Source organism: Zootoca vivipara, chromosome 13 (assembly GCF_963506605.1).
Source record: "Zootoca vivipara chromosome 13, rZooViv1.1, whole genome shotgun sequence".
In the NCBI taxonomy this organism is placed as follows: domain Eukaryota; kingdom Metazoa; phylum Chordata; class Lepidosauria; order Squamata; family Lacertidae; genus Zootoca; species Zootoca vivipara.
Genome location: NC_083288.1, coordinates 20987378 through 21059466, shown reverse-complemented (window position 1 = coordinate 21059466; position 72089 = coordinate 20987378). Strand labels below are relative to the sequence as shown.

The 72089-nt window shown below is 45.1% G+C and overlaps 1 protein-coding gene across 2 annotated transcripts; it reads right to left on the bottom strand.

Annotated features, from left to right (window-relative positions):
• Positions 1-25933: 25933 nt before the first annotated feature.
• SP6 (Sp6 transcription factor) lies at positions 25934-59703 on the bottom strand. 2 transcript variants are annotated; one of them, XM_035136328.2, is made up of 3 exons: positions 59556-59703; positions 59158-59277; positions 25934-30025 (listed from the first exon to the last, which is right to left on the bottom strand). In XM_035136328.2, exon 3 carries the CDS (start codon positions 29987-29989, stop codon positions 28886-28888), a length of 1104 nt encoding a protein of 367 aa, XP_034992219.1. In that variant the 5' UTR covers positions 29990-30025; positions 59158-59277; positions 59556-59703; the 3' UTR covers positions 25934-28885. The 2 variants fall into 2 exon arrangements, with proteins under 2 accessions (XP_034992219.1, XP_060137421.1); XM_060281438.1 differs by lacking the exon at positions 59556-59703 and having other exon boundaries at positions 59158-59331.
• Between the last annotated feature and the right edge of the window lie 12386 nt (positions 59704-72089).

The following is a 72089-nucleotide window of genomic DNA, read 5'->3' as shown; positions in this document are numbered from 1 at the left end:
CAAATGGATCAAGGGATCTATATATGCCAATGTACGTGACCCTGAGCTTTCTCTCTTGGTGAGTGCATCCGAACACCTGCCCACCTCTCCCTATATTTAGGGCTTGCGCACTTGATCTTGCTATGCCGTCGTGTGTCGTCTGTCGTTGGGATAGGGGCACGGCAGGAATTTTCCCCACTTGGCTGATTGGCTGGTGCCATTTGGGTTTCGCCAGCCGCGTAGCAAATCGTCACAACTTGTAAGGTTGCGGATAGGCTCTGGTTCAGGTGACAGGGATGGAGGAACAGTCTCGCCATCCCTATGTGAAGGGGTATTCCGTTAAAGGAATCCAGGGACTCAGTGGTTTGGTCAACCCTGCAAGGGGTTGTGCCCGTGCCTGAGTTCAGGGGGACACCTGGGCATAGCTGCCAAGTCTCCCGCTGAAAAATGCGGGATCAGCAGCGGTGCGGCACCAGAAGTTGCTTGGACATGCGTAGAAGCAACTCCCGGTGCCGGCGCCACCCGATTTCTGGTGCCCAGACATGGGCAGAGCAGCACCGGAAGTCGCTTCTGTCATATTACTGGGGATTCAAACTAATTGGGAGCTACCACAGTCAACTGGCCTAAAGCCTAGACTTTTGACTTTATAGTTCTCTGCTGAAAAGGGGGCACAGCACTGTGGCAAAGTGGGAAAAGGTAGAAGCCCCGCCGGCTGGGAGCGAGCTGGCAGCTTGGCGCAGCCACGGTGGCAGGTTGGGCAGCGAAGCGCTTTGCCGCGCTGTCGCTCAGAAGAAAGTTGGGGCCTAAACCTTCCGGAAACTGGAGTCTGCCAGCTCAGCTACCATCAAGCCCACATGAGATGGTCTTTGATGGCTCTTCATCTCCAGGCTGTTGGTTCTAAATTTCAAACTGGTCTTTCAAATTGGCACCCTGGCCTGGGGAAGGCCAAAATTTGGCTCTCCCCCCAGCTTCTCACCTAATGTTCTGCGCAATGCCCTGCTGTGCCCCCCACTTGGCATGGCGCCCAGTGTAGGGGAACCAGGTGCGCTGCCCTAAATCTGTTATCTGCTTGTGTAGGGAGAAAGGACTCAGCCCAGCTGGCAGGGCCAGCTCTAAGGCAAGCCTGGGTGGCGCAGGGTGCCAGAGCGCCAGGAGGGCGTCGCACGGCTGCGCCCACGCGCCGCGGTGAGAAACAGGGCGGGGGGTGTGCGCCGGAGCGATCATCGCACCACGGGGCCAGGGCCCCCGACATGCTTAAGACAGCCCTTCCAGCTGGTCAGATGTTTACAGTTCCTTCTTGTCTGCTACTGCTTTCCTATCTTTAGCCTCTGTCCGCCCTCACGTGCTTTCCCATTCATTTCAATGGGGCAGAATTTCCTAGAGGATTGTGCTCCATGTCTGGCAAGCCCACACGCTTCATGGAGGGTTGGCACTACCATTAGGCAGAGGGAGGTGGCTGTGTACGGTGGCACGGTGGCATGAGTTTTTGTGTTTGCCACATGGCCTGTCTGCTGCTGTGAGGTGTGCTACCCCGTCACCAGTGTTGGAGTTTGGTCAGCTTCCGGAATGGAAGGGCGGTGCCATTTTGTTATCTGCACCAGACAGGAAAATGTCTCAGTCCAAGCTCTGCCTTAGGCCCCTTGCGGTTTCTTGCTGTTTTTGCGTGGGATTCGATCACATAAAAACAAATGTGGACAGCAGAATTAAAGTTGCTGGCTTTTTGTGATAAGGAGAGTGATGAACTGGAAAGCGTGTGGGATCACAATTGCTCGACGCCGTATACACAACGCAAACAAATAAGGCTGGACCCTCAGTTAATAGTCAGCACCATCTAAGCTCCCCACAAACTTTGTGCAAAAAAATCAGGATGAATGCTGAATAACAGGTCATTTTAGTTCATGACATGCTTCTCTAAACTCTCCCTTGAGGTTTGCCTCTCCTTTCTAATCTGTCCTTGACCCTCCCAAATCTCCTCTGCTCCATCCCTAGGACTCCTCGACAGGGCGGCAGGCAGCAAGACCTTTTGATGCTCAAGGTGCAAAATCCAAGGGTGCCTGCAGATGACCTGTTTATTCCATGTTTATCCTGACTTGCTTGCACAGAGCTTATGCAGTGGTTAGACTAGGTCCAGTCCTTATTCAGCATTTGTTCTAGTTTGTTTACAGGGCAGTTCTACAACAAACTGCATTCATCCTGATTTGACTGTGTGGTGTTTATGCATTTTCCCATTCATCTTTAATTCATCCCAAAATATTCAGTGGATTTCCTTGTGACTTTTCTAACACACACACACACACACACACACACACACACACACACACAGTCTGTGGCTGTTATTTAATGTTTTGTTATGTTTTTTTCAAAACATTCCAAAGAACAACAACAGAAACATGCCGCCAGTAACAGCAACTCACAGATAGAGCAATCTTATCAAGCAGTCTTACCAACTTTCACACAAATGGGGATGACTGAGTATGCAATTCTCAAATTAATACCACAGTACAATTAAAATCGGACCCAGGTGGCACTGTGGTTAAACCACTGAGCCTAGGGCTTGCTGATCAGAAGGTCGGCGGTTCGAATCCCTATGATGGGGTGAGCTCCCATTGTTTGGTCCCAGCTCCTGCCAACCTAGCAGTTCGAAAGCACGTCAAAATGCAAGTAGATAAATAGGTACCGCTCCAAGTGGGAAGGTAAACGGCGTTTCCATGTGCTGCTCTGGTTTGCCAGAAGCGGCTTTGTCATGCTGGCCACATGACCTGGAAGCTATACGCCGGCTCCCTTGGCCAATAATGCGAGATGAGTGTGCAACCCCAGAGTCGGTCACGACTGGACCTAATGGTCAGGGGTCCCTTTACCTTTACCTTTACCATTAAAATCATTTTATAAAAGTCACACTAAAAGACTAAAAACGTCAGTGCCATTCTGCAATTACTTTTTAAAAAGCAGAATGTTGGGGATGGGGTTATTTGACAAATAGAGCTGTTTGGAAAGACTGGAAATGGAGCATTTTAAAATCAATTTGAAAATCTGCGTGAAGCACTTTTTCATTTAAGTACTACTGCATAAATATTTTAATTTTTTTTAAAAAAAGGCAAAAGGGGCAATTAAAAGACAGATTTTAAAAACGTTATTGTCAAGAAAGGCTGTAGTGAGGATGTGCCAAACTGTACATGCGTGGCAATAGGCCAACCGAACCAAAACATCTTTGCACACCTGAAAACCATGCCTTAAAAAAAAAAAAAGATGGAAGAGAAGCGCTGCGGCAGACATCCCCAAACTTCGGCCCTCCAGATGTTTTGGACTACAATTCCCATCTTCCCTGACCACTGGTCCTGTTAGCTAGGGATCATGGGAGTTGTAGGCCAAAACATCTGGAGGGCCACAGTTTGGGGATGCCTCCGCTACGGCAATCTACAACTGGGGAGACTGAACTACTGTCCTGTTCTTTAAAAAGAAAATGGGTTTACTGTAGCCTTAAAGAAAAAAGTTGCAAGAAGCCCAGGTAAAACCCAGGAAGAAGATGATTCGACAGGTGTCTTGCAAAAACCATTAAGAGTGCAAGTACTCAGGGATGATAACCAGGTCTTTGGTTCCAAGGCCTGCCTTGCCCCTGGGCATCTGAAGTCCCATGTTTACGCTTCACACACTCTCTGAGCGCTGCCAGGTGGGTGCAAGTGATTCTCCCTTTTTGGGCACACACCCATTTCCCAATTGGCCTGTGACTGTGACACCCTCCTTTAGATCCGGCTCCGATTTTTGCACCCACTTAAATCAAGCCTGAGCAAGTTCTTCGGAGTAAGCGAAAGTGTCCACTTGATTTAAAAACAAATAAACAAACAAACAAAAAAAGAGGACAAGGGTGGAGAAAGTAAGATACAGAAACAAGATACACTCCCTTACAGAGTTGCTGGTCCGGTGGCCTCCTCCAATTTGTTCCCCAGGCACTATTTATATGGATGTTACACCCTGTTGCGTCACCCATAGGTTTTCCTCCTCTGCAACCGGTTGGTTCAGGCTGGATCTCAATCCAGTTTGAGCCTTCTTCTGAGCTATGCTCCGGAGACTCCACCTTCTCCTGCTCCAGGAGTTGGAACCTCACCCTTTAAGAAAGTTCTGCCCTTCATGTTGAATTCCAAAGTGGTGTGTGATACTTTGGAAAAGGCCTTTTACATACTCTCCGACATTTCTCCGATGAAAATAGGGACGTCCTATTCCATAATGATCATTTGTTATTTATACCCTACACATCTGACTGGGTTGCCGCAGCCACTCTGGGCAGCTTCCAACATAGAAAATAACATAATAAAGCATTAAACATTTTAAAAAAACAACCTTCCCTACACAGGATTGCCTTCAGGCAGCTCGGGGAGGGGGGCAGATCACAGAATCATAGAATCATAGAGTTGGAAGAGACCACAAGGGCCATCCAGTCCAACCCCCTGCCAAGCAGGAAGCACCATCAAAGCATTCCTGACATATGGCCATCAAGCCTCCGCTTAAAGACCTCCAAAGAAGGAGACTCCACCACACTCCTTGGCAGTGTGGAGATAACTCCATACCCTCCAACATTTCTCCAGCGAAAATAGGGACATCCCAAGGAAAAGTGGGACATTCTGGGATCAAATCAGAAACCGCTATGGCTTCTCTAAATCAGGGACATCCCTGGAAAATAGGGACACTTGGAGGGTCTGCTTTTATCTCTCTATCCAAATCTTGTATTAAGATTAAGAAGCGTTTCCCTGGGGAAAGCAGTGGGACAAAAAATAAACGCCTCTTGGACACGTGACCCTGGGAGCTGTAGTTTGTTAAATGGTACTGAGAGTTGTTAGGAGACTCCTATTTCCTACCCCCACCTCCCAGGCCACAGAGTTATAATTTTCAGAGCTGCATAGGAAGAGGGACTGATTGCAAACGGAAGTGTGGCTGAGCCTTCATTTGGCATCATTTAGTTGAAATTTGTGGGGAATCGAGCTTGTAGATTTTATTAAGGGCCACTCTACCTTTCACTCCATAATTTAAGCACTGTATGGATCAATTATTTTATTTTTAAAAACCGCACATTTTTAATGTATTAAAGCTTTATGCACATTGCAAAGTTTGCATCATTTATTCTGGAGGAGAATGATTCGATTTGGGAGCAGGTGTTTCAGAAAATTTTTGGGTGGGGATGGGAGATCCTTTGCATTTCAATTTTAGAGTCATTTTTTACACACTCCCCCCCCCCCGCCCTGTACCCCTTTTCCCACCACGGAAGTGACAGAAAACCTGAGATGAAAAATGCAGGCCGACCGTAGGTTCTGGATCGGTCGGAAGTACTTTGGTCCTGTCCGACCGGCTGTTCAAGGGAGTGACTCCCATCCCTCCCCACTTATGTTTTGAAATAATAAGCTGAGGTGAGGTGGGGGGAGGGAGGGAGAAGAGAGCATTTTCCACAAATACATTGGGTAATGGAGATTCTATCTCCAGGTGCTCTTCAAACAGTGTGTGTGACACATTGCTCAGAAAGGGACGGGGAGTGGATAATTCCCAAGGGAGCTTAGAAACAAATCTCCCCATATGGCGATGTTATGCCTGAAATGTGTTGCAAAGGGGTTTTTATGGGCAGATCCACACTAGACATTTGAAGGATATTCAGGGCACATTTAAAGCCCATGACGTCCCCCAAAGGATCCTGGGAAGGGCAGTTTTCCCCTCACAGAGCTGCTGTTTCCAGCCACCTTAACAGACCCCCCCCCTCAAGTGCCACAATTTTCAGGGACAGTCCCGGATTTACAGAAGCTGTCCATCCCAGTTTCTGATTTGACCCCAGAATGTCCTGCTATCTACCCAATGTTTATCCCATCCTTCTTCCAAGGAGTTCAGGCCAGGCTTCGCTACCTCTTGCGTAACCCTCACCACAGCACTCAGAAGCACATTAGACAATGGCCTGAGATCACACAGTAAAATGAGTGGGGATGTGTTATGTACTGAGCTGAATCCTAGAACAATAGGATTCAGAATCAGCGGGAGCTACCCAATCCAACTCCAGGTGGAAGTGAATCCGCAACCTGATTGGCCTGCTGGAGCAGCCAATCAGGCGGCTGGCAGAAGTGAATCTGCTACCTGATTGGCCTGTAGGAGCAGCCAATCAGGCTGCAGGCAGAAGTCAATCCACAATATAATTGGCCCACAGGTGTAGCCCTGAAGTAGCCAATCACGCAAGGCCCATTGTGTAAATAATGTATATAAGCAGATGGTTTTGGGGAAAGAGCCATTCTTCTTCTCCTTGATGACTATGAGCTGAATAAAGAGCATGAAATTCACTCTCGACTCCGAGTACATTTCAGGATGTGAACTCAAAAGTCTCCCTGAAGCCTAATTCCACTACCAATTAACCCATAAGAGGCTTGCTGCCTGACAAATAACCAATTCAAAATATCATGAGCAAAAAGAAAGAAAAAAGGAGAACTAGTAGCTGAAACAACATGGACCAAAACACAGTTTTCAAATTTAGGGTTGTATTCAACTAAGTAGATAAAAAGGTAAAGGACCCCTGGACGGTTAAGTCCAGTCAAAGGTGACTATGGGGTTGCGGCGCTCATCTTGCTTTCAGGCTGAGGGAGCCGGCAGTTGTCCACAGACAGCCTTCCGGGTCACGTGGCCAGCATGACTAAACCACTTCTGGCTCAACGAGACACCAGAGCGCACGGCAACTCCGTTTACCTTCCCGCCACAGCGGTACCTATTTATCTACTTGCAATGGTGTGCTTTCGAATTGCTAGGTTGTCAGGAGCTGGGACAGAGCAACGGGAGCTCACTCCGTTGTGTGGATTCGAACCGCCAACCTTCTGACCGGCAAGCCCAAGAGGCTTATAAGTAGAACCACTGAAATGAATGGACCAAAGTTAGTCGCATTCATTGACTTCAGTGGGTCTATTCTGAGCAGGACTCAACATCACCCTTAGTTTGGTCTTTAAGGCAGTCACTGGGGTCTGGGTTCAGAGCTAGGAGCATCATGGGCTGAAGAAGGGGAGAGGGCTGTTGAGCTTGAGGCCTGCTTGTGGGCTTCCCACAGAGGTCTGGCTGGCCCTTGTGGGAACAGGATGCCAAACGAGACGATCCATCGCCCTGATCTACTGGTGAAGCCCAACAAGGCTGGCTGTTCTGAGCTATAGCCAAGAACTCCTTGCAAGTGACAGGAACGCCATGCAGGGAGAGGGGTTATGATTTCATTTTTGTTCTTGTTTTTATTATGTATCTTGTGCTTTTATTTTGTATTTTTATGCTGTGAACCGCCCTGGGATCTACAGATGAAGGGTGGTATACAAGATTATTATTATTATTATTATTATTATTATTATTATTATTATTATTATTATATTTATCAGCACTTTCCCCTAAAAAAAGACACCCACACAAACATTTGTTTTTTTTTAAAAAAACCTCTGTGAAGGAAGCAGGATTCCTGGGGCCACCCCCCACCATTTCAAGATTAATAGAGGGTCGGGGTCAATCCCAGAACTTTTCTTGCTAGACCCCTAGCACCATCCACCATCAGTCTCCGGGGGCAGGGATGGGGGTCTGAGCTAGATTCAGTTTTCCCAGCACTGATTCTCCTTCCGGCTATGAAAGAGTTTTCTTCTGTATCAATTAACTTTTTTTTAAGTTTTTGATTCAGAGCATCCCATACATCAGAAGCTCTGCCTTGTCATGCGCTGCCACGGTGGTATGAAACCAGACCAGTTTCACATGGCTGAGCGATTCCCTCCCTCCTGTCAACATGGATGATAAATCACGTAAAAAGGTGGCCACGGGAAAATGGCCGGGAGCTGTTCTGCCATGTCTGCTCTTGCAAAGGGATGTGAGGCAGCAGTGCTTGGAGTGGCCCGTAGCTCCCGAGATCCTCAAAGCAATAAGAAGGCAGGCAAACAAGCAGCTTTGGAGGGAGGCAGCAGAGTGACGCAGAAACAACCCTTCCATTTCCCCACTGAATCCAGGTGAGAACACTTCTTAGCATGTGCAGAATGCTCTCCATTTACCCCACCCCACCCACTGAATAACAGCCCTGCTGGATCTGTCCAAAGGCCCATCTAGTCTAGCATCCACTGTCCAAAGGATAGGTCAGTTGGTAGAGCATGAGACTCTTAATCTCAGGGTTGTGGGTTCGAGCCCCATGTTGGGCAAAGTATTCATGAATTGCAGGGGGTTGGATCACCCTCGTGGTCCCGACTCGGCAGTTCTATGATCCCCACAATGGTCAACCAGATGGAAGCCCAGAAGCAAGAGAATGACAACAATAAACGACAATTGCCATTGTCTCCTAGTAACTGATATTCCAATGCATGGTGCCTCTAAAACCAGGAGATGGCTATATATTCTCAATGGCAGCCTTCCCTGGCCTGATGCCTTCCTGACTACAACTCCCATCATCCTTTGATCATTGGCCAGGATGGCTGGGGCTCAAGGGAGATTTGATGGAAATGCAAAACCTGAGATACGTGTTTTGTTTCCACAAGAATGGGAAGTGACGTAGACAGGATGTTTGTCTTACTGTGTTCTGTGAAGTGGGACTATCGTCCTTTGTTCTCTCTCTTTGCTGCCTGATGCTAGAGAGAGAGAGGGAGCCATGTTGCAGTGCTCCGTGTGTGTTTATAAGTAAATAAAGTTGTTGTTGTTTAGTCGTTCAGTCATGTCCGACTTCATGACCCCATGGACCAGAGCACGCCAGGCACTCCTGTCTTCCACTGCCTCCTGCAGTTTGGTCAGACTCATGTTGGTGGCTTCGAGAACACTATCCATCTCATCCTCTGTCGTCCGCTTCTCCTTGTGCCCTCAATCTTTCCCAACATCAGGGTCTTTTCCAGGGAGTCTTCTCTTCTCATGATGTGGCCAAAGTACTGGATCCTCAGCTTCTCAAGAGTCTCCTCCAGCACCATAATTCAAAAGCATCAATTCTTCGGCGATCAGCCTTCTTTATGGTCCAGCTCTCACTTCCATACATCACTACTGGGAAAACCATAGCTTTAACCAGGGCCGGCGAACTGCCTAGGCGAACTGCCTAGGGCGCCAAAATGGAGGGGGCGCTGGCCAGCCTGCCCACCACTGCCCGCCGCGCCTGGCCATCAGGGGCGCGGAAGGGTCGCTGAACTCACCGGCTTCAGGCAGCTCTCCAGAGGCTCACCAACAACCAAGGAACTCTCTTTTTATTTTTATTTTTTATTTTTCTACTTTTTATTTTTTTCTATTTTTATTTTTTTCTATTTTTGTTTTAAATTCCACTTTCATTTTTTCTAAAGAAGGTCAACAACTTTGGGAAATGGGGGGCAGGGCCATGCCAGAAGGTGATCTCGCCTAGAGTGCAAAAAACCCTAGCACCGGCCCTGGCTTTAACTATACGGACCTTTGTTGGCAAGGTGATGTCTCTGCTTTTTAAGATGCATCAGGCAGGCCCCACAAATAACCCAGAGATGCATTTTAAATGAAAGGACACATTCTACTCATTCTTTCATTCTACTCATATAAAAACATGCTGATTCCCGGACCGTCCGCGGGTCGGATTTAGTAGGCGATTGGGCCTCATCTGGGCCTTAGTTTGGGGACCCCTGAATATGGACCTTTTTCGGCAAGGTGATGTCTCTGCTTTTTAAGATGTTGTCTAGGTTTGTCGTTGCTTTTCTCCCAAGAAGCAGGCGTCTTTTAATTTCGTGACTGCTGTCACCATCTGCAGTGATCGTGGAACCCAAGAAAGTAAAATCTCTCACTGCCTCCATTTCTTCCCCTTCTATTTGCCAGGAGGTGATGGGACCAGTGGCCATGATCTTAGTTTTTTTTTTTTGTAAATAAACTAGATTAGCCAAAATGCGGAGTTGCTGAGTTCTGTTACGCAACTGCGCAAACCTCTGCAGATCCCAAGTGTGCTGATGTCTTCTGGCATCAGTCACTGTGATGTTCGGGCTAAGGAATGCTTTTGAAGCTTCCGAACGATCGCCCAGGAGGGAGGGAACATGCCAGTCGGGCATGTGTCTCTGCCAAGGTTCTACTCGTGTGTAGGACATCCTGACATGGAGTCAAAGAACATCTGGAAGGCACCAGGTTGGAGAAGGCTGCTATAAATTTGACCAATCCCCGCTTTAAAGCTGTATAAGCTAGAGGCCACTATCACCATTTGTGGTAGCACTTCCATAAATTAGTTATGTACTATATTAAGAGTAAACTGGTACTGGTCACTAAACACCTGAGACTTAGCATCATGGGACATGTGTTAGGGCTGAGGAATCTGTGGCCCTTCCAATGTGGTTCGACTCCAAATCCCAACAGCCCCAGCCAGCATGATTGAGGGATGATGGGAGTTGTTACCCAACAATATCTGGGCGATAATCAGTTCCTGGCATATGTCTTCTGCATCCTTATTAGGGATGGGCAAATCTGTCTCTCCCCCCGCCCTCAGTTTTTGATTTTCCCAATATTTTCTCCACATCAGTTTGCTTTCTCTCTCTCTCTCTCTCTCTCTCTCTCTCTCTCTCTCTCTCTCTCTCTCTCTCTCCACATTTTAAAAAAAACTGCCAGCATTTTAGCACAAATTTCTCCTAAGGTACACATTTTTGTATGCACATTTTGTATACACATTTCCCAAATATAGTGTATATTTTTATGAATATATGCAATTCCCTGCATACTTTATCATAAAGTCTGCATTTTTGTACACATTGCTCAGCTGAAGAATAGTACAGCAAAATTCGTAGTAGTGCAAATGCAAAGGATGGCTGTGTTTTAGTTTGTGTATTGTTTTGTAAATTGAAAAATTGATAGATTTGCCTCCAAATCTGAACTAGATTTTATTCCTCCCCCTGCTGCCTAATCCTGGCTTCTCTTTTTAATCCACCAAGCACTGCTTCCCTTCTCTCAACCTTGTGGGTTGCCTTTTAATGCAGCGTGTTGTAAAAGCACCGTATGTCTTCATTGTGGTTTCTTTAACAACGTTATTAGCAAATTAGGATAAAAATCAAGCAAGGTTTTGTAAGAACAGAAGTTTCCAGGCAGAGCTCCTTGCATGTACTCTACTCTTGTGCAAGTAAATTAACTTCTGTTTGTTAATAATGTCAGCAAGCAGCAATGGTTGTACGTTTCCGAGCACAATTCAAAATGTTGGTGGTGACCTTTAAAGCCCTAAACGCGGCCTCGGTCCAGTATACCTGAAGGAGTATCTCCACCCCCATCGTTCTGCCCGGACACTGAGGTCCAGCGCCGAGGGCCTTCTGGCGGTTCCTTCGCTACGAGAAGCCAAGTTACAGGGAACCAGGCAGAGGGCCTTCTCGGTAGTGGCACCCACCCTGTGGAATGCCCTCCCACCAGAGGTCAAAGAGAACAACAATTACCAGACCTTTAGAAGGCATCTCAAGGCTGCCCTGTTTAGGGAAGCTTTTAATGTTTGATGGATTTCTGTATTTTAATATTTTGTTGGAAGCCGCCCAGAGTGGCTGGGGGAACCTGGCCAGATGGGCGGGGTATAAATAATAAATTATGATGATGATGATGATGATGATGATGATGATGATGATGATGATGATTTCAGTGGTTTACAAGGCATGGACTGGGTCTCAAGGTTTCTACACCTTCTTTTTGGTTTTATATGTTATATTTTAGGTAAAGGTAAAGGGACCCCTGACCATTACGGTAGGTCCAGTCGTGACCGACTCTGGGGTTGCACGCTCATCTCGCATTATTGGCCGAGGGAGCCGGCGTATAGCTTCCAGGTCATGTGGCCAGCAGGACAAAGCCGCTTCTGGCAAACCAGAGCAGCACATGGAAACGCCGTTTACCTTCCCGCTGTAGCGGTTCACAGGGATTCGAACCGCCGACCTTCTGATCAGCAAGCCCTAGGCTCAGTGGTTTAACCACAGCGCCACCTGGGTCCCTATGTTATATTTTAGAGATATACTATTTTGGAGATGGTTTCAGGGTACCAATAAGTGGTGACGGTTTTAGGTATCAAGGCTTTAGGGACTTGGTGAGCTGTTTATCCATCGTTTTTTGAGGCCTGTGATTTCCATCTCTAAGGAGTGATAAAAAGGCAAGTGTGTTAGTTACTCTTTGCCACTGAGTAACCTTAAACAGACCCTTCACACTGGGTATTAGGAAAGTAACACTACCAATTCAGAGGGCGTGATATCGAGCTTAGCTTGCTTGCCTCCCAGTATGTCTTTTTAGGCATTAAACATTTGCCTTGGAAAAGGCTAAACTCACCGCTACCTATTCCCCCTTTGCCCACATACTCTCAGTTTGCTGTCCTTCTGCTGAAGCAGACAAACAGAAGTAGGGTACTAAATACACTCTTTTATTAGGGTACAAAATGCAGAACCCCACAAGTCTTCACCCCAATTTAGACAAATCCTAGAGCATATCCCCCAATGTGTAAGAAACCGTACTGGAAGAGGAATGAAGGGATTGGGAGAGGGGTGCTGAAGGAGAAGAGAGAAATCAAACAGAGGGGCAGATCGTGTGTTGCCTTTTGCCATTACCAGGAATAATAGTACACCCAGGTAAAAGTAAGCCAACATCTCACATCTTTCGAGCCCAGCAGCAGGCAACCACCCATACTGAAATTAGTCATTTTTCATTCTTATTATTAAGGCCAGGGAACTTGACTTTTACCGCTCCAGATAACAAACCAACGAACTCCATCAAGACAGAGAGGTCCTTGCTTCCTGTAGTTATTTGGGGGTAATTCTCCCAAATAAATCCATCCCTGTATGTCACAGTATTCATAGCACAACACACACACATACACACAGTAAGGATATTGCAAGGCCATACTGTAGTTTTAAAAATGGGATACTTGAGTTTCAAGGCTGCAATTCCATGCACCTATGCACCCAATATAAGCCTCATTGAGCATAGTGGGACTTATTGTGTGTTACTGTGTGGCACACACACAGGTGCCTGCCAGGAATGCCTTTTCTGTTTTTAGCTTTCCAAAAGCAAATACTGGTTCCCTCTCTGGTTCCTGAATTTCTGATTTCTCCCCCAATGAGCTGCATGCTTACCATGGTAAGTTACCTCTTGGGAAATTACTTGCATTTTCCAAGTGTCTAGTTGAAAGAGCCAATGCCCCACTTTTTGGTGATTTGAACTTGTGGCCAAAACCTGAGAAAGATACGATTTTTGAAACTCAGATATAACATTGGGTTTCCCAAATAGTAAAATATTATAAGAACAAGCTTTGCTAGTTTTCCCTTCATGGAAAATACAGATATGCTGGTGATTGGGTGTGTGTGAGAGTGATTTGTTAAGGAACACTAGTATTGTAATGTATTCCAATATTTGTGTAGGACGGGGCCAAAACTTCAATTTCAATGCCCAGATTTTGAACTTGCTGTATACAGAAACTTCCATCACTCAAACAGGAACCTGCATTTAGAAATATCTGTGAAGTATTGAACTGGTGTGAAACTCCATTTAAATTCTGCATGTATTTGCTACTGACTGGACTGGATGAATCCCAAGCCGGAATTAAGATTGCCGGAGGAAATATCAAGAACCTCAGATATGCTGATGACACAACCTTGATGGCAGAAAGTGAGGAGGAATTAAAGAACCTTTTAATGAGGGTGAAAGAGGAGAGCCCAAAATATGGTCTGAAGCTCAACATCAAAAAAACTAAGATCATGGCCACTGGTCCCATCACCTCCTGGCAAATAGAAGGGGAAGAAATGGAGGCAGTGAGAGATTTTACTTTCTTGGGCTCCTTGATCACTGCAGATGGTGACAGCAGTCACGAAATTAAAAGACACCTGCTTCTCGAGAGAAAAACAATGACAAACCTAGACAACATCTTAAAAAGCAGAGACATCACCTTGCCGACAAAGGTCCATATAGTTAAAGCTATGGTTTTCCTAGTAGTAATGTATGGAAGTGAGAGCTGGACCATAAAGAAGGCTGATCGCCGAAGAATTGATGCTTTTGAATTATGGTACTGGAGGAGACTCTTGAGAGTCCCATGGACTGCAAGAAGATCAAACCTATCCATTCTGAAGGAAATCAGCCCTGAGTGCTCACTGGAAGGACAGATCCTGAAGCTGAGGCTCCAATACTTTGGCCACCTCATGAGTAGAGAAGACTCCCTGGAAAAGACCCTGATGTTGGGAAAGATTGAGGGCACAAGGAGAAGGGGAAGACAGAGGACGAGATGGTTGGACAGTGTTCTCGAAGCCATGAACACGAGTCTGACCAAACTGTGGGAGGCAGTGGAGGACAGGAGTGCTTGGCGTGCTCTGGTCCATGGGCTCACGAAAAGTCGGACACGACTAAACGACTAAACAACAACAACATTTGCTACTGAGAGGAGGAAGATCAACTATCCCAAGTCATATTGGTGCCTGAGACACAGCCACCACAACCCAGCATGCTGTACCCATTACTGTAATGAATAGGAGGCATAATCTACCAGAACGTTCTCCTGCACAAACCTAATTGAAATGAATGAGATATGCTGCCAAAGGTCAGTTCTGTCTGTATTTTCTCTCTGCTTGCCTTAATGGCATCCAGCATCTACCAACTGCGCTAGCTTCATGACAGGACCAGCTCTCACTCTGGTTTTCAGCTCCCTTGCTCTAAAATGCACTACAACACACTCCCACTCAGACTACGCATGGAAGCCATGCTGCGCACTGTGAGGGCGGGGGCGCCAGAGCAATCTCTGCGCCTCAGCGCCAGGGCGCCTGACCTGCTCGAGACTGCCCTGCCCATCTAGCAGTTCGAAAGCACATCAAAGTGCAAGTAGATAAATAGGTGCCGCTCCGGCGGGAAGGTAAACGGTGTTTCCGTGCGCTGCTCTGGTTTGCCAGAAGCGGCTTAGCCATACTGGCCACATGACCTGGAAGCTGTCTGCGGACAAACACCGGCTCCCTTGGCCTATAGAGCAAGATGAGTGCCGCAACCCCAGAGTCGGTCACGACTGGACCTGATGGTCAGGGGTCCTTTACCATTAGGTGTCTAAAAAGGCCTTTAAAAGTATGGAATATTTCATGGACGGTCCCATGAATTCCAAGTCCATTATTAAACTCACATGAACCAGCTGAAAGGCTCCTGATTTACTGGGAATATCCTGTTAACGAGAAAAGAAGCAGTTCTATGCAGTTCTAACACGCATCCACACACACGTTTGCCAAGGAAGATTTATTAATATTACATTTTTCTACAGCACTCCTCTTCCTGGTTCAGTCAAGTCAAGACATACAAGTGGCCTGGGATGCCTGGGACAGGTGAGGGAGGATTTGGTGGTTGCTATAGCAACCATCCCAGAGCTGTACATCCTGAGAGTTTACAGCTTTTGATTTTTTTTAAAAAAGGCAATCACTAGCCCTCATAAAAAAGACATCCTCTAATTATGACTTAATGGCACAGCTTGATTACCTGATGTTACATACCTCTCTCTCCTCTGCCTACCCACAAACACATGCCTTCTGCCTCCTGGCCAAGTCAAGTAAGAAACAAAAGCTGGGCTGGAACAGGTCAGGGAGGGGATCGTTGTTACCAAAGCAACAGCTGTAGTTCTGCTAACCCAGAGACTTTTAGGCCATGTACACACCATTTAGTTAAAGCACACAACTCTCCACCCCAAAGAATCCTGGGAACTGTAGCTTATCCCCAGGGGCGTCTTACCCATAGAGGCTAGTGGTGCAGGGCGCCAGGGCGCCAATTTCTGGAGGGCGCCAGGGAAGAGGCGGAGGCTGGATGTGGCACCTCCCGGCATGGAGGAGGCAGGCAGCGGCTGGAGGGCGGCTCCTCCGGTGGGGAAGAGGCGTAGGCTGGACATGGCGCTTCCCGGTTCAGCTGCCCGCTTTGTACTGCAGTGGCCACGGCATGGCGGAGGCAGGCAAGGGCGACGAGCTGATGCCGGGAGGTGCCACGTCCAGCCTCCGCCTCTTCCCCGCCGGAGGAGCCGCCCTCCAGCCGCTGCCTGCCAACCTCCAGCCCCGCTGGCAGCACCATCCTCTCTAAAAAAACCTCTGGGAAACGGGGGGCGGGACACCGGAGGGAGCTTTGGACCACAGCGCTGGATATACTTAAGACGGCCCTGCTTATCCCTCAAAAAGCTGCAACCCCCCCCCCCAGCACCCTTAACAAACTGCATTTCCCAATGTTCTTTGCGGGGTGAGGCAGGGTGCAGACATGCGTTTTCAGTGTTCAGTGTGTGCTCAGCCTTTATTTTTCATCTGGAACAACAACTAACCCTCAATAATATTTTCAGACATAAAAACAGAATATTCAGGGCAGTCTCGAGCAGGTCGCGCGCCCTGGCGCTGAGGGGCGGAGATCGCTCCGGCATCCCCGCCCTCGCAGGGCGCAGCATGGCTTCCGCATGGCTTCACCGCGCAGCGCCCTGCCTACCGGCCTAGCGCTCTGGCGCCCCGCGCCACCGGGACTCTACCTAGAGCCGGCCCTGAGAATATTCTGGTTTTGTCATAACAGTGCCATAGCCCTTTTCTGCATCCCTAGAACTGCTCTACTTTAGCATACTTGGGGATGGGGTGAAGAGAACGAGGGCCTACAAAACAATTTGCTCCACTACTGATCCCATAACGTAGCAGGTCATATGGGTGCTTCTAAGCTGCTCAGCTCTCTACGGTAGTAACTTGCCCCCTCGGCGCAGAGTGTGGCAAAAGGCATTAGACCATATTTGGGGCATTCTGGTCCATCCAGACTTCCTTTTATGCCGTGTTTGTTTGTTTGTTGTCCCTGTGTTTCCCCCGTTGATAAAATAATTGCTACACACATCTCAAACCAATCAACTGTAATATGTACTTAGCCCCACGCTAACATTCTAGGTGAAGGGAGATTTCAGGATTTTTCTAACAAAGCCCTTCATTCTCCTCAGTCAATAAAGGGGTTTTCAGATCTCCCCCAGCAGCTTCCTTTTGCCCCTCAGCTACAATTTCTCATAGAGTCATGGTGGAAGAGGGAGACTGAAGGGTGCTGTGGCTACCTACAAAACGAGTTACTCAATAGCCTTTGGAAATGAGCCATTCTATATGTCGCCTTCTGGGATCATTAGGGTAAGAAGCCACCAAGGAGTCTCGCGTTGTCATGGAAACTTCTAACTGATGGGCAAAATTGAGACAGAAAGCTCAATTATTGTAAGCACAATGATTCCAGAACAACTGTTAATTATTTCAGCACGAGTGACTTCCTAGCAGGGATTGCCGTCTGAATTTGTTAATCTTTCTCTTTTCCCTGCCTTTTAAATTGAAACAAGTTTCCAGTCCTCATGGCTGTGAAGAAAAATCTAAAAACGGCATAGGAATGTTTCTACTAAAGGAAATTGGCTAGCAAAAAAGCAGAGTGAATGAAATCTTTAGTATCTCTCCTGGCAGGGGGCTTGGGGAGAGGGCACTAGGCCGGCTCCCGAAATATCTTTTATTGTAGAACTAAGCTTCCCAGCCCCTTCATGGATCAATGCCTTGTCGTGGCGAAGGGGCTTGAATAACTCAGAGAAGCTATGAGCTATGTCATGCAGGGCCACCCAAGATGGACAGGTCATAGTGGAGAGTTTTGACTAAACGTGATCCACCTGGAGAAGGAACTGGCAAGCCACTCCAGTAACCCTGCCAAGAAAACTCCATGGACAAAGACAACAGGCATATAAAAGTTATGACGCTGGAAGATGAGCCCCTCAGGTCGGAAGGCGTCCAACATGCTACTGAGGAAGAGCGGAGGACAAGTACAAGTAGATTCAGAGCTGATGAAGCGGCTGGGCCAAAGCCGAAAGGACGCTCAGTTGCGGATATGCCTGGAAGTGAAAGGAAAGTCCGATGCTGTAAAGAAAAATATTGCATAGGAACCTGGAATGTAAGAACCATGAATGGAGGTAAGCTGGATGTGGTCAAAAATGAGATGACAAGAATAAATATCGACATCCTGGGCATCAGTGAACTAAAATGGAAGGGAATGGGCGAATTCAGTTCGGATGACTATCATATCTACTACTGTGGGCAAGAATCCCGTAGTAGAAATGGAGTGGCCCTCATAGTCAACAAAAGAGTGGCAAAAGCTGTAATGGGATGCAATCTCAAAAATGACAGAATGATCTCGATACGAATCCAAGGCAGACCTTTTAACATCACAGTAATCCAAGTTTATGCACCAACTACCGGTGCTGAAGAAAGTGAAATTGACCAATTCTATGAAGACCTACAACACCTTCTAGAAATGACACCAAAGAAGGATGTTCTTCTCATTACAGGGGATTGGAATGCTAAAGTAGGGAATCAAGAGATAAAAGGAACAACTGGCAAGTTTGGCCTGGGAGTTCAAAATGAAGCAGGGCAAAGGCTAATAGAGTTCTGTCAAGAGAACAAGCTGGTCATCACAAACACTCTCTTCCAACAACACAAGAGACGACTCTACACATGGATATCACCAAATGGGCAGCATCGAAATCAGATTGATTATATTCTCTGCAGCCAAAGATGGAGAAGCTCTATACAGTCAGCAAAAACAAGACCTGGAGCTGACTGTAACTCAGATCATCAGCTTCTTATAGCAAAATTCCAGCTTAAACTGAAGAAAGTAGGAAAAACCACTGGGCCAGTAAGATACAATCTGAATCAAATCCCTTATGAATACACAGTGGAAGTGAGGAACAGGTTTAAGGATTTAGATTTGGTGGACAGAGTGCCTGAAGAACTATGGATGGAGGCTCGTAACATTATACAGGAGGCAGCAACGAAAACCATCCCAAGGAAAAGGAAATGCAAGAAAGCAAAATGGCTGTCCAACGAGGCCTTACAAATAGCGGAGGAGAGGAGGCAAGCAAAATGCAAGGGAGATAGGGAAAGATACAGGAAACTGAATGCAGATTTCCAAAAAACAGCAAGGAGAGACAAGAGGGTCTTCTTAAATGAGCAATGCAAAGAAATAGAGGAAAACAATAGAATGGGGAAAACCAGAGATCTGTTCAAGAAAATTGGAGATATGAAAGGAACATTTCGTACAAAGATTACCATAATCAAGGACAAAAGTGGTAAGGACCTAACAGAAGCAGAAGACATCAAGAAGAGGTGGCAAGAATACACAGAGGAATTATACCAGAAAGATATGGAGGTCTCGTACACCCCAGGTAGTGTGGTTGCTGACCTTGAGCCAGACATCTTGGAGAGTGAAGTCAAATGGGCCTTAGAAAGCACTGCTAATAACAAGGCCAGTGGAAGTGATGATATTCCAGCTGAACTATTTAAAATTTTAAAAGATGATGCTGTTAAGGTGCTACACCCAATATGCCAGCAAGTTTGGAAAACTCAGCAATGGCCAGAGGATTGGAGAAGATCAGTCTACATCCCAATTCCAAAGAAGGGCAGTGCCAAAGACTGCTCCAACTACCGCACAATTGCGCTCATTTCACACGCTAGCAAGGTTATGCTTAAAATTCTACAAGGCAGGCTTAGGCAGTATGTGGACCGAGAACTCCCAGAAGTGCAAGCTGGATTTCGAAAGGGCAGAGGAACCAGAGACCAAATAGCAAACATGCGCTGGATTATGGAGAAAGCTAGAGAGTTCCAGAAAAACGTCTACTTCTGCTTCATTGACTATGCAAAAGCCTTTGACTGTGTCGACCACAGCAAACTATGGCAAGTTCTTAAAGAAATGGGAGTGCCTGATCACCTCATCTGTCTCCTGAGAAATCTCTATGTGGGACAAGAAGCTACAGTTAGAACTGGATATGGAACAACTGAGTGGTTCAAAATTGGGAAAGGAGTACGACAAGGTTGTATATTGTCTCCCTGCTTATTTAACTTATATGCAGAATTCATCATGCGAAAGGCTGGACTAGATGAATCCCAAGCAGGAATTAAGATTGCCGGAAGAAATATCAACAACCTCAGATATGCAGATGACACAACCTTGATGGCAGAAAGTGAGGAGGAATTAAAGAACCTTTTAATGAGGGTGAAAGAGGAGAGCGCAAAATATGGTCTGAAGCTCAACATCAAAAAAACCAAGATCATGGCCACTGGTCCCATCACCTCCTGGCAAATAGAAGGGGAAGAAATGGAGGCAGTGAGAGATTTTACTTTCTTGGGCTCCTTGATCACTGCAGATGGTGACAGCAGTCACGAAATTAAAAGACGCCTGCTTCTTGGGAGAAAAGCAATGACAAACCTAGACAGCATCTTAAAAAGCAGAGACATCACCTTGCCGACAAAGGTCCGTATAGTTAAAGCTATGGTTTTCCCAGTAGTGATGTATGGAAGTGAGAGCTGGACCATAAAGAAGGCTGATCGCCGAAGAATTGATGCTTTTGAATTATGGTGCTGGAGGAGACTCTTGAGAGTCCCATGGACTGCAAGAAGATCAAACCTATCCATTCTGAAGGAAATCAGCCCTGAGTGCTCCCTGGAAGGACAGATCGTGAAGCTGAGGCTCCAGTACTTTGGCCACCTCATGAGAAGAGAAGAATCCTTGGAAAAGACCCTGATGTTGGGAAAGATTGAGGGCACTAGGAGAAGGGGACGACAGAGGACAAGATGGTTGGACAGTGTTCTCGAAGCTACGAACATGAGTTTGACCAAATTGCGGGAGGCAGTGCAAGACAGGAGTGCCTGGCGTGCTATGGTCCATGGGGTCACGAAGAGTCGGACACGACTAAACGACTAAACAACAACAACAAAGCTTCCCAGAGTCACAAGATTTTCAGATGGCTTGGCTGATTTTTGTTTGTTTGTCAAATGGGAAAAGCAAAGGAAACAGAACTTTGTAAATTTTAAAGTGTCAGGCTTCGAGTCTCTCAGTCCAGCAAGCAAAAGCAGCTGACGGCTTCTTTCTCTTCTTGTCTCACTGGCCAAATCCATAATGAAAAAGCAAGAGGAGGTGGAAGGCAGAAAACCCTAATATGGGTGATGGGTTGGCCGGTGTGGAGTTCGTCTTGGGGAATAGAAAGGACTTCACTTGTGCCAAGGCTGAGCCCTGGAATCTACTTTCAGCACCAGTCCCCAAAGTGAGGAGTGCCAGTTATAAGAAGAATGCCTATGAGCATGTGCAAAGTGCTTTTCCTTTCACCACCAAGTAGCCACATACTGACCTCACACATTTAGGATTAAGAAACAGGATTTGTGAGGCAGACAGGATGGATTTTCCTTATTTAAAAAAAAAAGTCCTAGCATAAGGAACTGAAGGAGGTGAGGAAATTTAACCCAGCTGTCTGTTTCTGTACAATAAAGCTTTGAATGCCCTTGGCTGTAACCACATACTATGCCAAGGCAATAGCAGCAGCTCAGTAATCTGGGCTAGAAGCAGGGGAGGATCTGCTATGAGACTAATGAAGTTTACACTTCAGGGTCCCTAATCCTGGAGGAACCCCAAAAGCAACGGAGGGTCTTGAGCAGTCAGCAAAAGTTGGCAACATGACCACCAGTCTACCTCCAGCTATGAACAGAAACCTGAGTTTTGAGGTTTCAAGACTCCAGGCTGAGATATATAACCCTTTCACCCTGCTTGTTTCGTATTTACTTCCCTCCCTAAAAATACCTTCCCTTTTAATTTCATTACACTTCAGCTAGTGGGGAAATCCAGTTCTTGTGATTATTTGCTCAAGGGCTTTACCGATCTCGGGCTAGGGTGGGGTAGGAAAGTAATTGCAATAGTTCTTAATACAAAACACAAGCCGTTTCATTTTTTTAAAATAGGGTTTTCGGATGGGGGAGGGTGGAGAAAGCAAGAAAGCAACCTGCTTCCCCGGCCACCAAACACTCAGCTCCATATACATTCAGATCAGCCAGGGTTGTGAGTTTGAGCCCCATGTTGGGCAAAGATTCTTGTATCGCAGGGGGTTGGACTTGATTGTGTTCCCTTCCAACTCTGATTAACACCCTAAAAATACCGTGGGGAGAAGTTGAGAGGGGATTTTCCTGACAAGCGATGACAGTTCTGTATTTTTTTAAAAAATGTTAAGATTTCAGTTAAAATCGCACGCAACAGCAGCCAGAATGCACAACACAGGCTCACGAGAGAAGTGCAAATCTAATCAAATCGAAATGTATAAGGCCCGGGTTGCAAAGGAGACAGGTGTACAACACACCCTCTTCTCTGCCCCACACAATTGGGCCATCTCTTTGGAATCCTGGCTCGGCCTGCTTCTCTGGCTTCTGGGAACTGCTCCCGCCTCCCCCTGCCTGAGCTTTCCCCGAGGCGAAGAGAGTGGCGGGCGAGAGAGAGAGAAGTGGGTGTGGGAAAGCAGCAGGTGTCTTCGGCATTTGGCAATCGCTCAATGGGCAGCGTGTAGCACGAAACGCACACGGCAGATCCAGCCACGAGCCAGCTGCTGCTTTGTGGCATCTTCTCCTTTGCGCCCAGAAGGGAAATGTCGGCCTACTAATTTGGGGCTGGCTAAGTTGCCTTCTCCTGCTTAGGTACGCTGACGCCACCCGCGTTCACATTTAATCCTCAGCCTTTCCGGACGTTTTGTGCTACCGAGCTTATCCACATCGCTAAGTTTGTCGAGATTTACCTGCAAATCTGCAGGTACGTTGCGCGCGCGCACACACAAATATAATAATAATAATAATAATAATAATAATAATAATAATAATTTATTATTTATACCCCGCCCATCTGGCTGGGTTTCCCCAGCCACTCTGGGCAGCTTCCAACAGAAATATTAGAGTACACTAATTTCTTAAAGATTAAAAGCTTCCCTAAACAGGGCTGCCTTCAGATGTCCTCTAAAAGTCTGGTAGTTGTTTTTCTCTTTGACATCTGGTGGGAGGGCATTCCACAGGGCGGGTGCCACTACCGAGAAGGCCCTCTGCCTGGTTCCCTGTAACTTGGCTTCTCGCAGCGAGGGAACCACCAGAAGGCCCTCGGCACTGGACCTCAGTGTCCAGGCAGAGCGATGGAGGTGGAGACACTCCTTCAGGTATACTGGACCGAGGCCATTTAGGGCTTTAAAGGTCAGCACCAACACTTTGAATTGTGCTCAGAAACCTACTGGGAGCCAATGCAGGTCTTTCAAGACCGGTGTTATGTGCTCTCGGCGGCTGCTCCCAGTCCCCAGTCTAGCTGCCGCATTCTGGATTAATTGTAGTTTCCAGGTCACCTTCAAAGGTAGCTCCACATAGAGTGCATTGCAGTAGTCCAAGCGAGAGACAACCAGAGCATGTACCACTCTGGCAAGACAGTCTGCGGGCACGTAGGGTCTCAGCCTGCATACCAGATGGAGCTGATAAACAGCTGCCCTGGATACAGAATTGACCTGCGCCTCCATGGACAGCTGTGAGTCCAAAATGACTCCCAGGCTGCGCACCACATACCTCATCTTGGACAATTTGGTTTCATGGCTGTTTTCTGGGGCCCAAGGCTATTTTGACACCGGACTTTTGGCCTTGTGCCGTTCTCCTGCACCGAAAGCAGTGCTGTTTCCATGTGGATTGCGAGTATCCAGTGCACTAGTTCATGTTCGAAGGCATGCCGAATACCAATGGGCAGTGGGCTCATGACTGCATGAGCATCGCCAAAACAACAAAAAAGAGGGTGCAGATTTGCATAAAAATCACTCATGCTCCTTTATATGTATACACACAAATTTAGGAAGGACAACTTCAATTTAAATAGAAATACAATACTTCTCACCATAGTGGGGGATCCTGTGATTACATGCCATGTGTGTGTGCCTGGAAGTGACCGCAAGCATAATCTAGTCCCACACCCTGCAGTGCAGGCCTATTTTGCCCAACATGGGGCTCGAACCCACGACCCTGAGATTAAGAGTCTTGTCCTCTACTGACTGAGCTACTCTTCCTTTCTTAGGGTTCTTTATCTTTCAACTGTACTTGGAATGGACAGCCCTTCAAAGAGAGGATTTCCCCCAATAAAATAGGACATTTGGCCACCCTCGTGGGCAGGGAAGCACCAAGAACTGGACTTAATAATATCTGGGTAAATTGTCCTGGAAATCATGCTACAATCTCAAGTCATGGCTCAGCTCACCAGGGCTTAGCTTTCTTCAAACGCCTCAGAATGTAAAAGGTGATAGGAAAGATAACAATACTCATAGTGTTTTGCCCCCCCCTCACCATGACTAAGCATAACCTGCCTACAAACATTTTTTATCACCACTGAGTTACCACAGTCTGGTTACCAGCATTTAGAACAGGGAGCAGCAGGGACTGTAAAGTCCTCAAACTTGTTTTCAGCCAACTCACGGATTCTCGATCATGCTTTCTTCTATGCTAGCTGAGGGATGCCTCGGAGCACGAGCCTTTCCCTCACTAAGACAACCTCCGCAAATATACATGATCCGAGGGAAGTATTTCCAGGTGAAAGCACAATAGGTTCCAGATAGATTTTAACCCCTAGTTGTTCACCCTGTTTTTCGAATGAAAATACAGTGGTGCCTCGCTTAACGAACGCCCTGTAAGACGAAATTTTCGCTTAAAGAAAGGATTTTTCTAGCGGAGGTTGCCTCGCTAGACAAATTCGTTTTACGAAAAATTTGTCTAGCGAATCGCGGTTTCCCATAGGAATGCATTGAAATTCAATTAATGCGTTCCTATGGGCAATTTTAAAAAAATATATCAATGCATTCCTATGGGATTCGCTAGACGAATTTTTCGTTATAAGAATAGACCCGTGGAACGAATTAAATACATCTAGCAAGGCACCACTGTAAAGCTTTGCATAAGTACAGAAGCACCTTAACTACTGCCCAGCCCCTGCACCCAGCACCCTGAATTTGGGGGTCTGTTGCCACCTCTGAGTTTCCCAAACTGGAGACGCCAGCTCAAAAGCCGAATCTGGAAAGTCAAAGAAGGCTGTAGTGCTGAGTCTTCAACTATTTTTCCCCCTCCAGACTACAATCCCCATCTTCCCTGACTTGACCATTGGTCCTGCTAGCTAGGGATGACATGAGTTGCAGTCCAAAACCAGCTGAAGACCCAAGTTTGGGAAAAACCAGGCCTAATTAATGAGAAGAATAAGGGTTTTCAGAAGAAGAACCCAATGCAATAAATAAATAAATATCAGGATCCATAGCCTAGTCCATACCATGCCCAGATTTAGTTTAAAGCTGAAGCCAATCCAAGCTTGTAAAAAAACATAATCACTGGAAGGGCCTTTGTTGCTAGGCTAGGGGGCAGGGAGAGCACATTAAGAGAGCAGAGCCATTAGCTATTCCCTTCCCCTTAACAGTGTGTGTGTGTGTGTGTGTGTAAAAAGGATTATTCCTTCGGGCAGAGTTATGTTTTTAACAAGCGTTTCCCAAGCAATTGTTGTTATATATTCTTTTCCTCTCTCCTTCTCTGGCCTGGACATGTCTGGACACCTTCTTGCTGTGAGGCTGCACGAGATCCCACACAAATTCTCCCTCTCCAAACATCCTCCCTTATGGCATTATAAAGCAATGTTCATGCTGCATATTGGGGGAAAGGGCAGGTGGAGCCGAGGATATTGCCACAAGACAAAAAGAGCGAGGGAGAAACCCCTACTGGGCAGGAGGCAACATGGTTGAACTTTCCAGGTGGGGTCATTAATGAGGAAGAAAAATGCTAAGATTGTGGGGTGTGGGAAGATGCTTTGAAGAGCTAGAACAAATTGGGGATTGGGTGGGAAAGAGTCTCCAGTCAATTCTCCTAAATCTGAATGGCCTGCAAAACTTCAAGTCTGAATTCTGCTATTTGGAATATAGTTAGCAGAATACTGTATTATTATATTGGGATGCTGTTGGACTTTGGGGGAGGGGCATACAAAGGATCGTAGCCAGATAAGTTGTACTCAAAGTAGACACATTGACATTAAAATGATTGACTTCAATGGGTCTATTCTATGACTAAGATTAGATACAACCAAAAGACTGAATTTTGGCAATGTGATAGTTTACATGACTGTCTCCAAATATATATCAAGAAAAATCTATATGGAGGTGTGTGTGTGTGTGTGTGTGTGTGTGTGTGTGTGTGTGTGTGTGTTTGAAGACCACCCTTTCAAAATTGGGTTTTTAATATCCCATCCATCAAATTTAACATTTTTGCAAAACTGCATTTCATTGAAATATGTGTGGTGACTGAGAGATTGGTGTAGCAGGTGCCTCAGTGGGCTAAGGATGTAGACAAAGAACACAATACATTTTGTGCTGCAGAAAAAAGAATCTCGGAACACCTCCCATTTGGTACAAATAGAAATACAATTAATTGTGTATTTTGAATTTGAACCCTTTCCTTCAAATTCAGTTCCTTGTGAGTAGGAACCCTACATACTGCTATTTTAACAAAGCGAAAATGCATACAATTGCTTCACTGCGCAACATTTTAGGTCTGGTGTGTGTGGTTGTTGTTTTTTTAACAGGGATTACAAATGCAATAATATGATGCACTCCTGAAACACAGCTGAAAATGTTGTGTCTGAAACGTCAACAGAGAAAGCTCACCTATAGTCAGATCCATATGCTTCAGTACAGGGACATGGGTTTTTTTTATCACAGGTAAGTTCTTTGCATCAGTGATTGAGGCATAATTTCTTACCCAGAAATTCTGTTTTCAAACCACTTGAGAATTTTGAGCTGAGTGAAGGGAAAGATCCATGCCATCCAATGCAATCCACGTACGTACAGCAAGTACACAATATCAGTGTAGTAATATGCTCATTGGCTGGTTTTCACATAACAGTACAACAAACTATAGCTTAGCATGAATGAGCTTTTCTCCCCTCCTCTCCAAATAACTCACAAGCTGTAACCAACGTTTACTGTGCGTGATTTGTTTCGGGAGACAAACCATATACTTGTGTTCGCATGTAAGAACTAGCCAAACCATGGCTTAGCTCCCTGTGGCACAGCAGGAGCAGGGGAGGAGCGAAACATTGTGATTTTCTAGCTGTGCACCAGCACAATTGCTCATCTGTGCTTAGCCATTGTTTAGCGTAGCATTACATGTAAACAAGGCCATTATGTGTGTTCTCCCCACACCTCAACCACTATGAACTATTCCACTGGACAAACAACAGTGTGGGTATAGTTTAGCTTTTCAGTACTCCCATAGTGCTCTTGGTATGGGCCACTGAGATGCTTTTCAGCTCTGCTTTACAACAATGAGGACTAGAAACTTCCTTATTGTTGAGCAGGACAGCAATGTAGCTCCATAGAATTAACTGTGTGACTGCTTCTGGAGGTTCCTAGCACTAATAGGTCGTTGCTCTTCCACTGTAAGCTTCAAGCAGAATTGCAATAGATTTTCCATGGTCCTGAGGACATTGAACTTTTTCTGTAGGTTCATCAAGGAAGCCACTTTGCTAAAATGGCAATGACCAGAAAGGTTCCCCCCCTTCTTCTTTTTTAAAAAATTAGCATTATAGTGTTATAGCACTGCAACACACTAATTTAAGCAGTATTTCACTAATATTTTAATATTTCTTTAAAAAACTGGATCAGAAATGCTTGGAAGCATTGAATTAAGGAGGGAGGAGTGCATTTCTAAAATGGCAGTGACTTGAAACAGCTTTCTTCTTCGTATTTTTTATTAGCAGGAGAGTCTTATAGTGCTATGGCACTTTAATTTAAGCAACATTTGGCTCATTTTTAAAAAGTTAAATAATATATATATATATAGCCAGAAAAGTGTATTTTCACTAATTAACAGCTCAATTAAAAAGGGTTATAAAACCCAGACTCGTTCATGTCGACACACTTATTAAAAAGATGGAAGGGTAATGCTAAGGGTATCTACAGTCTTCTGTCCTCCTAAGAAAATGATAGATTTTCTACGGTAAGAAAAGGCAGAAGAAACACAGGGAAGATTGTAAATGGATAACAATGTTGTATTGGACACACACAAACACCAAATGTGAATGAACAAGGCATTATTCTACACTAAACACCTACTATGGAAGCAGCTGATACATCTGCATTCAATTTGGATTTTTCAACTCCTTAAGAGTTGAAAATCATAGATGATCTTTAAATATTTGACACACTCCTGTGATGTTACAAACACGTTACGAAGATTCACATTACAGGAGCTCCTATCATTTTAAGACCAGGAATGTCTATTGGGAAGCTAGTTAAGGATATAAACACCCTTTTGGGGACTGTATCCTTTCCACAGGTGACTTAAAGTGCTGAGTATGTGTATAAACTCACATTTCAGCGTGGTCCTTAAGAAAAATTTAAAATAAATCTGTAGTGCATGATTTATTAGGTTACAAGGGCTATAAAGTACCACAAGGGGAACTAAAATGTACTTTCAGAGCCACTTGTGAAAACACCCATAGTTAAGGATAAGGTTGAGGGGCCTCAGAGGCTTTGGGAACAGAGCAAGGTAGCAATCTAAGACACAAGCCAACAATTCTGCCCCCATTATCCTTCCAAAAAAAGAAATCCAACGGAGGTGTGGCAGCTATTTTGCCTACAAAACTAGGGTAGCCTTGTTACCTACTAAATCAGAGACCTGGGGTGGGGTGGGGAGTTGAATAGTGGATCCAACCCCCTAAAACTCTACAAGCTTAAACTGAAGAATGTCGTCCCACCGCAACTGTTAACACACTTGTGTGTTCTCAGTGTGTAATAGAGACAAGAAACCCATCATTCAAGATGGAGACAGTTAAGGCCCATATCCCTCCATTTATATCTGCCCAGAAGATTCCACTTAGCCCAACCCACCTCAAAGACCATCCTTCAAAAATATCCCTCCCATACTCCCCAAACACACACTCAACACACCCAGCTGAAAGCTGCTCAAGGGCGTGGCCCTTCCTAGTGTGTCCCAACAACATCGTCCTTTCCTCCTAGGGAATAAATAACTTCTCCTTCCAAGGACAGAATAAGGTTCAGGCTTAGAGGGTGTTGTGTGACCCCGGAGCCTTGAGCAAGGAGGACAAGTCAGTAGGCCAGGAGGCACCATTATGGAGAGATGGCGAGGGGACATCCTCGACGAGGAAGAAAGGCTCAGTTGGGTTGGGAAGCAGCACTCGAAGAGCTTCCGTCAGGTTCCCGTTTGACTTTTGCGGGAGGCTCTGTCCCAGCTTTGGCCTCTCCTTCTCCTTCCTCCTTAGCCCCTTCATGTGTCTTCATGTGCTTGCTCAAGTGGTCACTTCTCATGAAGACCCGGTTGCAAACAGGGCAGGTGAATTTTTTGGTTCCCGTGTGGGTCTGAAGGTGCCTCTGCAGCTCATCAGAGCGGGTGAAGCGCTTCCCACAAAACAGCCAATTGCAGACAAAGGGGCGGTCGCCACTGTGCCACCTCAGGTGGGCCTTCAGGTGGGATGTCTTGGCATAGGCCTTGCCGCAGCCAGGGATGTGGCAGTTGTGGAGGTGCTTCTTCTTCGAGTTGTCAGGGCACTGGCCCACCCTTTCGGCCTCCTGGCAATTAGGGCACCGACAGGCGGTTTGGCCAGAACTCCGGGTCACCGAGCGCCTCGAGCTCTTTGGCCTACCACTACCATCCCCAGCCTGCTCCATTGGGTGGGGCTCCTGAGTAGAATCCAGGGACTTGATCACTTCCTGGCCCATGAGGTGTGGCCCTGAAGGCAACAGGTGGTGAGGCGGGCCACAGAGCTGATGTTCTGCAGTGCCATAGCCACCCAGCCCTGGCTGAAGTCCGCCTGTGTGGCCTGGCGGCTGGAGACCACTCTGAAGTTCCATCCAGCTGGATCCGGCATGGAGATCCCACCATGGATTGATGCCGCCATCGTCAGCGCCACTGCCAGGATGGGTAGGCCTGAACCAAGGTTCATAGTGGTGAGCCATATCTGGTGCTGCCTGTAGGAGCTTAGAGTACGGGCCAGGGGCCAGCTGGCTTTCGCCGTCCAGGTCTAACCTTGAAGCCCCATGCAGCTCGTAACCAGCATTGCCCGAATACTCCGTGTCGGGCCCAGCCAAAGGCAGATGCTGGAGCTCTGTGGGTTGCAGAGGGGATGGGAAATCTCCCCCGCTATCTGGGCTGGTGTGGGGCTGGAAGGTCTGCAGAGGCTGTAGCTCTACGTGGGTTGGAGAGGAACGGGGTGTCTCCGAACACTGGTTGCCAAGAGAACCACAGACGGCTGTGAGCATTGCAGAACTCCTCGGTGGGTAGGTTCTCAGACACACCTGGACAGGAAAGAAGGAGGAAGAGAGAGAAATGGTTGTGAGACAACAGCAAACAACAGCACAGAAAGCATAACCCTCCCTCTAAGGGACAGGCAATCTGTCGATTTTGGTTTCTCAGTTTCTCATTTTCCCCATCTAAAGTTCAGTTCTCCGCATTTCCACACCAGTTTGTTCCCCCCCCCCACGTTCTTATGAGAATTCACCAGCATTTTAGTGTGGATTTCTCCTAATATACTCATTTTTTCTATGCAGTTCTGCTTAATGTACTGTCATGGACTGGCTGGATGCAGAAGAATGGTGAGAAGCACAAGCGGGAGAACCACCAAGGGGAGGAAGAAGGCTCAAAGCTCAGGGAGTGGTGGTGGGACAACAACGAGCGGTAAGAGGGAGAAGACTGGGAGGAGGATGTGTCAGAAGTTGAAGAGGTAACAGGGTTTAGTGAGCAGGGAGGGTCTATGGTGGAGAGAAGTCTAGAATCAGAGACAGAAGCTGAAGCAGGAAAGTGGGATGAGGGATGAGGGAGGCCAAGAGGCAGAGATGAGTCAGGCAGGGGAAGATCGGGTCCTCCCTAACAAGAGGGCACGTGTTGTGGTGTGACCTGGCAACCAAAGCCTGTGTTGTGGGTGGGAACGTTTGGATGGCCACAACACCCTATGGAGGTCCCTCGATGCTGGGTGCAATCAGACCAATGGGATGCCAGTGAAATTGTATCGAGGGACCTCTATTTAAGCCCATGCACGTTTCCCTGAGCTTCCTCTTTGGGGCCAGTGTATCGGAACACCCGCCCACCTTTCCCTATATTTAGGGTTTGCACACATGACCCTGTCGTTGGGACAGGGGCACGGCAGGAATTTCCCCCACTTGGCTGATTGGCTGGTGCCACTTGGGTTTCACCTGCCGCTTAGCAGAATGTCACAACTTGTAAGGTTGCGGATAGGCTCTGGTTCAGGTGATGGGGTGGCAGAACGGTCTGGCCATCCCTATGCGATGGGTATTCTGTTAAAGGAATCCTAGGACTCTTGGTTGGTCAACCCTGAGCAGGGTTGTGCCCTGAGCCCAGAGTCCAAGGGGGGCATCTGGCTGGTGGATTGGCTTGACCCTGCCTTCCACTTTGCCGGGTGTTCACCCAAGGCTGACCTATGGTGTGCCCTGGGTCAGTGCTACCTGCGAGGGCATTGGCCGTTATCCTTCCCAGTCCCCAGCAGGGGTTCTGGGAGGCTTCGGGGTTATCCACATGTATGGGGACATATGTTCAAGCCCACCCCCCATTCGCCGCCGCTGGAAGGGTGAAGTGATGACACCTATTGGTATGGTCCATACTTCCCCCAATACCCCAATCTTGTTGCTGCAAGGGGGTGAGGTCTCCGCCTCACGCCCCTCCCTCTAGGAAAATCGCCAAAGAATTCCGCCCAAGGCCTGAAACCGCCAAAGTTGTGACGTATTGCTACGGGAAAGGCAAAACCTGCCAATGCAGGAAAATTCCTTTCCGGCCCTTCAACAGCGACCTTGACATAGCAGCACCTGTGTACCTGTGAAAAAAAGGTTAACCTGCAAAAGAAACTTGAATGAGGGTGTGGAGGGTGGGAGAAGCCCTGGAACCAACTGGTGCTTGGAGGTAAGATTCAAATTCTATTATGTGAGCTAGAAAGTCCCTCCCCTTACCTGGCCATCCCCTGGCAACACCTCCCCAGGCAGGATTGGACGCTAGGCTGGGGTAGGCGGAGACCCCTGGCATCCTACCCGGGAAGGTGGTGCCAGTCCTGAACTACCAGGGAGTCGCCCTATGGGGTCAGGGGGCCGCGCATGACCACGCAAAGGTCGCCCCACATTTGATGTGTGGAGCGGTCACTGTGGTTTGAAAAGTTATAGGATTTCAACAGAAAGCTACAGGACACGTGCATCCATTGGAAACAAAGTGTCCTATCTGCCCTGAAACGTTTGCATGCAGAAACGCTGTTAAAAACTGGATAGTATATAACTGCTACCATCGTGAGTGCAAATAATAATGAATGCACAATAAAAAAAGGACGTCTGGAGTGTAGTGTAGACACGTTAGGTTTTTCTTTTTAAAAAAACAACAACACTGTGGTAGAGGTTGTTGTGGTGAGGGTATGGGGTGGGGAAGAGATTTAAATATAGCTTATTCTCCTTTTTCTTCAAAAGCCTTTCTTAGAGACAGACCCTCTAATCGTCGGCTTCTGCAAGGCAGATAACAGTAATTATACCATCTGATCTTCAACCGACTTAGCTGTGATGGCACAACTCTTGCCTTGTCCCATCGAAGGGAAGAGGGTTTGCTGAGGGGGAAGAAAATCGAGATTTGAGGTCTGCCAAGCGAAGCTAAGGAAAACTAAGAGGTGGTTGAAGAGTCCACAAACCATTGCGATACCCAAGACACTAAGGGTGAAACAGCTACAGACATGCCAAGCTATCTTTTTATTTATGGGTGTTTATGGATGTCAGGAAATACATATTGTTTCTGAACATTTCTCTCTCCGTAGAATAGAGATGCTGAGTTCTATAAAGAAACATGGAACATTTGTTAAGTACTTTATATTTCATATTTCTTGCCTGTTCCTCAGGTTTTCATAAGTGAAAGTTTTGCCATCACTGCATTGTCATGCTGGGAAAAGCTTCAATTGCTGGATTTCTATGTGACATAAAGCAGCCCTGCCAGAAAATGAAAATCTTAATGGTGCAGTCATAAGCAGAGGCAATCCAAGTTCAATTTCCCATATAGCTAGACCACTTTGTATTCCAGGAGTGAGGAATCAGCAAAATATCTGGGGAAATCCAGCCATATGGCAGCCCGTGTCAACAGTGTTGTTTTTGCCTATTTTCCCCGCTCAAAAATAGCTCAACGCCCAATTTCTTTCTATGCACAAGAGAAAGGTATCAGCTGGTGTAGGGAAACCCCAAGGTTTGTGAAAAACAAACAAATCTTTAGGGAAAATGGCTTCCAAAACAGTCTAATGACTCAGCAGCCACAGAATGCTGTCCAACACTTGGAAGGAATACCCCAAAAACCCAGGGCAAGGGATATTGAATAGAACATCCTGGAATTGGTCATGGCTAGCTAATCCTGGATGAAATGCTCCACGCTGCAACATTTTGTTGCAGGCCTCACTTCTTTATTATACAGTAACAAATCCATATTTGCCATCAAGTGTACTTTCAGCAGGGAAGCCCAGTCAGTTCCAGATCTCTTCTAAGAATATCTGTTTTCCCAAGCAATGTTCGCCATATTCACATTAGTGTGCCAATTTCTTTTTAAAGTGTAATGTAAAATGTGAACAAAGAGCACCTTCACTATGTAGGCTTGCTCAAATCACTATCTCAGCAGTGTCAAACTAGACAAGACTATTAAGCACATTTAGACTGACCATATACCTTGATCTGCAAAAAGCAGCTGTAGTGGATTCTAGCACGGATTGGGACCATAGCATGCCGGGGGGACTTTAATAACCCCCCCCCTGCCATTTCCCACTGCAACTGCTCCTCTAAATGGGCTTAACTGGGGGGGGGATAGGGGCAAATAGCAAATTCTAGGGAGATTTTCAGTAGAAAAACAAAATGGAAAGGGTTAAAGCTCTTCCTGATACAGGCTAGGAGCTCAGGGCTGCTTTTTTATGAAGAAAGAATGCTGCTAGTCTAAGTGCATTCTTAAATCATTTCTTAAAAGTCACTTCGAGGCTATGTAGGCATGAGCAGCATAAATCACAAGGAGGACATTCCACCACCCGCATGCTGTGTTTCAAGTCATATATGCAACCCTATGCACACACCAGAGAGGAGGTGGAAATGTCTTTACCAGGTGCTAATTGCCTATTTGGTTTCCCTGTGCCTGCTTACGTTTTCAAACCAACCAGAGAGAAGCTTCTTTGAGGGGAAGAGCAGCATTTCTCAAGAAACTGCAGGATAGATATGGATCGTGGCCAAAGTTATCCTCTGCACATGATTTCAAATAGCAGCGGCGAGAGTGTACTTGAGCCAGAGTGAATTGTAACGTAATCTGAATGGTAACATGCTCTAGTTATCTCTCGCTTGGACTACTGCAATGCGCTCTACGTGGGGCAGCTAGACTGGTGACTGGGAGCGGCCGCCAAGACCACATAACACCGGTCCTGAAAGACCTACATTGGCTCCCAGTACGTTTCCGAGCACAATTCAAAGTGTTGGTGTTGACCTTTAAAGCCCTAAACGGCCTCAGTCCAGTATACCTGAAGGAGCGTCTCCACCCCCATCATTCTGCCCGGACACTGAGGTCCAGCACCGAGGGTCTTCTGGCGGTTCCCTCGCTACGAGAAGCCAAGTTACAGGGAACCAGGCAGAGGGCCTTCTCGGTAGTGGCACCCACCCTGTGGAATGCCCTCCCACCAGAGGTCAAAGAGAACAAGGAGATTCCCTGAGCTCTCTCACACGAGGACCATTTTGCTTTGCAGATACATCCGGTCAGGCCATTACTTGTGGTGAACAAGGAGAAGGCCACAGTCTTCTGGTAGTTAGGTGTATTGCCTGCCCTGGGGGAGCTTACGTTCCTTTTGAAGGACAGGTTCATGTTCTGGGAGTCTACTCTGGTGGCTACCGTAATAAGTGCTCGTGCCCAGCTTAGGCTGGTTCCCCACCAATGGCCATACCCCTCTTGGGATAGCCTGGCTTCAGCTGTCCATGCTTTGGTGACCTGCTATCTGGACTACTGCAATGCACTGTATGTGGGGCTGCCCTTGTAGGTACTAGGCTGCCGGTGGAGTCAGTCAGATTGGACCATGTGTCACTGGTCTTGAAAACACTCCACTGGCAGCCAGTGAGCTATCAGGCCCAACTCAAGGTGTTAGAAAAGGTAAAGGTACCCCTGACCGTTAGGTCCAGTCACGTACGATTCTGGGGTTGCGTGCTCATCTCTCTCTATAGGCTGAGGGAGCCAGTGTTTGTCCGCAGACAGCTTCCGGGTCATGTAGCCAGCATGACTAAGCCACTTCTGGCGAACCAGAAAAGCACACGGAAATGCCGTTTACCTTCCCGCCTATTTATCTACTTGCACTTTGACTTGCTTTTGAACTGCTAGGTTGGCAGGAGCTGGAACTGAGCAATGGGAGCTCACCCCATCACGAGGATTCGAACTGCCGACCTTCTGATTGGCAAGCCGTAGGCTCTGTGGTTTAGACCCCAGCACCACCCACATACTAGCATATTAACCCCAAATGGCACCTAAAATAGCGCCTTCCCCAGTAACAACCATCTTCCACTGGGGGCTGCCTTCTTGCTAGTTGTATTTTCAGTGGCTTCTCCCCATTTGTGGTCTGCTGGTCCCTAATGAGGTGCATCCGTCTCCCTCATTGCTCATTTTCAGGAGAAATTAAAAAATATTCCTGTTTTCCCAGCCATTTGATGGCTGAAAGACACTGCTCCTGGCAACCCTGAAATCACTGGTTGAAAATGTTTTTAATTGTTTTACAAAAAAAAACTTTTAAAACAACAACCTTTAAAAATGCTTTTAGTTGCTGTGTTTTTAATGTTTCATCATTGCTGCGTCTGATGCCTTGGGCTGCTTTGGGAGGAAGGACGAGGAAATACAACTCAAATAAATAACGCTTTATGCCGTTTAAGAGTAGGCAGTCAAGTAACATGAACGCCACCATACTAAAGGTGACTATCATATGCACCTAAATGGGTCATGTTTGAGGAATTCCCTGTGCCAAATCTCCAATTGCGCTTAATATAGAGCACCAACAGCACATGCTAGCTAGAGGTCTAAGAGGCTAACCACATTTGCATCGCTTACCAGCACATCACAACTAACTTAGGCAGAAGAATCTAAGAGTCGTTAATGGGCGGGAATATATAGAAAGGGGGCCTGGCTCACTGGGCACCTTCTCCCAAGATGTCCCATTCTGCAAAATTCCCACTGAAATGTGCAAGATTTTGAGGGAATTCTACTACAGTACACATAAACCCTTGGGCTCCTTGATCACTGCAGATGGTGACAGCAGTCACGAAATTAAAAGATGCCTGCTTCTTGGGAGAAAAGCAATGACAAACCTAGAGAGCATCTTAAAAAGCAGAGACATTACCTTGTTGACAAAGGTTCGTATACTTAAAGCTATGGTTTTCCCAGTAGTGATGTATGGAAGTGAGAGCTGGACCATAAAGAAGGCTGATCGCCAAAGAATCGATGCTTTTGAATTATGGTGCTGGAGGAGACTCTTGAGAGTCCCATGGACTGCAAGAAGATCAAACCTATCCATTCTGAAATCAGCCCAGAGTGCTCACTGGAAGGACAGATCGTGAAGCTGAGGCTCCAATACTTTGGCCACCTCATGAGAAGAGAAGACTCCCTGGAAAAGACCCTGATGTTGGGAAAGATGGAGGGCACTAGGAGAAGGGGACGACAGAGGATGAGATGGTTGGACAGTGTTCTCGAAGCTACGAACATGAGTTTGACCAAACTGCGGGAGGCAGTGGAAGACAGGAGTGCCTGGCGTGCTATGGTCCATGGGGTCACGAAGAGTCGGACACGACTAAACGACTAAACAACAACAACACACATAAACCCACCAAGTTCAGCACTTTTGCATCCTGTGCTGCTAAATGTATCTGCATGCATACAGAACGGGAAACGTGGTAGAGTCAAAAAAAATGAGAGATTGTCAATCTGCAAATATCAATTAGGATTCCCCCTTTCCCAGTTGGGGTCGAAGCTTCTCTAGAGGAAGAAATTTAAAGAGGGCAGGGATACAGTCGGGAATAAGGAAAAGAAAAGGAGGAGATGGGCTCACAGTTGTAGATTTTAATCACCCCTGCTGCTGCCGAAGAGACAGATAGCATCAAAGTTGATGGAGTATCCCAGAATTCCATGTTGTGCTGTGTGGCGGTGTGACTCACTCCCCAGTTCTGTGGAAATGGTGCAATGGGAGGAGGGAAAACCCCACCCTGGGCAGGGATTGACTTTGGTCTTTCAAATTGCAGCAGCACCCTCTGCAAGGTCAAAATTTGGCGCTCCCTGGCACTCAGCTTCTGTTCCGCATGCGCACTACATCAAAGTTGTGGTGCCCTGAGGCGCCCCCTGCAGCTTGGTGCCTAGTGCGGAGGAACGGGTCACACTGCCCTAAATCTGCTTCTGCCCTGGGCTGTGAAACTGACCTGTCTCAGCCCCCTGTATAGCTGAAGGAGCATTTCCACCCCCATCGTTCAGCCTGGACACTGAGGTCCAGCTCCGAGGGCTGGTTCTGGCAGTTTCCTCACTGCAAGACATGAAGTTACAGGGAACCAGGCAGAGGGCCTTCTCGGTAGTGGCACCCTCCCTGTGGAATGCCCTCCCATCAGATGTCAAGGAGATAAGCAGCTATATGACATTTAGAAGATTATCCGAAGGCAGCCCTATATAAGGAAGTTTTTAACGTATGATGTTTTTACTGCGTTTTTATATTCTGTCGGAAGCCGCCCAGAGTGGCTGAGGCAACTGTCAGGTGGGTGGGGTACAAATAATAAAATTACGATGGTGATGTTGACGATGACATTTATATCTCACCTTTCCTCCAAGGAGCTCAAGGTGGTATACCTAGTTCTACCTTCTCCATTTTGTCCTCTCAACAACCCTGTGAAGTAGGTTAGGCTGAGAGGCTGTGACTGGCTCAAGGTCACCCAGTGAACCTTAAGCCATACACCCACTAGACACACATGTACACAAATGTACACAATTGGTGGCCTTAGCCACCCTTCCAAGGTCATATGGTGCCCTGCTCAGTCTATTGTGACAAACGCGGAGTGTGGCTCAAGTCTGTGAGACAGAAAGAATGATAGATCTTTAAGCCCCAGCCAATTATTCATCTATATTCTATACAACTGGATGCATCAAGTTCCAATTCAAACAAAAGGAGAAATCATTCAAGTCTCTCTTCATTCTCTTTCACTATGAGGCACTGCAGATGTTATCACAGTTGGCTCAGGTAACACCCTCCCTCCCACTACATAACGGCTTGTGCAACTTCTGCAAGCAGTGTAACATCTGAACTGGAGATACAGGGAAGATTGCTGAAGCGAATTCTTAGTCGTGATGAAAGCACCCGTTTGGTTAGCCTTAGGCCACAATCCCAAACACACTTACACAGGAGTACGACCTATTGAACATATACGGTAGCCACTTAATCTCCCTGAAAAAAAGTCTGCGCAAATCTGTCAGGGAGAATAAGTTGTTTGCACAACATCTGCAAAGAGATCGTCTGGAAGCAACACTGGCATTTGCCTTCATTCACCTGGGGAACCTAATGGGTCACATGCAGATCACACTTTGCCTATAAGTTCTCACAATCCTTTTAAAAGGCTCCTTTGGTCTAGGACAGGCATCCCCAAACTTCGGCCCTCCAGATGTTTTGGACTACAATTCCCATCTTCCCCGACCACTGGTCCTGTTAGCTAGGGATCATGGGAGTTGTAGGCCAAAACGTCTGGAGGGCTGCAGTTTGGGGATGCCTGGTCTAGGATCTGCCAGACTCTGCTGTTTTAATGCTTTTTTAAAAAATGCACATATCATTTCTCTCTCTCATTTACTTAATAAACTACTTATATTATACTTAATAAACTACTTATATTATATTATATCTGATGCATGCTCTGAATTGCCTCACTTACCCCTCTAAACAGCATGGATCCATGCTACAGATTGGTGTGTTGAAGGGCATGGAAATCACAGGATTAAGCCCAGATGGTGGCAATTAGTGGATTTATGGAATGTACTTCCCATTCATAAGAAAGTACACTTGGCATCAAATCTTATGTAGTGCTGGTGACTGATATTACAGAGGCACAACTTCCCTAAAAATGCATGCTGTTTCTCACATATACAGAATGGAAGTTTTTAAAACAAAACAAAACAAAACTTGAAAGCATATCCACTGCTTAATCTTCATACTGCAGACATGACTATGGTACAGTAGTTTGGAAGCAACACAGTACCAATTATCTGGCTCAGTACCTCTTGCTAGCAAGAGACATACAGGATCTATGCATAATACCCAAATTCAAAAGCCTACTCTAGAAGCATAACCACAACAGAGGCTGGCAGAAGCTAGATCAGGATCCAATAGCAGATCTCTGGGGGATATTCAGTAGTACCACAGAGTTGTCAGGAGCCCGGCAGGTAGGAATGGAAGGATATACCAATTTAGGATATACCAATCCCAGACTTTCATTTTTCCAATCTAAAATTAAGTTCTCCCTTTTTGACAGCAAGTTGCCAAAACACACAAACACACACACACACACACACCCCTCTACAAAATCCTCGTAAATTCATCAGCATTTTAGTGCAATTTTTTCATACTGCCTCTGACAGCATAACCATCAACACCTTGACACCTCCCTCTCCCTTCCTCACATACAAGGCATGCTTTAAACTGCTATCACCTTAGAACATCGAAGCAATGAAAGATGATGGGCAAATGCTAAACCCATTAAGCAGGTATGGCTGCGGAGTATTAAAATCATGTGAACCATCTGTGATTGCCATCTCCTTTAGATTCAGATACACACGCCCTTTGGCTGATGGCCCCTGTTCCTCTAGGGCTCTCTTGCCCTGTTTTCACAGGACTCAGAGCTCCTGAAAATATGCCGCACTGTGTCTAAGGTTATGTACACATTAGCGGCTTGAGATACAGGAAGGTTGTCCCCCCCCTGCTGCATTTCAAGTCACCACACACACCAGAGACGGAGTGGGGATGTCGGGTAAACCCATTACCCGATTTGTTTCCAAACTCTGCTTCGCTGAAGTCGTCATCTGTACATCCACAGCTTTACCCTAAGCCCCCATTTTCTAATGGGATGCAAGCTGGCCTGGGGAATCAAACAGGAGTATTTCTCAATAAGATACAGCCTACAGGACACCTACGAATCGTGGCTGACATCATGCATACTTGGCTTTAAACACCAGCAGTGGGAGCATGCTGGAGCCAGAGTACATGGTAATGTATACACAGCCTGAGACGGTGGTGGCGGCATTTTGGTGGCAGCGCCTGTGATGGTAGAATATGGCTTGTGGCTATATGCCAAGGGACTAATGCCAAGACGGGGAGTGTGGGCCAGAAAGCCAGGATCAATAGGAGAGGTTAGGTTGTTCTACTAACTAAATGGAGTTCTCAGTCCCATTTGTGACTCTATGGGTCCATTCTCATTTATAGTATAGCTGTGGTCTAAACCACTGAGCCTCTTGGGCTTGCCGATCAGAAGGTTGGTGGTTTGAATCCACACAAGAGGGTGAGCTCCTGTTGCTCTGTCCCAGCTTCTGCCTACCTAGCACTTCGAAAGCACGCCAGTGCAAGGAGATAAATAGGTACCACTGTGACGGGAAGGTAAATGGCGTCTCTGTGCGCTCTGGTTTCTGTCATGGTGCTCTGTTGCGCCAGAAGCGCTTCAGTCATGCTGGCCACATGACTCGGAAATCTATCTGTGGACAAGTGCCAGCTCCTTCGGCCTGAAAGCAAGATGAGTACTGCAACCCCATAGTTGCCTTTGGCTGGACTTTACCGTCCAGGGGTCCTTTACCTTTTACCTTACAGCACAGTATGTGGTGCCACTGCAAGAGTGCCACCTGGGCAGCACATACTGTACTTTAAAAATGAGCCATGAAGAACTTGTGCCTACACAAGTGGGGAAGCCTTGCACAATTCTTATAGCTTGCCTTTGGAGGGGACACTGGAGTGTTGCAAACTGCAGGAGTTTTATTGATTGCATTTGATTTAGAATGTTATTTTAATGCCAGTGTCTTAAGTTAATCATACTGTGTGTGTGTGTAATACCTCTTTTGCAAACTGGCCGAAGACCAATTTTTACCTTTAAAATATGATATTAAACAACATAAAACATTGGAAAACAAATGATATACCATCTATAGTTGAGTGGCAGTCGAAGGTTCTAGAATTTATGGAATTAGCCAAATTAACACACAGAGTACGTGACTCGGATGATGTGAAGTTCCAAGCTGAATGGAGTAAATTTATAGAATATGCTAAAGGAAATTATCTGGGCATGAGAGCGTTAGGGGTAGTAACATAACCTCTACAGTGTGATGAGTTGTTTGTAAATAGAAAATACGAAGTAGGATTGACAGAAGTTACCACTTATGGGTTGGAAGGAAGTCATATAGGTTGAATTATATGTAATATGTATGATTGTTAATATCTTTATGAAAAAATGAATAAAAATTTATCTTAAAAAAAACACATAAAAATAAGCTCCCTGTCCTTACGCTCAGGGCCAGACCAACTGTAGAAACCATCCAAGTGCTTGGACAGAAATACTTTTAGGGGCATGGACAAAAGGCCTCTTAAAACAAAAGGGGGTTCTTTTTATAACCAGGTCATCCAATATTTTGACAAAGGAGAAGTGGTAGTTTGTATTTCTGCATAAATTAAATGAGTAGGCCACAGTAGGCATTTTGAACCCCACTTATTCAATGGTTTATCCTGAAACCATGGCTCATTCTCTCTATCACATGTATATACATGTGCATACAAATATTACACATTATGGGTACTTCCAGATGAGAGTTTACTCTGGAATTTTTGCTGCTCGAAGCCATAGGGTTTTGTTTTGTTGGGGTTTTTTTTTTTTGCAGCATCCACACCACATGGCATCATCAAAATGCCAGCCTTACCATATGGAAAATCTGTTAAATAAATGAAAACTCATTGGACAAGTGAGAAACTGTTCAAAACTGAAACGGACCAATTTGCACATCCCTAATGTGGACAACAAACCACAGAGTAGCAATTAATATTATGGCCGAAAAATGAGAATGGGTAGACGTTAACTTGCTAGATGTGCAAATGGAACCATTTGCAATACAAGTTTCCCATCTAGAAACAACAAAGACTGCTCCCTGCCTGCCCTTTTCATCTGTCGCGCAACAGCTTGCCTTCCCATTCTTCCCATCAGTACTCTGTGATAAGAAATAAGGAATGTTTAAGCAAATGCTTAATCCCATAATGGATCTGGTTCTACTAGTTGCGCTTGAAACGTGTTCAGTAACATCTACTATCAGCATTTATTTGACCAGGGGATGTAAGAGACTGTTCCTAGTGGAACAGTTGGACAGCTAGAATACATGCATGATGTTGTGCAATCACATGGAATGGCAAAATGCTTTTGTAGGGTTAGACCTGTTTATGCTGTAATCCAGGCATCCTCAAACTGCAGCCCTCCAGCTGTTTTGGCCTACAACTCCCATGATCCCTAGCTAACAGGGCCAGTGGTCGGGGGGGATGGGAATTGTAGTCCAAAACATCTGGAGGGCCGAAGTTTGGGGATGCCTACTGTAATCCGACCAGAGGATTCCAATAATCTTAGTAATAGTTTGAGGCTCATATTAGGGCTGCCATATTCCAAGAGGAAAAAGTCTGGACACACAAATTCCTTCCAGCAGCACCTTAGAGACTAACTAAGTTTGTCATTGCTTTGAACTTTCGTGTGCATGCACACGCAAGCCCATATCAATGACAAACTTAGTTGGTCTCTAAGGTGTTGCTGGAATAATTTTTTTTATTTTGTTTCGACTACGTCAGACCAACACGGCTACCTACCTGTAACAAAAAATAATAATGTTGAGCTTCCGCCACCACCGAGCCTGAGCTGCCACGCCAGAGCCCAAGCCTGAACCAAAGCCACCCGCACACACACAATTTCTTAAAACCCCAAATCCAGGACATTTGCTTTAAAATATAAATTTCCCCCTGGATGGGCATGTAGGACATGTCCGGGAATTCCCAAAAGTATGGCAATCCTAGATATGCCAATAATTATTAGGGAATTCTTTGCCTCAGATTCTAAGAAACGACTTTCTCATTTGGCTTGTTCTAAAAGAAGCATACACCCTCCTCCTTCATCAGATATAGGATGGTTTATATTTAAAGAAACACCTTCTTTGTTTTAAGATATCCTCTCCCCCCCCCCCCAATATCTTTAACTACCAGGATTTATAGTTTTTAGTCATTTGTGAGATCACCCTCAACTTAGACTATGATGTTTTCTTTTAATTGTCATGCAGAAGAATGTTAGGTGCAACCACAAAGAAAGCCTTCATCTCTCATCTTGTAGGCAATTCCCTTTGATTCACACGCACAAGCCAGTGAAGGGATAGCATAACTCATCTTTGATCTTCCACTAGCACTATAAAGAGTGCTTAGCCATTCTTCTCAGCTTGCACAAGTGAGTCAACTGGGAATTGCTATTAGGTAATATGCAAGGGTGTTTTGTAGCTGAGGTTTACACCGCCTCTGATCACCTTTCATGCTGTTTCTGATTGATGTTGAAGCAGGAGAGAAAGTATGAGGAAGGTACTGGAGAGGCAAATGAGAATGCTGACCAATGTAGATCTTTATATTTAATATTGCTAGGCTTTAAGTCTTGTGTGAAAAGGCTACAAATGTGAACTGGTACACATCCCAGATGTGGGACAGTTGTGATCTCAGCCATTATATATGACAGATGCAACAGGAGTGAGTGCTCTAGACCAGAAGGATTGCAGTCTGCAAGTTTTCCACCTCGTATCTCCTGTGACAGCTGAATTTGCAGCTGCAAACTTCTGAAAGTCTGTCTGTGCTTTGATTTTTATGTTAGGCTGGCTCTTGGTTGGTTTTATTAATTTTTCCAGTTTTACAGCTGCCTTGATTCCATTTGATGTGGGCTTTTCTTATAATGTTTTTTGTATGCGTATTTTTGTTTCTAAGCTCTTTTATTCACAGATAGGCACTTTGGGCATCTTCATTTGAAGGAGAAAATCTTAGTGTTTTTAAGTGTCAGGTGTAACTTCAGCCTGAACACAGCAGAGTTTGCGCAGGTTTTTCCGGAAGCTTCTGGCGGTAACTTAAATGACTAGACGTCTGGACGCAGAGTAAACTATATACAGGATTTATTAAAATAAAAGAAATCCAGAGTTTCTATGTACAACTTTAGAACTCAAAAACAAAGTAAAAAAAATCCTTTCTTCTCTGTCTGTCTCTCTCTCTCTCAACCGATACAGCACCTCTCCTCCTACACTGACCACACTCACCCCACCACGTACTGTGCTAGCTTTCTCTGATAACAGGTCTCAGTGCTGTTCTCAACCAATGAGAGCGCAGTTACTATGGCAGAAGTAGACCTTGGCTTTCTGCCCAGTGTTAATTGCTTGTCCTAGAGTTGATTGTGTGAAGAAGCAATCTGATGGTTTCTCATGCTACTAATTTAGCAAAACCCGAACAGAAAAGTGGGGTATAAAATACTGCTTTTAAAACAAATATAAAGCAGACTGATCACCAGCAGATAAATGTATACATGACTGATTTGCCATATGCAAAACTACAGTGCCTGGCTGGTGGGAAAATGCAATCCACTGATGTATAAACATCAATGCAGTAATAACTGAGTTTCACTCAAGATGTAGATGATTCTTACCATGCTGTGATCATTAAATAAATTTTAAATTGCTGTAGTCACATCATATAGTTAAACTATATTACCCATCAAAACCCGAAAGTTTAGCACGGGTTATAATGTACTTTATTTTTCTTTCCTTTTTGTTTAAGATCAAAGAGATTCTACATAAGACATGATTAGGGCTGGCTTGTTGGGCTATTTAAATCTTGTATTTTGTAGGCTTTTATTGCCGTGTTTCATGTGTTCTATTTTGGGAGTTTATGTTTGTTTCAAATCTATGTTGCAACCTGCCCAGAGCCTCCGAGCCAGGGTGCGATAAAATTCCCCAAATCCTCATCTATATCCTGTTGCGACCTTAAGGTGAGCCTAAAATGATGAAGACCTCTAGAGAGGCTTTCTTGGTGGCTGCTCCATTAGCAGAAAATTCCTATTATCAGCAACATAGGGCCATCAAGGTATTCCAGGCAGCATGCAAGATTTAGGCTGCAATCCCATTCGCATTTACCTGCGAGTAAGCCCCACTTAACTCAACAGGACTTACTCTTCAAGACTGCACCGTTAAACTATTACCCAGATAAGAGTAATATTTTTAAAACAAACCCCCAACAATTTCAGTCAATTAAAAATGTGGCCCAATTAATCAGGGTAGTAGCTTTTAAAAAAGAAATATACCGGTAAGTATGTATAAAAAGTGCAGGTGGCAAGCATCATCAGAAGGCAGGTATCCAGATTCTTTTATTCACACTAGAATGTTTCTCTTTCAAAGCTGAATCTTGATTTGAAATATGAACACACCCTCTAAAAAGGATAGGGAATCCATGGCCCTCCAGATTTTATTGGACTACAACTCCCATCATCCCTGTCTATAGACCATGCTGGTGGTGCCTGATGGAAACTGGAGTCCAACAATATCTGAAGGGCACAGGCTTCCCAGCCTCTGATAAAAAAAAACCCAGAAGATTGTTTACTGCTCACAGAATTACAATTCCCAGTATCCCTTAACAAACTACTGTGCCCAGAATTATTTGAGGAAAATAATGCTATTCAATTGTGCTGCATTAAAGGTTTAGCATATACAAGTGCCGGATTTTGGAAATTTCGGCCGTTCCCCCCCACAGGACTCCGAACTTGGGGGCAGGGAGCAAACAACAACACCTATGTTTATAAGGTACCTACTGGGAAAATTCATTTTAAAAAGCATCAGTACCAAAAGGAACTATTGTGAAAATAAGAAATATTTGAGGGGGGGGGCACAAAATGTTGTCCTTGCTTACCAAAGTCTGCCCCCGTGTGTAGCACAGTCTATATGCCTGTTAAGTCTGCTGTTTGAGTTCTAACTGCTGGCAAGCGACTTTGAAAGCCTGCAGGTCTCAGAACTTAGGGTTCTTTCCTCTTAAACTGGATTTGGACTGGACATCTATTCAAATGCCTTCACGCAGAGATGTGAAAGCTGTCCTCTGTAAAGCAGACTTGGGAAGCCAAGTTTCTCCAGGTCTCTGACACACTCCATAAGAGGTTCCAGGGACATATCCACACCATTCATAGCTTCCACCAGAGAATCCTGGGAACTGTAGTTTGTTAAGGGTGCCAGGAATTAGAATCATAGAATCATAGAGTTGGAAGAGACCACAAGGGCCATCCAGTCCAACCCCCTGCCAAGCAGGAAACTCCATCAAAGCATTCTTGACATATGGCTGTCAAGCCTCTGCTTAAAGACCTCCAAAGAAGGAGACTCCACCACACTCCTTGGTAGCAAATTCCACTGCCGAACAGCTCTTACTGTCAGGAAGTTCTTCCTAATGTTTAGGTGGAATCTTCTTTCTTGTAGTTTGAATCCATTGCTCCGTGTCCGCTTCTCTGGAGCAGGAGAAAACAATCTTTCTCCCTCCTCTATATGACACCCTTTCATATATTTGAACATGGCTATCATATCACCCCTTAACCTTCTCTTCTCCAGGCTAAACATACCCAGCTCCCTAAGCCATTCCTCAGAAGGCATCGTTTCCAGGCCTTTGACCATTTTGGTTGCCCTCTTCTGGACACGTTCCAGCTTGTCTGTAGCCTTCTTGAACTGTGGTGCCCAGAACTGGACACAGTACTCCAGGTGAGGTCTGACCAGAGCAGAATACAGTGGTACTATTACTTCCCTTGATCTAGATGCTATACTCCTATTGATGCAGCCCAGAATTGCATTGGCTTTTTTAGCTGCTGCATCACACTGTTGACTCATGTCAAGTTTGTGGTCTACCAAGACTCCTCTTCACATGTACTGCTCTCAAGCCAGGTGTCTCCCATCCTGTATTTGTGCCTTTCATTTTTTTTTTTTGCCCAAGTGTAGTACTTTACATTTCTCCTTGTTAAAATTCATCTTGTTTGCTTTGGCCCAGTTGTCTAATCTGTTCAGGTCATTTTGAAGTGTGATCCTGTCCTCTGGGGTATTAGCCACCCCTCCCAATTGGTGTCGTCTTCAAACTTGCTCAGGATGCCCTCAAGCCCATCATCCAAGCTGGTGCACAGCTCCCAGAATTCTTTAGTGGAAGCTGTGCACTTTAAATGTGTGGGTGTGGATGTCACCTAGGTTCAACCCCCCAGCTTTCCCAGCTAGAGCTGGGAACATTCCCTGCCTGAAATCTTACCAAGCAGGTGCCGGTCAGTATAGACAATATTGAGTTAGATGGACCAATGGTCTAGGGAGTTTCTTATGTTCCTAAAACACTAGAAAGGTAAAAACGCAAGTATTATTTAATTGTCTTGTATAGTAATTGGTTGCACTTTAACAGTGTGATTACTTGCTCTGAGCATTTAGGATGAAGGGACGATAAAATCTAAAAAGCACATTCATCCTAAATGTAGCTAAACCTCATGTGCAGGCCACAAAATGCTCAGTTCAATTTGAGCTCCACAGCAGAGATTAAAGTGTAGTCTTGATGGTATCTTTAATTGGATTAAATTATTTTGTGGTGAAGTCTACACGCTTTGGATTCACGGCTTCCACTTGAAGATTTACACATTTTGAAAGTCCAAAAGGAGTGGAAGGGGCGTCATTTGTCTCCTTTCACGTTACAAGGCAATAGGCGCCCATAACTCTTGCACAACCACATAGCACTCTAATCCAGCAATGTTCTCAAAACAGAAGCACCGCCTTTCTCCAGAGGAACCCACATGCAGCCAAAGAAGCAAATAACATTTATGACACTTATTAATACATTTGTGCATTTCTTAAAGAATGAAATGCGTGGCAGCAAAACAACAACAACAACAACTCCTTTGCCAGAAGCATAGCTGCCAAGTTTTCCCTTTTCTCGCGAGGAAGCCTATTCAGCATAAGGGAAAATCCCTTAAAAAAGGGGATAACTTGGCAGCTATGGCCAGAAGTGTGATGTAGCAGAAATTGAGATCTCTAATTAAGGCAAATGGATAGCACAGACTGGAATGGGATTAATAAGTATCCTTCTCCCCAATGAACTCTGGAGACTGTTGTTTTGCAGTGGAGGCTAGGGATCACTTAACACAGAATTTTAAGCATCTTCACCAAACTACAATTCCCAGAATTCTTGGATGGAAGTCATGATAATTAAATTGGTATAGAAGCAAAAAATGTGTTGCATCTGATAAGACAGGGATGGTGATGGTATGGATTTAAACTAGAGTTAAAGATCAACAAATGTCATGAATCATTTTGCATCTTTGGTTGCTTATGCTTTTTTAACGCTCATCTTGGTTACTACAGTTTTCTTCCTGGCTGCTCCTTGCAATCCTTCAGTTTTTGCCTCAGCCTAGAATTCTACTGACCCAACAATTCACCCCTCTATCTATATCAGAGACAGGGAAGCTCTGGCCTACCAGGTGTTGTTGGACGACAGTTCCCATCAGCTGGGCCATTGTCCATGCTATCGGGGACTAGTGGGAGATGATGGTCCAACAACATCTGAAGGGCCACTGGTTTCTCTTCCTTCACCTGCATGATGGCCTCTTCCGAGCACAATTCAAAGTGTTGGTGCTGACCTTTAAAGCCCTAAATCACCTCGGTCCAGTATACCTGAAGGAGCGTCTCCACCCCCATCGTTCTGCCCGGACACTGAGGTCCAGGGCCGAGGGCCTTCTGGCAGTTCCCTCGTTGCGAGAAGCCAAGTTGCAGGGAACAAGGCAGAGGGCCTTCTCGGTAGTGGCGCCCACCCTGTGGAACGCCCTCCCATCAGATGTCAGAGAGAAAAACAGCTACCAGATTTTTAGAAGACATCTGAAGGCAGCCCTGTTTAGGGAGGCTTTTAATCTTTAATCGATTATTTTATTCTTCTGTTGGAAGCCACCCAGAGTGTCTGGGGAAACCCAGCCAGATGGGCGGGGTATAAACAATATATTATTATTATTATTATTATTATTATTATTATTATTATTATTATTATTATTATATTCAAATCCCTGCTACAGGCTTCCCACCCCTCCTGCATTTAGCACAAATCCATAGCCTTACCTCTAAAGGTGTTTATGGCCTGCCCTGTCTTTCTAACCTTATTCCCAATATATCCCTGCTCATGACCTCCATTCTTCCAGATCTAGCACCCTCAGCTGATACGTGCTCTCTTTACTAGTTCTGCCCATTCACTATGCCTGCCCTTCAGTCCCAGAATTTTCTCCCGGAACACTTATATCAGGGCTTGGGTACTGTCGACCTCAAGTATTTGCTCAACTACAACTCCCATCATCCCTGGAACAGTGGCCACGCTGGCTGGGGCTGATGGGAGTTAGAGTCCAATGACCTTTGGAGCGCTCCCTGTCCCTGAGTAGCATGGTGACACCTCTCTCCTCCTTTCACATTACCCCTCAAAGTCATTCTCTTAAGCAAAACCTTTACTTAAGCTTCTTTCCTCTCCTATCTTCAGACTCAACAACAACAGAATTTAAGTTCTTGTAACTTATTTTGCTCCCCTTCATCATTATTTGTTACCTAACCTCTCTGATAGGTGACCCAGGTGGCGCTGTGGTTAAACCACTGAGCCTAGGGCTTGCTGATCAGAAGGTCAGCGGTTCGAATCCCTGTGACGGGGTGAGCTCCCGTTGCTCGGTCCCAGCTCCTGCCAACCTAGCAGTTTGAAAGCACGTCAAAATGCAAGTAGATAAATAGGAACCGCTACAGCGGGAAGGTAAACGGCGTTTCCATGTGCTGCTCTGGTTTGCCAGAAGCGGCTTTGTCATGCTGGCCACATGACCTGGAAGCTATACGCCGGCTCCTTCGGCCAATAATGTGAGATGAGCGCGCAACCCCAGAGTCGGTCACGACTGGACCTAATGGTCAGGGGTCCCTTTACCTTTACCTAACCTCTCTGATACCTCACCACTGTCAAACTTCTATGGGACTAATATATATTATTAAACAAAACAGGCTTTGTTTTATTAATTTTTTCCAGTCAGGGCTAGAATCAAACTGATCAGTGCGACTGTCTGAAGCCTTAATGGCAGGTTAAATTTTGCACTCTCAATTAATTAGTAGGGATGACAATAAGCAAATAGTGGTAGGTTTTGCTCATTAAGTTGTTACAGTAGCATATTTAAAAGAGAAAGTGTCCCATCATCAGGATCCTTTAAGACTGCACCTGTGGTTTTGCAACTTTCATGTATATTTCATCAATTAATTAAGCACATGAAAGTCTTGCTCTAGTCTGTTAAAATAAACCTCAGTCTAAATCTGTTCACAAGACTAATTGAAAAAAAATGTGCTTGAATTAGAAACTGAGCCACAGTCTCTAACTGAAAGATAAATTGTTTGTAGACACTTGCAGAAGCACATCTAACATGCACCTATCATTTGACAATGGTGACCAAGGGTGCTTCCGGATGGCTTGTTTACTAAGCATTCATTGGGAGGTTTGATGATGTTGCATCAAAGCAAGCGTTATCCTACACTTTCTAGTGCATTTTCCTGTCACTTTCCTAACTGCAAAAATTCTGATCTTTTGAGGAAATGCATTTGCAAGATTAACCCAATTAACTATAATTGTGCAACCTGAAATTGCTGGCATATGATTTCATCCCACCCAAAATTAGTGACTAGCCAGAGAAAACACGGCAACCATCAAAAGAAAACAAATTAAAGGAGAAAAAGACTGGGTGTATATTTCCAAAATATAAGATAAAAAACAAATAAAATAAAACCTACATACAGCAACAGTGTTTTGTTTTGTGTATGGACCTATTAGGTCCATAAATTACCATATAGCATATATTCAACACAAAAAAACAGTGACAATTTGTTGTTGACAAATGACAGCTGGACATATAAAGAAAGGGCCCCATTACCTTCAGTAGCTTAGGGCCTCATCAAACCTAAATCTGGCCCTGCACCAAAGTGTCTTAGACCAGTCTTGGGAACTAGAATAGGTTTCTGGTAGAGAAAGTAGAGCTATGTAGAGCAGGGGTCAGCAAACATTTTCAGCAGGGGGCCGGTCCACTGTCCCTCAGACCTTGTGGGGGGCCGGACTATATTTTGGAAAAAAATATGAGCGAATTCCTATGCCCCACAAATAACCCAGAGATGCATTTTAAATAAAAGGACACATTCTACTCATGTAAAAACATGCTGATTCCTGGACCGTCCGCGGGCCAGATTTAGAAGGTGATTGGGCCGCATCCGGCCCCCGGGCCTTAGTTTGAGAACTCCTGATGCAGAGTCTGTTCTTATGATCATCCAACACAGGTCGTTAGATTGCTCAACCATTTTTAACTGGGGAAATATGGGTTGAGTGATAATGGTTTTATGTCCTTCCCGCACACTCCCGCTCTGGCTGCGTGGCAAACTTTATATGTGATTGTTCCAGCATATACCTACGTAGTTCCTTTCCATTCATTGCATGGCCACATTTTATTCTGCCGGACGAAGCCAAGTCCCTTCCCCATGTGCCCACAGGAAGGATAGTTGCAGTCTCCATTAACTTCCCCACATCTCACCACAACCTGCATCACCATAATAATATTAATGGATTGGATCTAGAAAAAAACTTCTTGATGTTGAAATCAAGGTAGGCACTGCCTTCACTTAGGTCACTTCAAGATGACCTGCTTACTAAACATTCATCCCTGTTTGTTTGCAGAGCGGTTAGACGACATCGGCTACTTATTGATGAGTTTGTGGAGAGGACAGATGATGTTGTGTCAAGGCAAGTGTTATCTCACACTTTCTGATGCATTTTTCTGTCCCCTTATCTCAAAAAGTTCAATCTTTCGTGGAAGCGGTTTTGTCGTGCAATATTCTGCAACCATCTGCAATTGCATAACCTGAATTTGTTGAATCCCACCCAAAATTAGCCGCAACCCGGAAGAGTCCTTAGCTCCCATTGGGTTCAGTGGGAATGTAGCCTGGCTTCAAACTGTAATATCTTCAACTGAAACAAAGCCTGTGTGTGTTCAGCTGTGTTTTGCTCTTTTTGTGTGAGCTGTGGCATTGTGGGAGGAAAAGGTATATCAGTTGGGGGGGGGTGGATAAAAATGGCTAAACTTAATGAAAGTACCCTGTTTGCAGAAGTAGCTCAACAAGTGAGGCAGAGCCACAATGCTAGCTTCCCAGCAGTTACGTCAGTGTCTGCAAATGCACAAGCTTTTGTAAAGTGCCAATCACCCCACAATCTAGAACAGGCACCCCAAACTTCAGCCCTCCAGATGTTTTGGACTACAGTTCCCATCTCCCCCAACCACTGGTCCTGTTAGATAGGAATCATGGGAGTTGTAGGCCAAAACATCTGGAGGGCCGCAGTTTGGGGATGCCTGATCTAGAATCATAGAATTGTAGAGTTGGAAGGGACCCCAAGGGTCATCAAGTCCAACCCCCTGCAATGCAGGAATCTCTCCCAGCAAGCAACACTGCCCCACCTCCTGGGAAGCTAACATAGCGGCCCTGCGCCATCCAGCAAACAGCTTCTACTTGTTTACTCTTGCCTCTGCCTCCATGTTTCTCCTGCTGTTGTCACCCTGCACCAGACTGTAAGCTTTTGGGGGGCAGGGACCATTTTCTGCTACTTTTTCTACAACAGCTACTAGCCACAATGGCTATGCCTTACCCCCACTGTTAAAGGCAGCATACCTCCAAATGTCAGTTTCTGGGAATCGCAGATGTTGTGCTTATGTCCTGCTTGTGGGCTTTCCACAGGCATCTGGCTGGCAACTGTGAGAACAGTATGCTGGAGTAGATGGGCTACTGGCCTGGTTCAGCAGGCTCACCTTATGTTCTCCTGTTGCTTAAAACACCATCTGCACGCACGGTTTGTAATGGGCATCCAAGGAACCAGTTGCATTATCACCGTAGGCACATTGAAGATACGCATTGAAAGGACCTGTGCAGAACTCAACATACGACCCTGCACAATGAGTGTTTCACTCAACCAGCATACTACTGAAATACGGTAGTGATGTGCCCTAGTTTCCAGTCCTGTATTTGAAGGGCTGCCCAGCTGAAGTCTGCTTTGAAACTAAATCCCCCTAAGAAGGGAGAGTAGCTGCCTCGATACCGTAGTTGCTTATCATTGGTTAGTACCAACCAGGACAGCAGACTGAGCAGGCAGGCACACAGGTCACCAGGCTACAGTCTCACCATTACAGTGGTACCTCGGTTTACAAACACAATTGGTTCTGGAAGTCTGTACTTAAACTGAAGCGTACTTAACCTGAAGCGAACTTTCCCATTGAAAGTAATGGAAAGTGGATTAATCTGTTCCAGATGGGTCCGCGGAGTACTCAACCTGAAGCATACTTAACCCGAGGTATGAGTGTAATTGGTTCCGGAAGTCCGTACTTAACCTGAAGCATACTTAGCCTGAAGCGAACTTTCCCATTGAAAGTAATGGAAAGTGGATTAATCCGTTCCAGACAGGTCCGCGGAGTACTTAAACTGAAAATACTCAAACCGAGGCGTACTTAAACCGAGGTATGACTGTATGATGAGAAATATAAATATTGCTAAATGTGTGGAAATATATTCTGGAAATAATGTGGAAATCTGTGCTGTCCACTTTTAGGGTGATTCATAGCTTGTTTTCTCCTGCTCCGGAGGGTAGGACCCGAAGCAATGGCTTCAAGTTACGTATAAGAAAGGAGATTCTGACTCAACCTCAGGAAGAACCTTCTGACAGCAAGAGCTCTTTGATGGCGAAATGTGGAAGATGGTGGCTCTCCTTCCTTGGAGGGAGCCCAGACTCTGATCAAAGTTAACCAGACAAAGATAATAGATTTAAGCAAGTTTTGGCTTTGGGGGGAATAGAAGAAGAAAGTTGGGAAAGGGAATTGGAGAAAGAGATTGGAACAACAGAGGGAGAAGTGGAGAGAGGGAGGGGGTATGGAGTGGGCAAGAGATGGAGTGGGGTGAAAAATAAAATGAATTCTAAATAGGGGATGGATTAAACGATTTAAAATAGGACTGTCACAAGGAACTGGTTGAAGTTTGCAGGGAATTGCCAATCAGGGGAAGGAGGGGAGTGTTTTAAAAAGATATGGTTATTAATTAATAGCAAATTTATTAAATTAAATTGGGAATGTTTTTTAGGGAAACTATAGGCTAAGGGATTTAATTTAGATACTTGATTGATTATTTTGAAGGAATTCTATAGGATGTGAATATAACTGATTTTGTAATGATTTAGATTATGATATAAGAGTATTTGTTAATTGAGAATACTGCTGAAGATGGATTTAAAATGGACTCGGGAGGGGAGGGACGGGGAAGACGAAATGATGTTAAGAAATAGTAGATAAGATTTAATACTCTTTTTTTCTTTTTTTCTTTTCTTCTTTTTTGTGCCTTTTTTCTCTTTTTAAAAATAACTAAGATAATCGCTTATGTTATGACGATATGAAAAATGTTTAAGTTGAAAATCCTGAATAAAAATCATTTTGGGGGAAAAAATAAGCAGACGTTGGACGGCCATCTGTCATAGATGCTTTAGCTATAGTCACTGCATTGCATATGGTTGGATTAGATGACTGACAAGGTCCCTTCCAACTCTACAAATTGATGAGTCTATGTCATCATAGAATCATAGTGAACCCACATTTATTACTTCAGTAGCACCTTAAAGACCAACTAAGTTTTTATTTTGGTATGAGCTTTCGTGTGCATGCACACTTCTTCACTTACGTCAGTGCTCAAGCACTTTTAGGCTCAGTTCTGCGTACTGCAAAGCAATTGCATGGTGGATCACACTGTATGGGCCAAGCTTTCCATGTCCTACCTTCCCAGTGTGTGTGTGTGTTTGGCTGTGAACTGGTCCTGAATGAATCCTATTGCACCCACCCACAGGCCTCTTTATCCAGCTCTTGGGTCAGGACTGTCTCCCCTGGGTCACTGCTCACTGGCCTACCTTAGTGAAGGCCTTCAGTGTTTTTTGTCTTGCTGGAATATGTCCTTTCAACTGCGATACTGCCTTTTGTTTGCCTGTATGGAGACATACGCGTGTGGGAATGTATGGGTGTTATGTCAAAGAAATCTTTTTACTTCTGCATGGCACAAAGGTAGCCCATTGCACAAAGACTACATTTTGTTAGGACCCGAGATGGCAGCTTGGCAGATGACAAACCTACAGATATTTGGTCCCTCTGTATTATATTGCTTCCTATAGTACTTCTGGAAAATGTAGGTCTTTCAGGAACATGGATGTGCTTTTTGCCATTAGTGCAGTGGGCAGTCTGAGTATCTGACACACTCAGCACCTCTAAACTTGTTATAAGTATACGTTTCAAGAAACACATTCATACATTTTGGAGTTTGTGTGGTCGAACCATCTAGTTCAGATGAGACTTAGATGGCCTTTCACGAGTCACTGTTCCCTCAGCCTCTTGCAAAGGAATAGAGGAATCTGGCCATTTTCTCTCTCTCTGTTTCTAATTTTTCCAGTCCAGAATTCAGGTCGCCACATTTCTGCATCAATTTGAGGTGGGGTTTTTAAAGTCCCCACGAAAATTTGTCAGCATTTTAGTGCTGACTAAATTATTTTTGTATGCCATTCTGCAAACTAGACACATTCTTGCAAGCAATTTACCATAACATAAAGTGCATTCATGTTATTTTCATTAAATTTGTATTAGGGGAAAGTATGCAAAAAATATATGCCTTTTTGGCATACTTTCCCTTAATACACACTTTTCTGTACGAATGTTTTTGATTGATGTGGTGCACCACAAAATCCCAAGAAGCGCAAATTCTAGGGAAACTGTGTTTTAGATTGCATATTATTTCAGAAAGCACAAATTAGTTAGGTTAGCATTAAAATGCAAAGCAAACTGATTTCTCCCGCATCACATTTGTGAACACACACACACACCCCAACTGCAATAGTGACGAACACTTCTGGCTTCCTTTACAGGTTATGTTATACGGTCTATTGGGGTTGATGTGAACACTGCACCTTGAACCCTTCTGTAATTTATTAATTCTTATTAAAGCTTATTACAAATGGTAGCCTTTCCCATGCATGGAAATTTACCTCTGTGTAAGTAGGGCAAAACTAGCACATGTATTGGTTCCATGTGGGGGAACTGGAGTAAATTAAAAAGAGAGGGAGAGGGAGCGGGAGAGGAGAAAAACAAAAATGGGTAGGCCATCATCCAAGATACAGCCGACAAATCTACTTCGGGAGTTATGTCTTCCCCTATCACATGGGAGCAATTCTGTGCTTGTGGCTACTAGTCAGGTATCCAGGAATTAGATAGCCATAGCCAGTCTCACCTCCCCAGAAATACAGAAGAAGAAGAAGAAGAAGAAGAAGAAGAAGAAGAAGAAGAAGAAGAAGAAGAAGAAGAAGAAGAAGAAGAAGAAGAAGAAGAAGAAGAGTAGTAGTAGTTTTGGATTTGATATCCTGCTTTATCACTACCCGAAGGAGTCTCAAAGCGGCTAACATTCTCCTTTCCCTTCCTTCCCCACAATAAACACTCTGTGAGGTGAGTGGGGCTGAGAGACTTTCAAAGAAGTGTGCCTAGCCTAAGGTCACCCAGCAACTGCATGTGGAGGAGCGGAGACGACAACCCGGTCCACCAGATTACGAGTCTTAACCACTACACCACACTGCAGATGCACATTGGTCATGTTCATGAAGCACAAAACATATTTTACAGGCATTCTTTCGTAACCGAAAAATTGAAACAACTCTCTGGTTACAACACAGCAGTCCTGGTTCCATTGTTCACACAGGCGGCCCTAACACAAGGCAGAGTGATGTGGTTGCTTCAGGAAGCAGATGATGTTCTCCGAACACAGACAGATCTGATATGAGCTATGGGATACAGTTCACTGGAAAAAAGGTTTTCCAGTGCCAGCATCGTTGAGATAAATGAGAGCTGCGCATGAGCACAGTAGTAAGAACGAGCAAAAGTTAACTGTGCCTAATTCGTGGGCAACGCGAAGGCATTCAATCAACAGACTGCTGGGTGACCACCTTGATCCAGCCATCACTGAGAACACAAGACTGAGTTGGGCTGGCCCCTGAGACCGAACACTCGGTGGTAGGATACACCTTTTTTCTTTCTCATCTCTCTCCCAATTCTCACCTGCACGTCTTCTTCTCTACAGTGACGGAGTCCCACAAGAAAAGCATGGAGCTGCCACAAGTTACTTTGGGAATTGTGGGATCATTTGGTGCCCACGCTTGAGGAGCATTTCTCAGAGGACACAACAGGCAACCCAGGTTTGCCACTGTGCGTATGCTCAACAGAGAACTGCACCCAATCCCCACACTCTGGATGTACCTGTATGAGACATGTGTTTTCAGAAATATGTCACGTTCACATTTTTTTTGTATACACTTTAATACATATACCTAAAAATGTAGCATGTAAAGAGACCCTGAGATTCTTTGTAAGATAAACCAGCCTTTACTGACCAGATGCCCTTCAGATGTTTCGGATTACCACTCTCATCAGCACCAGCCAGCACACCTGCTGGACCTCAAGGCCAAAGTCTAGGGCCCTGAAGCCCAGCACACAAACAGCCCACATGACTACGCAGAGAATGGTAGGTGAAGGCGATAGTGGCAAACCGTTCTAGAGTCAGCACCCCTTCATCTTCTTCCTTTTAAATTATAGCCGGGGGACAGATGGCTGTGCATGTACATGGTTATGAATGCCCATTTTTTTGTTTTTACTTTAAAATTTTATTAACTCATTGGTGCAACAAACTGGTGCTTGTTCCCAAAGAAATGTGTTTATGATCAGGGCAGCAGCAGAAAATTCCATGCAAGTTGTAGGCGACAATATATGGGTGGCGCAAGGCTGGGGTAAACCATGATGTTACTATCTATCTATATCTATCTATCTATCTATCTATCTATCTATCTATCTATCTATCTATCTATCTAGTACTTAATTCCATTTATAAGTTGCTTCCTATGAAACATCTTGAAATGATTGAACCATGCCATGGACTTAAATCAAGACTTCAGTAAAACCCCAAATTCATATCTAATTTTAAATGTTGACTCCTGATTGCAAGGAAACAAGCCACTCTCAATAAGAGTGCATTCATTTATAATATTTTTTTGCAAAGTATTTAAAATACACTTCTTGGCAGGGGAGGGGGAGAGGCTGTGCTCATCTTGGGCTGACTTCCTAATGTCTTTGCAGATATACATTCCACTACCCCACAACATAATGAGAAAATTAATTTTGAAATGTGATCATTCTTTTTCAAGGCTATGGTTTTTGTTTTGTTTCTCCAGGAGACACCTAGTTGGGTGGATCCTGTTTTTCCACATTAAAGATACTTTTTAGAATGGGATTAATTTCAAAATATGAGAGCTGCATCTTTTGATATTCAGATCAAACCAACACAAATGATACATACCACCCAGACCTTTTCTGGGTTTGAAGTGTGAGAAATCTAACTTTTTATAAAATGAGGATTTTAAAAAAATAAAAACCAACTTCCTATATCATTTAGTAAGTTATATATCCTTGTTTTCATCTGCATTGGTTGTATTCATATAGATACACACACACACACACACACACACACACCCCTTATAATTTATTTAAACTGGCATGCTTTAAAAAAAATAATAATCTCATTTTGAAATGTGTCAAAAATGCGATTGTATTTTATTCATTTCCTAAAGTTGTGTAATTGCACTAAACCAGCTTTTCATCAGTCTTTTGGTCCATTATTTTATAAAGGTATTTTTGCAACTTGATATTTTGCATGCTTACTTGGAAATATGTTTTCCCTGAGTTCAACTGGACTTTCTCCTAAGTGCGCACAGGGTCGCAAGCTCAGCTACATTGCTTTGAATGCCTCACTAAACAAAAAGTACAGCTAACTAAATTATAAACTGCTTTAAAAAATGGTTTCAAAGGTTTGCATAATTCATAGCAGGAGGGCTTCCTTAGTCAGAATTAAATGACAGGATATGGACCACCAAGTTGGACGTTTAACTATGTGGCAGATCTTATTACAATGCTTCAATGAATTATGTCTCCCAGCCTTTGACTGGACTTAACCATCCAGGGGTCCTTTACCTTTTTATGGGGGTGGGTGGCAGTGGTTAGAGAACATTTCTTTACAATTGTATCTACCTGTCATTATCGGTACAAGATGACCCAACTTTTGGGTCACTTTATGGCATCCTTGGCCCACCTGTGACTTTAGCGTCTGCTTGGGAAGAGCTGTCTTCCAAAACAAAATGCACATACACACACACAGAGAGAGAGAGAAGAGACAGGGAGAGAATAATAATAAAAAATGTTTAGTTACATACTTGTTTAGAGCGACTGGTAGGAGCAGCGAACCTCCAGCAGGTCTTTCCACATTGGCTTGTCAGGCAAATTGCGTTGCTGTCTCCAAAGCAAAATCCAGAATCCAATGAAGTGAGGCAGTCCTGGTAGAGCAGTGAGAGGGAATGTGTCAGAGGCAAGTTAGGCAGGTATATGAAAGTGCCACTCCAGGAGTGACTGGTTCAAGCACTCACAGCAGGGAAGGAGCCAGGATAGAGCCAAACCCCACCTCTCAGCCCCACCCACTACCTGCTGACTTTAACCCTTTCAGTCATGGACAAATGCCTTGGCAGTGGGTCTCCTTTGCAAAAGACAGTACGTATACACATAAAGAGATGTGTATTACATATGGGAGATGGGAATATACACATCAACATGTTACCTGTCGCAACTTGAGCAGGCTAGAGCCCCCTTTTTTTCCAGATGCACAAACAGGATAATTAGAGAGGCAGAAAGCTGTGGTCTCTTTTCTCTGCTTCCTTCAAAACTTCGGTTCATTAACTGCGGTGACATGTTTGGTTGCTGTTGTTTTCGTTCTGCAGTACAGAATGAGAAATTCACACTGGAGCGCTCGGATTTGCTTCATTTTCTTTAAAACGGTGGTTAAAAAAACCAGAGATACTGAGAACAATATGTACCTGGAAGCCAACCGCTTTCCGCATCTCTGCTGCCAAACCTCAGATATGTATGGACTGGATGCAGACCCAGTTGCCTAGAGGTTGCACTCTGCACGTGATTAATGATTCTCTCTTACAGAATCAAAGAATTGTAAAGTTGGGACCCTGAGGGTCACCTCTTGTCCAATCCCTTGCAATACTGGAATCTCAGCTAAAATACATGACAGATGGCCATCCAACCTCTTATTAAAAATCCCCAAGGAAGGAGAGTCCACCGCTTCTTGTGGAAGTGTGTTCCACTGTTGACCAGCTCTTACGGCCAGAAATTTCTTCCTGATGTTTAGTTGAAATCTCTTTTCTTGTGGCTTGAATCAATTGGTTCGAGTCCTCCCCTCGGAAGCAGGTGCTGAAACACAATAGCTAACAGATTAGGACTGGATATAAAGAAACCCAGTTTTGAGCCCCGATTCCTAATAGGAGACCGTTTCAGTGTATCAACACACTGCTACTGATTTACTGTGGCTATATTTGCACAAACATACATCAAAGGGAGGCTCTCAACAGGAAAGAACTGAATTTCAATTCATCAAAAAAGTTCGGTTCTAATCATTTAGGGCTGGATAAAGACAACGGTTTCCTGACTGCTCCAGCCCATTGAGAGGGGGAGCTATTAAGCTCCCCTCCTGACACTGCCTCTCTACACACTACCACCCTGCCCTAACCAAGCCTCATGCCACTTCCATAGCTGTCAAGTTCTCCCTTTTTTTAAGGGAAATTCCCTTATGCTGAATAGGCTTCCTTATGAGAAAAGGGAAAACTTGACAGCTATGCATTTCTGCTCCCCCCAACATGGGCTGCTACTGTTTCCTGTACCATTGTTGTTGTTGTTTAGTCGTTTAGTCGTGTCCGACTCTTCGTGACTCCATGGTGTCCCAGAGCACGCCAGGCACTCCTGTCTTCCACTGCCTCCCGCAGTTTGGTCAGACTCATGTTGGTAGCTTCAAGAACACTGTCCAACCATCTCGTCCTCTGTCGTCACATTCCCCTTGTACCCTCAATCTTTCCCAACATCAGGGTCTTTCCCAGGGAGTCTTCTCTTCTCATGAGGTGGCCAAAGTATTGGAGCCTCAGCTTCACGATCTGTCCTTCCAGTGAGCACTCAGGGCTGATTTCCTTCAGAATGGATAGGTTTGATCTTCTTGCAGTCCATGGGACTCTCAAGAGTCTCCTCCAGCACCATAATTCAAAAGCATCGATTCTTTAGCGATCAGCCTTCTTTATGGTCCAGCTCTCACTTCCATACATCACTACTGGGAAAACCAAACAGGGGTCAGCAAACCTTTTCAGCAGGGGGCCGGTCCACTGTCCCTCAGACCTTGTGGGGGGCCGGACTATATTTTGAAGGAAAAAAAGGAACGGATTCCTATGCCCCACAAATAACCCAGAGATGCATTTTAAATAAAAGGACACATTCTACTCATGTAAAAACATCAGGCAGGCCCCACAAATAACCCAGAGATGCATTTTAAATGAAAGGACACATTCTACTCATATAAAAACATGCTGATTTAGAAGGCGATTGGGCCGCATCTGGCCTCCGGGCCTTAGTTTGGGGTCCCCTGAATATGGACCTTTGTCGGCAAGGTGATGTCTCTGCTTTTTAAGATGCTGTCTAGGTTTGTCATTGCTTTTCTCCCAAGAAGCAGGTGTCTTTTAATTTCGTGACTGCTGTCACCATCTGCAGTGATCATGGAACCCAAGAAAGTAAAATCTCTCACTGCCTCCATTTCTTCCCCTTCTATTTGCCAGGAGGTGACGGGACCAGTGGCCATGATCTTGGTTTTTTTGATGTTGAGCTTCAGACCATATTTTGCGCTCTCCTCTTTCACCCTCATTAAAAGGTTCTTTAATTCCTCCTCACTTTCTGCCCTCAAGGTTGTGTCATAAGCATATCTGAGGTTGTTGTACCATTACAGACCTTCATTAACTCATGTTGCCAAGCTGATAGATTTATCCCCTATCACTGCTCTTGCAAAGGGCCACTGTACTTATTTTGCATACATCTCGCTGTAACTGAATTGTAACTGACACTTATTTCTTGCATTTCATTTCCCTCTGATTCCCACGCTAAAAAAATTTCCCCCTCCCGTGCGCATGTACCTGCAATTGAGGATTACACTTCATGTTTCACAAAAGCTTAAAGGTAAAGGTAAAGGGACCCCTGACCATTAGGTCCAGTCGTGACCGACTCTGGGGTTGCGCGCTCATCTCGCATTATTGGCCAAGGGAGGCGGCATATAGCTTCCAGGTCATGTGGCCAGCATGACAAAGCCGCTTCTGGCAAACCAGAGCAGCACATGGAAACGCCGTTTACCTTCCCGCTGTAGCGGTTCCTATTTATCTACTTGCATTTTGACGTGCTTTTGAACTGCTAGGTTGGCAGGAGCTGGGACCGAGCCACTGGAGCTCACCCCATCACAGGGATTCGAACCGCCGAACTTCTGATCAGCAAGCCCTAGGCTCAGTGGTTTAACCCACAGCGCCACCTGGGTCCCTTCACAAAAGCTTATGCTGTAATAAATACGTTAGTCTTCCAGGTACCACAAGACTTTTTGTTGTTTTCCCCGCAACACACAAGCTTAACCCAGCAACGTTTCTGGTCCCGTATGTCATGCACTGATGGGAATTAGATAAATGAAAAATAGTAATAATATCAACAATACCAAATTATATGGGGATTTTTGTTCTTTATTTCAGGCATTGGGGACTGTCGAATGTCTTGATGCGGGTTACCTGTAGGAGGTTTAGTAGTGCGGTCATACCCCATTTATGTATCCCGCTGATGCCCTCAGTTTTTATATTTTTATATTTTTATGTATCCCGCATTGGGGACTGAAGAAAATAAGGCTGAAGCTGAAGTACAAAGAAACGACGACATTAATTCAGGCAGTTTCTATTGAAGACAGGTTGGCTGGTTGCATTAAAAGGATTAGAGAGCAATCAGCATTCCGCAATGACCAAAGAGAAAAAGCCCTAAAGCAAAATAAACATTTAAAAAGCCACCCAACCAACTGACCCTCTGCTGAAGGTCACAAAAAGGTTACATGGGAATCAACTCATGGTGAAGGAATGTTTTCCCCCCCTCCTCTCAACCCAGGGCTTTGCTCATTTGTGTGCATTAAATGGCATTGTTGGCTGTGCTGAACAAGAAATTGATGCTGCTCTGCTTTATTGGGCCATAGATTACGACGGAGAATGCTGGGAGTGTAAGCTTTTAGGTTACACAGAGTTCATCTTCGGGTGTAGGCATTCATTTTTATTTATTTTTTAAGGATAGTATTGCACGCCCAGCTGGAAGTTAGCCCAATCAATCTTTTTGCTACTCCTGGGTTGGATCCAGATGGGAGTTAGTTTGAGTAATCTTTTTACATAGATTTAAAATGGCCCCGAGTGTAGCTGATTTGGTCTGGATTTGGGATCAAACGATCTATCAACGTTGGTTCTCTGTTTCTCATTTTTCAATCTTAAATTTAGTTGACAGCAATTTGCACTTAAAAAAAATCACCAGCATGTTAATGTGATTTTCTCCTAATAAAACGTATTTTTGTACGCAGCTGTGACAGATGTACAACTTGCTCTAATGCATTTTGTATGCTATTCTCACTAATAAATGCATCATTTTATGCACACTTTCTCATAATATATGCATTTTTGCAAACATTTTTGTTGTGTTGCAGAACTACACCACAAAATTTGGATAATTGCAAATTTCAAAGCCTGGCTGTGTTCTCAGATTGTTTCAGAAAGTCTGCATTTGACAGATTTGCCTATAAAAGCAAACTGAATCTAGTCTGGATAACCCATTTTTCTTGTTTGTTTCTAATGCCCTCCTGAGGTTTATCCTAACTGATGGGGTGATTTTATTCTATTGTCATTTGCCGATATTATATTATTTCGTAATGTTATATGTGAAGTTCATTATTTAATTGTGCCACATATTATTGGTTATATTATGGATTTTAGTTGGGTTACTTTGCTGCATATTTTGTTGTAAACTGCCCTAAGAACGGTAAAGTGGAAAGGTGGCGCGCAAATAAAAAAATGAAATATAACGTGAGCAGCAAGGAGGTGTGAGTGAGGAGAGCATTTTTGAGGTCAAGCATTTGACTCCCTCCTTTGTTCTGCCAATGTCACGCTGTAATCTGAATTTTGCGATTTAATCTGCGGGGGATCTGGTGGTAGGTGGCCTGGTTTTGCTCCGATGGCCTTCCTGTCCCTTCAGTTATGCACTTGTTTATTCCAATTTATGCCCAGTCTCCTAATATTTGGGACAGATTACTATTTTGAAATGACATGTCAATAAATTATACACCAGGGAAATCTTTGAAGCGGCAGGCGTTGCTAGGGTTGCCAGACTCAATAGAGGACAGGACTTCTGTGCCTTTAATTGCCCTGCTCTCTTTTGAGTCTGGAAACCTTAAAGAGAAACCAGCAGACCCTTTGCTTGGAAATTAAACAAAGGGTCTGCTAGTTTCTCTTTAAGGTTTCCAGAATCAAAAGAGAGCAGGGCAATTAAAGGCACAGAAGTCCTGTCCTCTATTGAGTCTGGCAACCCTAGGCGTTGCTGAATGTATAAATTTCACCACCTTGACTTTGGGCCATGCTGATTTGTATCACAGTACCCCAACCCCGTTATAGACCAATAAACTTAGATTTAAACACACACACACAAACCCAGCAGAATATACACCGAGGCTGCAATCCTATGTACACTCGTATGGCACTAAGTCTCGCAGAACCAAGCAGGATGCAAAGGATAGGGCTGCACATTTCAGACCCTCGCCCAAAGCTGACATTATCCCCTATTATATATTTAATTTAAATGATGGGTGTTTTTCATCAGCGAGTTGAAAAATCATTCTAATTGCCACCTGTGAAGCTTTGATGCTGCTACTGCCGTGCCAACTGGGTCACGTGATCCCTGCTTGCAAGGTGCTTCCTGTAGCAAATAAATGATAGCCACAAACCCCTTTGTCTGGAATATATAGGGACTTGTGGTTAACAGTGGAAACTGGAAGACCAGCCGTGCACTTAATGCTCACAGGTGACATAAAAAGTGAATGATGCTTCGGATATTGATGTAAATCTCTTTTCCTGCATGAACTTCAGGTATTTGTTTATTTTTAAATAATCTCTATACCTTCAGCACTGCATTCATCCATGCACACAATTAGCTGAAGTGAGGGGAAAGTGTCTTTAGTCAGGGATGTGGATTCTACGTACACACGCTGTGCCAAGAAAACAGAATCCTATAGACAAATTAACTACATTTGCATCCACGTCCACCGTGTGTCTGTTATTCTGCTTCAGTTTATTACGGCTAAAGAGTTATGCAACTTTCCCACTTCAAAGGCGTTCCCCCCCATGATTACGCTCACGGCCATATGGACCAGAAACTTTTCCACAAGCTGAAAATATTGGATCCGACCTAATTCCAAATGTGTCACCCTTGTGTAGCATGGTCGCCTGAATGTGCACAACTCTTTGGCCTTTTGCGTAACTTGTGGAGCTGCTCTTAGTTGCATTGGCAAGAGCGCCACCTGGTGACCACCAGCACCGCTTGCTGCAAAGGCGGTGAGGTTGAGGCGATTTCAGGGTGGCTTGGGATGTGCGTTCTCCATGCTGAAATCTCTGGGCTTTGGCATCCATACAAGAAAGAACGCTTTTGGTTTCTTGAAACACATTCTAAAGCAGTACTGTATGCCTCTTAAAAGTAGCCAGAGGGAACATCACACATACCAAAACTATGGACATTTGATGCACAGCCAAAGGTCTTCTCGGAGTACAACCGGTTTTTCCTTTAATTGGGGAAGTTGGGCTGTCAGCACAAGAGCTACACGCACACATCCAACTGGTCTTTGGTTGCCTGAAGGGCCCAACTTTCAATGGATTAAAGAGGAACAGAAAAAGTTGCCTTAGATTGAGTCAGACCATTGGACGAACCAGCTCAGTATTGTCTACACCAGGGATGGTGAACCAGCATCCTTCAGGTGTTGTTGGAATCCAACTCCCCCCAGCCCCAGGCAGTATGTCCAGTGGCCAAGGATGATGGGAACTGTAGTCCAGTGGCCAAGGATGATGGGAACTGTATCTGATGTTTTTCAGGCAGGACAACTCTTCCCTGCACACAACAGGGAGTGAAACTGGGACCCTCTGCATGCAAAGCCACACAATCTGCTGCCAAACTGTGCCTCTGTTCCACTGAGCCCGCTCTGCTTGCTGAAGGTGTTGCAATGATAGTCTCCAGACGCTTTCAGTAAAGCGAATTCCATCAGCATTCCACCAGCCAAATATCCAGCTTTCCACAATTACGGCAAATGCGGCTCTACTCTCTAGAGAGCATGATGCAAAACCAGCCTCTCTCCCATCTTCAAAGATGCAGTGCTGAGCAGAGATTGTCCACAACCGCTCCCCAGATCCAAAGCGCTTGGGACTCAGACATCAGAAACTCTAACTCAGAAGTCATGCCTCAGTCAGGAATCATAGAATTGTAGAGTTGGAAGTGACTGAGGTCCTGTCTGGGTGACCTTGGGCAAGTCACTCACTCCAGGATTCAACTGACCATCAATGAAATGGGACTAATAGTGACCTATTCCACAGGATGATTATGAAGATCAGGTTGAAAATAGTAATACAAGGACCAGTGGCGGAGCTTCATGCTCCGGCACCGGGTGGGGTGGGGGTGGAGCGCAGACCGGGGCTGGCACGCGTCCCGGGGGCGTGGTGCGTCACCCGCAGGGGTGTGGCGTGCATCCTGGGGGCGTGGCACGCCGCTTGCAGGGGCATGGCGCCCAGCGCGGGTAGGGGAGCAGCCGCAATGGCACCCCACCAGGATCGTGCTGCCGGGGGCGGTGCGCTCCCCCTGCACTCCTCTTCCTCCGCCAGTGACAAGGACTGCAAAACATTATTCTGAACGCAGCCTGCTGAAATTCCAGAGTTCCTGGTGCCCCCTGCAGTGGAATTTAAGCAGATATACATGAGCTGCATGGATTCCTTAATAAACCTCTGCATATAAGCACCCTAGCTGGACACACGACTGCACCCAAACCCCACCATGGCTAGGTTTGTCCTTTGCATTGGAGAACCACTAAGAAAGAGTGCATTCTGTCCCTTCGGGGTGCAGCATTCCAGTTTTTATAAGTGAACACAAGAAAATATTATTATTATTATTATATGTACAGTGGTACCTCGGTTTATGAACACAATTGGTTCCGGAAGTCTGTTCATAAACTGAAGCGTTCATAAACTGAAGCGAACTTTCCCATTGAAAGTAATGGAAAGTGGATTAATCTGTTCCAGACGGTCCGCGGGGTACTTAAACTGAAGCGTTCATAAACTGAAGCGAACTTTCCCATTGAAAGTAATGGAAAGTGGATTAATCCGTTCCAGATGGGTCCGTAGAGTACTTAAACTGAAGCGTTCATAAACTGAAGCGAACTTTCCCATTGAAAGTAATGGAAAGTGGATTAATCCGTTCCAGATGGGTCCGTAGAGTACTTAAACTGAAGCGTTCATAAACTGAAGCATGGGTGTAATTGGTTCCGGAAGTCTGTTCATAAACTGAAGCGTTCATAAACTGAAGCGAACTTTCCCATTGAAAGTAATGGAAAATGAATTAATCCGTTCCAGATGGGTCCGCGGCGTTCATAAACCGAAAATTCATAAACCGAGGTGTTCATAAACCGAGGTTCCACTGTATTGCATTTTTACCACACCTTTCGTCCAAATACTTCCGAGCCACATGGTTCTTACACATACGGACAACATTTTATCCTCAAAATCACCTTGTGCTGTATGTTTGTGTTCAAAATGGTCCGACAGTAAGCTTCATAACTCATCTGTGCCTCCCTGGGTCTTGAAGCTCAACTGCACCACACTGAGATTGAAGCCACGTTCATACCGTACATGGAAGCACTTCAGCCATCATGACAGCCCCCAAAGGATCATGGGGCAGTTCCCAGGATTCACCACAACTGTTGAAGCGGTATAAGAGTGCTTTGAAGATGGTGTGGATGTATCCTGATGAGCTCCTTAGGCTGCAGATTTACATTCTTTTAAGCCAAGTACAGCCAGAGATTTTAAGAACTGGTGCTGAAAAACCACCTGCGCTTCATGGGAGTCTGTGGCTGTGTACGCAGGCTGTTCTTTTCTCAATTTGGTTCAAAGCCCATTTGAGGAAAAACACATCAAAATACAGTATTTCATAAGAAGCGACAGGACATATATGGACTGAGGTTTACAACATGAGTACACCACTTCCCAAACCAGCCATGGGAGAAAACTGGATGCAGAGTAAACAGAAGTGTGTACCCAGTGGCATCGCAATGAGGGGCGGGGGGCGGTGTGCCCTGGGTTCCATGTCTGTGGGGGTGACAAGAAGGCACCCCATGGAGCCTTGCACAAGCAGCCATCGCACTGTCTCAGCCGCATGTGGAGGATCCTCCGTTCATGGCTGTAGCGGTGAAGGAGGGATCCCGGCACCGTCCGTATGGTGCTGGAGCAGTGCCGGCGGCAAACCGATATACAGCACATGTGCGGCGTCGCTACGTGCGGTGAATGCATTGTACGTAGCGATGCCGCACATGCGCCCTATGTAGTGACGCCTGCCCTGGGTGTCACAATGCCTTCCTTCGCCCCTGTGTGTACCCAGCCTCTCTCTCTCGCGAATGTGAGGATACTCTCCATTTGATTGAGGGCCATTAGTGCTTCCACAGATGGTGGCTGTTACCATGTTAATGGACTGCCTTGTTGTTCCAAATACATACAGTACGACTCTTGCTTTCATTTGAGGTTTGAATTACAAAATATTGCACCCATTCAAAATCGCTCAAAACTTCAGAATTCAGAGCTAGAATTATGAACTTGTGCACCATTTTTTTACTTTTGGAATTAAACTTTGATTAAACTTCCCCTGCCCACCCAATTAATTTCAATGCCATTATTATCTGCGAGACACCTGTTATGCTTATCCATGGTCTTGATTCAATAAAAGTCACTTCAAAACTTCTACACTTCCTAAATCCAATTGACTAGTCACCAGCTGCTGGGGTTGCCATATTTCAAACAGTGAAAATGGTTGAGGGTTTGGTTTTTTTTTGGCCAAAGTTGTTTAGCTCTTTTTTTTTTAAGTTCTGCCCAAAGTTGTTGCGCTTCTTTGGCAAAAATTGCAAAAATAAAAATAAATAAAATGCTGTTTTTGAGCTATTTTTAAGGGGAAAGAGCAAAAACGGCACTGCCGACATGAGTGGGCTACCATACGTCTGGATTTTCCCATACATTTTTTTAAACCAATTTTTCGCTCCGGCACTGCTGCCGACTGCTGTATTCCAGATCTGCCCGGGAATTCCCAGACGTAGAGCAACCCTGTATTAGCCCCAGCCAGCATGTCCAATGGCCAGGGATATAGCGAGTATACAGGATCAATCCTTGAGAGTATTATCAACATTAAATAGCTACAGATTGAAAAGTAGGTTCCACAGGAAACATCTTTGTTGGGGGGGGGGGGAGCGAGGATGCCACTTTATCCCATAAATCTACAGATCGCATCCCAAATATTATTATTTTTTAACCCTGAGGCCCTACTGTGAAACTCATGGAACTTTTTTTTATCAAGAGCATCTGCCTGCAGTCCCTCACCCCCTTTTCCAAGTCCGTGGTTGCCTGGGGACAGGTAGGGGCTTGCCCCCAGCTCAGGATCATCTCCCGGAAGAGAGCCAGTATCGTATCTTTGCTCACAGGCCTAGCTAGTGCCGAGACCACACAGGTGGAGTAAATAAAGTTAATGCCGTAGAATTACCGTTGGGGCATTTCCTCGCCGAGGAGCGTCTGAAGCACCGAGCTGTGCCTTGAAATTACTGCTAATTATAGAGGCCATTTGCATAAATTACAAGGAGAGAGGCAGTTGCCGCCAATCCTTTCCATGCACTTAGGAAGAGAGTTCCGCTTGTTGGATGGCGACAAGGAGGGAAAAGGCGGTGGGGTGGAAAGGGAGATAGCCAGATGAGGAGGATGGATTCGGGAGGAAGAGGGTAGAGTGGGGTGGGTGGGGAGAGAGATTTGAGAAAGATGAAAGATCCTAGATTTGCACTGGAGGCTAAATAGGTTTTGGAAAGAGGCCTGACATTTTGCAGAATTAGCTGGGGGAATCCCACTTTGTGCATCCAAAAGTTGGATTTTCATAATCTGAAATATGAGTTTTAAATTAAGAGCCAGCTTTTCAGGGAGCAGCGGAGTGGGGTGGGGTGTGTGACAGGGCAGGATTTCTGCTGCTGTGTGTTCAGTTTTCCCTGCGAATACTCAAATGACAGTGGCCTATGTTGTGTATTGAGTCAAAGGATTTTATATCTGTATTATTATTGTCTGTATTTGCATTGGGATAAAGTAACTGCCTTTTGGTTCCAGAGGGTACAGCTACTATTGGTTCATTTAAGCTGCTGTATTTGGATCCTCTGTCTTATTGGTTCCCTCCAAAAGGCAGCACTGTGATTGCTTGATATTGTTCCCTCCAAAATGTATCCCTTCCTAGCTAGTCCCCTGTCCCTATAAATGTAGCCTTCCTGCCCTCACAGTCATGCACACGGGTGGCTGTGAGGAGTTGTGACAACTAGAAATTCTTATGCTCAGAGACAGATCCCTCTTTTATGCTCCTTTTCGCCACGGGACCTGCGCTGCCCAAGAGCAGGTTAAAATCGGTGGCGGCTCTTGAATTGGCTGTAATTCCATGTTCTCACTGCTCAAATAGACTGCCCCTGCTCAGAAGCTACTGTGCAACAATTCTTCTGGCCGCTGCAGTCTAGCTTCCCTTCTCCAGTTCTGTGCTCTGTCAACAGGATTCAGATATTGTGTGTGTTTTCCTGAATAAGGCTGTGGTGAGGAAATAATGGTGCCACTCTGCGTGGCCTGCTCCCCTCACTGAGCCTCTGAGTGAGCTGAGATCTCACTTTACATTTGCTTATTATGTAAATAATAAAACTAAAACAAGTGCCTCTGGGAGAATTAAAATGGGGGCTAGCTGGGGTTTCACCAGCACTGCACTTTGTAGTATGACCATTCACCCTTATAGGCAAAGTTGTTGTTGTTTAGTTTTAAAAGCGGGGAAAGGGCAGATCTGGGGCCTGGTACAAAAGATTATAGGAATAGGCCCCTGGCCCCTGGGAGATACCTCACAACACCCCAGGGGGGTATCCTCTAACTACAGCTAAAGAAATGTTATTACATATTGCAGATATGTTAAGGTGATTCCCTTCTTCTTCGTCTGCCTTTGAGAGTTTCATGAGTTGCTATTTTTGTTGATTCTGGATTATTATTTATGAGGCTGGTATTTTTGGTAGCTGTTTAATGTATTTAGTGGAGTTGGTTTTATTGTATGGATTTTTTTATTGTTCCAAGTACTAGTATGTAAGTTTTTTTATAAATAAATAAACAAGCAAGAAGAAAGCAAGTAAGTAACTAAATGTTGGCCCCAATTATTTTTCGTCTCAAAAACGCTACATGAGGAAAACTGCCATGGGGTTATTTGTAAAAGGACAGTGACATGTGGGGAAAGGAGTAAGGGCACCCCCTCCCCCCAATTACTTCCGCATTCTCAGTTGTCTATTAAAAAGCAAATTTACAATCTGAAAAAGATCTACTGGGTCTATAGTTATATAATCTGTGCGTAATGTACCGTTTGGCCCCTAAGCAAGTCTGGTCCAAGTTATTTTGACATCCAAAGTGGAAAATCCTCACAACAGCTTTCACTTCCCTCTTATTAACATCGGGGCTTTATGGGTTTCCCCTCTCTCTAGGACAGTGATGGGCAACCTTTTGAGCTTGGTGTGTCAAAATTCGCCAAAAAACCGAGCATAACTTCGGGCGGTGTGTCACTTCGAGAAAAAAACCATAATTTCGCGATATTTATAGTTTAAATAACAAAAATGTATAATTGTAATATATAACTGTATTTAATAAACCAAAAACTAATTATTTAACCAAACCAAACCAAAAAACCCTTATTTATCACAAAGTGCCCAGAGTTGTTGAGCTTTTTGGGGGGAGCTGCTGACCAAGGTTTTTTTGGGGGGTGCAAAAGTTGTTTTGCTTTTGAGGGGGGGATGCCCCAAAGCTGCTGCGCTTTTTTGGGGGGAAAGAGAACAGAAATAAACGACGAATAATACCTTCGCTGGAACTAACACGCAGCACCGACATAGTCTGCCAAAGCGCCAAAAAACCCAGCACAGAACGGGTTAAAAAATGAACGC

What these genes read in the sequence shown, in the direction of transcription:
- SP6 (XM_035136328.2), bottom strand. Translation starts at nt 29,989, where the DNA reads ATGCTCACAGCCGTCTGTGGTTCTCTTGGCAACCAGTGTTCGGAGACA.